Source organism: Ahaetulla prasina, chromosome 4 (assembly GCF_028640845.1).
Source record: "Ahaetulla prasina isolate Xishuangbanna chromosome 4, ASM2864084v1, whole genome shotgun sequence".
NCBI classification, from domain to species: domain Eukaryota; kingdom Metazoa; phylum Chordata; class Lepidosauria; order Squamata; family Colubridae; genus Ahaetulla; species Ahaetulla prasina.
The window spans coordinates 88,446,215-88,517,006 of record NC_080542.1 but is presented as its reverse complement, the minus strand read 5'-3'; the positions used below and the strand labels follow the sequence as shown (position 1 = coordinate 88,517,006).

General features: G+C 38.8%; 1 protein-coding gene across 1 annotated transcript; it reads right to left on the bottom strand.

Moving 5' to 3' along the window:
* Positions 1 to 10,347: 10,347 nt before the first annotated feature.
* PIK3R4 (phosphoinositide-3-kinase regulatory subunit 4) lies at positions 10,348 to 67,917 on the bottom strand. The gene is made up of 21 exons (XM_058184165.1): positions 67,763 to 67,917; positions 66,691 to 66,796; positions 63,052 to 63,816; positions 55,215 to 55,348; positions 54,519 to 55,101; positions 50,407 to 50,541; positions 48,204 to 48,425; positions 46,437 to 46,610; positions 45,307 to 45,452; positions 44,519 to 44,722; positions 43,501 to 43,702; positions 42,121 to 42,320; positions 24,183 to 24,393; positions 19,481 to 19,646; positions 16,411 to 16,575; positions 15,490 to 15,701; positions 14,616 to 14,747; positions 14,065 to 14,165; positions 13,566 to 13,654; positions 12,132 to 12,240; positions 10,348 to 10,974 (listed from the first exon to the last, which is right to left on the bottom strand). Exons 3-21 carry the CDS (start codon positions 63,779 to 63,781, stop codon positions 10,804 to 10,806), a joined length of 4,086 nt encoding a protein of 1,361 aa, XP_058040148.1. The 5' UTR covers positions 63,782 to 63,816; positions 66,691 to 66,796; positions 67,763 to 67,917; the 3' UTR covers positions 10,348 to 10,803.
* Positions 67,918 to 70,792: the final 2,875 nt, after the last annotated feature.

Here is a 70,792-nt window from a genome sequence, read left to right as displayed (position 1 = left end):
TTATATAGTATATAAACATATATATGAGTAAATGTAAGGAGGTATAAGCATATATATATATATATAGGAAGAGAAAAGAAAAACAATAGGACAGGAACGGTAGGCATGTTTGTGCGCTTATGTACGCCCCTTATGGTCCTCTTAGGAATGGGGTGAGGTCCATAGTTGAAAGTTTTTGGTTAAAGCTTTTAGGATTATGGGAAGAGACCACAGAGTCAGGTAAAGTATTCCAAGCACTGATGATTCTGTTACAGAAGTCAAATTTTCTGCAATCTAGATTAAAGCGGTTAACATTAAGTTTAAATCTATTGGTTGCCCTTGTATTATTGCAATTAAAGCTGAAGTAGTCTTTGACAGGAAGGACATTACAATAGATGATTTTGTGAGTTAAACTTACGTCTTGTCGAAGGCAACGGAGTTCCAAGTTTTCTAAGCCTAGGATTTCAAGTCTGGTGGGATAAGGTATTTTGTTGTTTTCAGAGGAATGGAGAACTCTTCTTGTAAAATATTTCTGAACACGTTCAATTGTATTGATGTCAGAGATGTGGTGAGGGTTCCAAACAGGTGAGCTGTATTCTAGAATTGGTCTAGCAAATGTTTTATATGCTCTGGTTAGTAGTTGGTGTTTTTGGAAAAGAAGCTACGCAAAATTAGGTTTACAACTCTTAGAGCTTTTTTTGCTATGTAGTTGCAGTGGGCTTTGGTACTTAGATCATTTGACATGAAAACTCCAAGGTCTTTAACGGGATGGGGGTCGTCTGTAAGGTAATGTCCACCTAGTATGTACTTAGTATTTGGGTTCTTTTTTCCTATATGTAAGACTGAGCATTTGCTGGTTGAGATTTGGAGCTGCCAATTTTTAGACCAAGCGGATAGATGATCAAGGTTGTTTTGAATGATAGAAGTATTGTCTGTGGTGTTAAATAGTTTGACATCATCAGCAAAGAGAACACAATTACCTGAGATGTGGTAACAAAGATCATTAATGTATAGTATAAAGAGTGTTGATCCAAGGACGCTCTTGAGGAACTCCACTCTTGACAGGAACAGAATTTGATAAAGCATTGCCAATTTTGACCACTTGTTGTCTGTTAGACAGAAAAGCAGATATCCATTTGTGGAGGGGTCCTGAGATGCCATAGGATGTTAGTTTTAGGAGAAGTTTATCGTGTACTACTGAGTCAAAAGCTTTGCAGAAGTCTATGTAGATTGCATCTATTGGTTTGCCTTGATTGAGATTTGAAGTCCATATGTTTTTGCAATGGAGAAGTTGTAAGTTACATGATAACTTTTTCCTGAAACCAAGTTGTTTGTTGGAGAGTAGGTTGTTAGTTTCTAAGTGTGAGGTAATGGATTGGTTGATGATAGATTCCATGACTTTGCAGGTGACGCAGCAAAGGGAGATCGGTCTGTAATTTTCGACTAAGCTGGGGTCTCCTTTTTTGAAGATAGGGATGACTGTGGCTAGTGACCAAAGTTTGGGAAGAGAACTGGTAGTGAAAGCTTTATCAAAGATAATACTTAGGGGTTCTGCTATATTAATGGAAAGTTTTTTTAAGAAATATGCACATAGTCCATCGGGTCCAATAGAAAGCGATGGTTTTAAGTTGTGAAGAGCTTTTCCAACGTTGTCTTCTGTGAAATCTATATGAGTTAAATCATCATAGTCATTGCTGGTTCGTTTGTGGAATGTCGGATATGTGTTATTGGAGTTAACAAAAACTGAGCCAAAGAAAATGTTGAAGAGGTTTGCTTTGACTGTTTCGTCATTGCATTCTTTGTTGTTAGAATCTTTTAGTGGTGGCATGGATCTTGAGTCTTTAAGTTTATTGTTGACAAAATTATAAAAGGCACGATTGGAATTTGTGCGTAGAAGGTTCTCTTCTTGCTTGGTGTGGTAATTTGTGCATTCAGTTTTTATTTGGTTGCATATGTTTCTGTAGCAGTTTTTGAAATTTGTAACATAGCCTTTTTTGTTTCTTTTCCAGAGGGATTTTTTTTTTGATTGAAGCTTTTTTATTGATATGGGTAGTTTGTTTTTCTTGGTCATGGTAGTCATTTGTGGTACATATAGTTTAATGACTCTATTGATTTCAAGTAGGAAGACTCTATAGTGGTCATCAGCAGTTATGCAGGTTGCAAACAGATTTTGCCAGTCCAGATATGAAAGATCATTGTTTATAAGATCGTAATTGGCTTTTTTGAAGTTGTAGTTGGGAGTACTGTTGTTATGACGATTTAAGTATGGACGTATATTGAGACGAAAATCAATCATGCAGTGGTCACTGTTGGAAAAAGGTTCTTTAATTTTTAGTCCATAAATTGAGTTTGAATTGTTGCAGAAGATGAGGTCAAGGCAGTTGTTGAATCTTGTATTGTTAGTTACAAGTTGTTCAAGACCTAGGTTTGTAACAGCGTTGTATAGTGTAGTATGGATTGGGTCAGTTGAACATTCATTACTTGTCCAGTTAATGAGAGGTAGATTTAGGTCACCAGGAAGATGAGAGGATATGGGCAAGAGGTAGCCCATGTTAGCATTGAGGTTAGCATATTTGCATGGGTAATGTCATAGTCAGGGGCTCTGTAGCATAGTAAGAATCGAAGAGTAGTGTCAAGGGATAGGTCGCATACTATAGTTTCAGGAAGAGACAGTGTATGTGCTACTTGGATATTTTTTAGATTCAGTGACTTTTTGTAAAAGATAGCCACTCCACCACTTCTTCGGTTTTCACGATCTGATCGATAGATTTGATATTCTTTGTTTGAGATAATGGAGTCAGGAAGGGATGAGTTCAGCCATGTTTCACAAACAAAATGATATCAAATGTGCCCCTGTTTAATAAGAGGATAAATTCAGGTAATTTGTTGACTATGCTTCTTGCATTTATCAATTTGCATTTGAGATCTGAAGTGATTGGTGTTGAAGAGGTAAGGGGCGTGCATACCTAGTTTTGGATGTTAGTAGGTTGGGGGTTGTGTACAACAGATGGTTGTATAGATGGTTGGATGGTAGTTTGGTTGTTTGGATGGATGGTTGTTTGAATGGCTGCTTGGGTGGATTGTTGGGTGGCTGGTTGGATGGCTGGTTGGATGGCTGGTTGGATGGCTGCTTGGATGGCTGTGTGGATGGCTGCTTGGATTGTTGGTTGGATGGCTGTTGGTTGAATGGCTGGTAAGATGGTTGGTTGAATGGGTGGTGGGGGATGGGTACTTGATTGAATACTGGGATGGCTGGTTGATTGTTATGGGTGATGGGGGGTTTGGAGGTGATTTTTTGACAGTGATTTTTTGATTGAAGTGATTTTTTGATTGACCTTCTCTGTTCGCTAGCAATCTCCTCAATTTGGTTTATCTGCCTGCCTTCATTTTCCTTAACTTAGGCTTCCTCCATTTATTGTGTTGTTCCTTAGGCAATCACCATGACTATATCTCTTGGTAATTATCGGGTTGATTCCTAACACTATCTACTCTAACCTCACTTGCAGTGAACCGCTCAGAAGTTAACTCTTTATTATACCCTTCAGGTCTCCTATGTATACCTCTGTTTGCCTTAGGTTTTCCTTACTCACAGGATACACACTGTATTTTTCCTCCTTACAAACGGCTTACTCTACATACATCTTGCACTGCTTTGGCTTTTGCTGTGGCTTATACCACCTAACTAGGTCAGGCATCTTCTGTGATGATGCCTAACACTCGCATGCTCCACCCCCCTACGCAACAAATGTATGCAATTGTCATGTGTGGGAGTATTCGTACGAGTTCGTGCACAACTATTTTCCTGCCTTACTTGAACATACAGGTCATTCTTCTTAACCCCTTGTGCACTTATCCTTCCACCTTTCCTAATTGAGTACTCCCCTCCTGCAAACAGTATTTCATAACCCTGCCTGTCTAACCTGGATACGCTTAACAGATTATGATCAAATAAATTAGAATAGAATTTTTTTATTGGCCAAGTGTGATTGGACACACAAGAAATTTGTCTTGGTGCATATGCTCTCAGTGTACATAAAAGAAAAGATACCTTCATCAAGGTACAACGTGCAATTTTACAAAAGTTTACAAAATGCAATTTTACAAAAGTTTACAAAATGCAGGTACATATAGGACATTGTACAATGTTTCTCCTATCTCAGGAACATACACATTACCTTCCCCTTTTACAGCAGCTTTTTGACCATTAGCCAGTCTAACACATGTTTGCATAGTTGGTTTCAAACAGAAAATGTTTATGGATTATTAGCGATATGCTGGCTTGCCCCACTGTCCAACAACCAAGTGATCCGGGTGTTTTCAGATGCTGTTGCTGCCAGGGAAAATGATGCCAGAGAACTACTCCTCATGTATCTCGCTGCTCCTCTGTTTCTCCTCTTAGGGCAGCATCTCCGGAGATGCTCTGTAGAACCACACGTGTAGCATCTCTTCACAGTGTAAACTGTCTCAGCTGCTCTACTGGCATCCTGGACTGTAGATGCTGGTCTGTGCTGAGCGTTCTCTCCTCCCTTTCCTGATCACCTCTCCAGCTGTTTCTGCTCCTCCTCCAACAATCGACCAATCAAATATGCCATGGTTAAATCCTGCTCTTACATGGACTCTAGACTATTCACAAAAGCATCCCATGAACTCTAGAGTAGTCACAAGAGCATTCCAAGGAACTGAGCACCACATACAGCTTGTGTGGCTCAGTAAATGTGTTCCTCTGTCCTCTAACTCAAGGAATGTCTTTCTCATATCCTGCAGATGTGTGGACATGCTCTCCCCCAGCTGCAGCTGTACTTTATACAGTCTCCGTGTCAGCAACACTTTACTGCCTGCAGTCTCTCTCACATACACATTGAGCAAAGCCTCCCAGCACTCTTTCACAAACTCTTTCACAAACCCCATTTCAGAAACCCCATTTCTAAGAGGTCTGTAAGGGGCATGCATAAGAGCACAAACGTGCTTACTATTCCTGTCCTATTGTTTCCTTTCATTATATCCAATTAATATAGTTATTACATACTCATATATATGCTTATATATTGTATAATTATTTCATGCTTATGCTTATATATAATGTGTAACAAAATAAATAAATAAACTGGAGACCCCTCATGTGTATCAACTGACTGTCTTCTACAGCCAGAATTATGCTGGCTAATGCCTTTTCATTTATTCTCTGGTCCCCATCATCGAAGACTGCTGGTGGATCAGTAATAATCATCCATAAGTCCTCCCTCTGCAGGTACATCCCCATCTTCATTTCAGGAGAGGTAGTTTATCTCATTCAGCCGAGACACCAAGAAACCTCCTCCCATTACATGGACAGAGGCCACGATGCCTGCTTTCTTTCACAAGCCACTAACCACTATCAAACTACATTGCACAACCCCTCTGTCTCTGTTGCAAGCTCTCACTGGATTTCTCTTCTCTGTAGTCTCTCTAGTCATTCTGGCCTTCTCTCTAGACTGGGCCCAGAACCTGTCAGAGTGTGCACTACTATTTTGAGACAACCCAGGAGCAAAATACAGTAAACAGAGGTTTTTCAAATAGTTGTTTATTTATAAGTTATATATATACATACACATGCTAAGCAAAGCCAGGGAATCAATCAATCAATCTTCAACTATAACAGGAAGCACACACGGAGAACTACAATGGAGATAGAACGTGAGGAGAGAGAGATGCCCTCTAATGGTCTTCCTTTTATAGGCAGCTTCTCAAAGGGAAGTAACCCTGCTGACTCATTCTCAGTCTTAAAGGGCTAGTCAGCTTTAAATTGTCATTACCATGACAGTGTGGCTATTGTCATTAGAGAATCTCTGACAATCTCCAGAGGCATAACTCCACAAATGGCCAGCTGTGTGACCCTTTTTCTTAAATTGGGCTCAAGGGATCATGTATGATTGCTGTTGTTGTACCAGCGAGCTCACTTGTACTTCACTTCTACCTGGAAGCTTCCCTATCCAGGCTCCTGGACCTCAGCACAGTTCAGCAGGTCTGGCAATGGAGTTCCCCAGCATAATAGTTCTGGGAGACTTCAATCTGTTACCCCTAGGGGTGAGGTCAGAGGTAACTCAGGATTTCATGGAAACCATTAATTTCATTGGCCTGTCCCAAATTATCCAAGCATGATTAGGAATTGTAGTCACACATCCACATCCAGCAGTGCCTATGAGACCTGGAATTGGTATACCTATCTTTGGTCTCCCTGTCATAGTCAGATCACAGCCTGGTATAGATAAGGTTTATAAATTATATGAGGTTTCATGGGCATAATCATATCCAGAGCTGTACCTCCCCACAGAGAGGTAGGACCTATTAGGTTGATTCATCCCCAGTGACTAATGGATCCTGATGGGTTTCAGAAGAAACTGGTGGTTATAACTACAGATCTGCTATACAGCTCTGTTGAGCTTCTAGTCATTGCTTGGAATAAGAGGTGAAGGAACTCTGGTGGGATTGTGCCTATGCAACCTCTTCTAACCCATAAATATCTTCATCTACCAAGTTTATTTGGTGGAATTAAGAAGGATGAAATGAATAGCATGCCACTGGTGGATGACAAGAGACAAACTTAATCAAATATGGGTAACAGCTGCTACTAAAGCCTAATTGGTGGCAATTTGGGTGGCAAAGCCTAACCAAAAGCCCAGAAGACAAGTTCAGGATCCAAAAAGATCTTGACTAACTTGAACAATGGGCCCTATCCAACAAAATGAATTTTAATGTGGAGAAAAGCAAAGCTTTACATTTAGGCAAGAAAAATCAAAGGTATAAGTACAGATTAGGTGACCTGGCTCAAAACTGTGAGAGAGACCTTGGAGCCCTAGTAGACTCCAAAGTCTACTAGGAGACTTTGACTCATTTGAATATAAGCCAGCAATGTGCAGCCGCCACGAAAAAAGCTAATACAATCCTGGGTTGTATAAACAGAGGCAGAGAATCAAGATCACATGAAGTATTAGTGCCACTTTACAAAACCCTACCTAGAATACTGCAACCATTTTTGGTCACCATACTACAAAAAAGATGTTGAGACTTTGGAAAAAGTTCATAAAATAGTAACTAAGATGATCAAAGGCCTATAGACTAAAACATATGAAGAACAGCTGCAGGTTTTGGGTCTGGCTAGTCTAAAGAAAAGAACAAGGGGTGTCATGATAGCATTATTTCAGTATTTGAGGGGCTGCCACGAAGAAGAGGGGGTCAAATTATTCTCCAAAGCCCCAGAGGGCAGGACAAGAAATAATGTTTGGAAACTGATCAAAGAGAGAAGCAACCTGGAGTTAAGGAGAAACTTCCTAACAGTGAGGACAATTATCCAGTGGAACAGCTTGCCATCAGAAATTGTGGGCGCTCATCACTGGTGTTTTTAAAGAAGAGACTGGACAGTCACTTGTCTGAGATTTTATAGGTTCTCCTGCTTGAGCAGGGGGCTAGATTAAATGATCTCCAAGATCCCTTCCAGTTCTATTCCATGTTAATGCAGATACTTGGTCAGCAATCCCCTTTAAGGTGAGCCTTCTCTCTTGGGGAAGAATACAGAGGTCTATCTGAAGGGACATGAAATTTGCTTGTTTTCTAGAAGACAAAATTGTTTGGATTTGTTTCCAGTTAGATGCTGGCATGGTTGCTGGCCCAGTGGAGGCATCTGAGGCAGGTTCATCCACTTCTTAACAAGCCATTACTAGACTCCACCATATTACATATTTTTCATCCCTTGTCCTAACTTTCCAACATTGGTCACACTTTTAAATACAACATTGGTCACACTTTTAAATGAATTCTGGTGTGAGCAGGATGGTGGTAGTTTATCCGCCCTCACTCTACTTGACTTAGCGGCTTTTGATACTATCAATCATGGTATCCTTCTGGAAGGACTTTAGGAGTTTGGAGTGGGGGAATTCTGCTGCCCTGGTTCACTTCCTTCCTCTGTGATTCCTTTCCACGTTGATAGGAAGCAAAAGTCTGGTCCTTATCTATTGCTATGTAGGTCCTGCAGGGCTTGATACTTTTTCTGCTTCAGTTTAACATCTACTTGAAACCCCTGGGTGAGATCATCTGCCACCATGGGCTGAGATATCATCAATATGCTGATGACACTGTTATGTCTCGAACCATGGTGAGTTAAGTGCATAAACTGGGGCTCTGAGAGTTTACAACTCCAACTCATGGAACAGTCATGGCAGTTATGCCCTTTCCTGGACCAACAATCTCTGCTCACAGTCACTCATACCCTAGTTACCTTGTCTTATCTATTGCAATGCACTCTAGATGGGGCTGCTCCTGAAAAATATTTGGAAGCTTCGAGTGATTCAAAAAGCAGTGACCTGCTTGTTTTTATGCTGGTCTAGATGTACATGTGTCATTTATCTTGTGGGAGTTGCACTGGCTGCTTCCAGCTCCAATTGAAGATGCTGGTTGCTATCTTTAAAGCCCTACATGACATGGGACCAGGTTATTTGAAATATTGTCTTTTCCCAGTCATGTCTACCCAATCCACCAGAATGGGAAGGTGGGGAATATTATGTATCCCATCTCTTAAAAAGTACACCTACTGGGATCAAGGAGGACCTTCTCCATGGTTGCTCCCTCCCTATGGAATATCATCCCTGCAGAGGTAAGACTGGCCCTTAATTTGAGACTCTTTCACAAGGCCCTGAACACTTGCTTTTGCAATGAGCCTTAGGAACATAGAGGTGGTAAGCCCATCAAATAGATTATTTGATTGACTGTTGTTGCCAGGGAGAGGTGGGAGTGTTATTGCCTTTTTGTTTTTTATATTGTTTTATCTGTAAGATGCCCAGTAAGCTGAAAGGCCATATAAATTTTTATTAAATAAATAAATAAATTTCTAGTGACATAATATAAAAATTAATGCCTAAGGAACCAAATGGAACCTTTAAGTATCCAATTAAATATCCTACACAAAATAATGAATAAGAAACTAGTCACTGAAGTTTTAATGTATTATGAAAACAAGTGTAAATCATGGCCAATAATGCCAGTTAAGTACAACTTTCAGATTATACATCTTGGCATAGCAGCAGTGTCACATTTTAGGCCTCTTCTCCCTTAAAACCTTGAGACATTGTAAAACTATTCTACTGTTCCAGTTCTGTATGTGGAGAATACCATGATCAATATTATTGAAAGTTCTTAAAAAACTGAAAACTAACAAGGATCCTTTCTTTCTCTTCCTCCCAAACACATACATTCTAGATATTTAGCAGTGAAAGGCATCCAAAGCACAAAGCACAAGCTCAAATAATGTAGAGACTTGACTGAAATAGGTCCAGATAAATGAGAGAATAAATGAGAGGCTGGACGCCGACCTTGGAAGACAAGTGGGCGTGGGGGCCATGTGGAAGGCAGGCAAGCATGGCAGGGCAGCGGAGAAGAGAGTAGTCTACTAGTTCCCTTCCATGTGGCCAGGCGGCCCCAACATGCCTTCCATGCGGCCTTCCCGGCAGTCCCCGTGGCCAGGCCCACTTGCCTGCCTTCGCAAGCTGGCCACTGGGACACCAGGAAGGCTGTGTGGAAAGCAGGCAAACATGTTGGGGCCACAGACTGTGGGGAATGGAGTAGGAGAGGCCTTCACAAGTGGGCCTGGCCTCAGGGACTGGTTGGAAGGCAGCGAAGCATGGCAGAGCTGTGGGCTGCAGGGGAGTAGGGGAGGCAGGCTGGGACAGTGGGGGGGGGGGACAGGGGCAGCTAGCTAGGCTGTGACTCACAGGCTTACCTGGCAGACAGATCACGGCCACTCAGTTAGGGTGCAGCACTTCAGGCAGGCAAGCTGTAGAGAATGGGCGGGGCAGAGCGAGCGGCAAGAGGATGACCAGTTCAGGGGTATGGCCAGCCAGCAGTCGCTACCAGTTCGGCAACCCAGCCCAAATGTCTGCTACTGGTTTGTGTGAACCGGTCCAAACCAGTTAGATTTCACCCCTCGTTTAAACATAGCTTTGTATGGTTCTTTTCAATAGAATTACATGGTTAGAATTACTTAAATATAAGCCTCTAGTGTAACTCTACAGCCAAAGACTGAACCCAAGTAAATTGCTTCCAGAACCTTGAAATATTAAGAATGCTATAGAGAACATGAGATAGAATGTTAGTGGATATAGCAGATTACAACAGTCTGTTCCAAGAGGTCTTTTCATGCAGTCTGCTGTTTTTGTACACAGAGCTTTGGGATGAGGTAGCAAATGTTCTATGCCATTGTAATATTTATATAAAAGAAATAAGCTGCAATGTGCAAAAAAACCATGAATAGAGTCTAGAACTGAGATTTTCATTCAGATACTCATACTTAGCTATAGAACAGTATTCATATTAAACTTTATTTTAACTCTGACACAGAAAAGTGATCCAAACTCTTTATTTTCAAAATTACGCATACAGAATTTGAATATACAGAAACAAAAGTGCAATAATTTTGTGTTATCACTCTTTCACCTGGCCTGTAAAAAAAGTCAGTTTACATAAATATTGTTGATGCAACTTAATGAATTTTTCCATGTTGATAAACAATTCTTAAAGTCTTTCAAAGAATAGCATGGTTAGAAGTTAAATGCAATTTCTTCACTTCAATTTCTTTTGCTTGGCAGTTTGATTACATAAATCATTTTATGTAAATATAATGGCAGGTTCCAAGAGGGCCACTAGTATTAGTGATAACTGTTGTCAAGAGAGCCACTAGTTACTTTCATGATCGGGGTCATCATTGTCCCCTGTGCTATAGAAACAATTATTCGAAGAAAACTAATCCTATGCTAATTCTTTATTACAATTATTTACATAAATAAATCAGCGTAAACTTTACTTCCACACTTTGACAATACCATCTCGCGAGGCAGTAACTATAAATCCTTGAGTTGTCTGGAAAGTGGCAACATCTGTGATGATGTCATGGTGCCCAACTGGTAAAGATTCAGGACCCCTTCGAGGGGTTTCATCTGTAGGTCCCATTTTGTGCTTGTTCTGAATTTCCTAATTAAGAGAAAACCATGAAATAGACAATGCCAAACTATAAAAACTGTTGTTTTAGCATAAAATTTTCCATATTAAATCAGTTTGTTAATTCTCTATTTTAAAACTAGGAAATTTGTTTCATATCCTGTACTACTAAATGTATTTAAATGTTATAGATTTGGTGAAGCCCTTGGTGCTCTCTGAGCTCAGCTTGTTGATAAAAGCAGCCAAGGTTTGTAATGAAATGTTTTTAATTTAATTCAAGGTATTGGTTGTCATTGTTAAAGCCCTTCATGGCTTGGGATCAGATTATTTGAATGACCATCTTTTCCCAATTAGATCTGCTTGAAGTAACAGAGCGGGGAGGTAGGGAATGCAGGTGGGATCAAAAGAAGGGCCTTCTCCATGATAGCTCCTTCCCTGTGGAATATCATCTTGACAAAGATTGTTCCCCACCTTGACACTTGTAAGGCCCTGAAAATGTGGTTCTGCCAATCAACCTGGGAACCCCAGAATGATATGGAGCCATCAACTGGCTTATTTGATTATTGTTGCTAGGGGCATGGTGGATAATTGATTTTTTATTGTTTTTTATTAGGATTTTAAGCTTGAAACCTACTCAGAGTCACTAAGTGTGAGTTGGGGAGCCATATACGTTTTCTTAAATAAACTATCTTTATAGCATTTTATAGCCAGCCTTTTCACCACCAATCTGGTATAATATGAATACCTCTCCCATCCCTCATTTTTTATTCACAGTAGCCTTACTAAGTAGATTCAAGGAAAGTGGCTGATGCAAAAACACCACTGACTTTCATGAGAAAAGAGATTTAATGTACATCTGACAATGTAATATAGGACTTTCTTTGGCCTGCTGAAGTGGCAGTTATTTAATCCAAAATATCATGACATTATGTGAATATGATGAATGAATGGATATGATTTCTGTCCAAGGGACTTTCTGACTACACAAACATGCTGAAATTAAGACTTTGAAGGCTGAATAAAGCATGTTGTTGCCGAGCATGGTGGTGAATGTGAGAATTGGGGATAGTGAGTACTCCATCTGGAAGCATCTTTTAAGTTCTATCCTAGAAAAATTAAATGAATCTTACAAATAAGTATAGCAATGTGTAGAAATCAGATGAGTTGGATAAAAACCATAACTAATGTACCTGAACAACTTCTGTGCCTTCAATTATCTTTCTATAATATGATACTGATGGAGAGCTAGAACTTCCAGCAACAATATATGATCTCTCAGGATAAGCTAAGTCCCAGAATCTGCAATAAACAAACAAACAAACAAAAAACAAAAAAAACCACCTCAAAAGTAGAAATTTGAATAAGTTGTTAAGTTCTGCATCTAGTGTCTACTTATTACCTCATGTTTAATTGTACTAGTAATCAAATCCCATTATTTAGAAGAATGTAAATCATGAATTATATTTAATCATGCATTTTTTCCAAGACCAGCAGTTTGATTCTAACTATGTTTACTCAAAAGCAAAATATATGTTCAAAAAACCAAATAACCAAATAAGGTTGATGCATCATTCTCAATAATTACATTATGTTCAATAATTATTTCTATATCCCTTTCTGAGTCTCGTTATTCAGATTCACACTTTAATTATCAAAAATATGTAAATCTATGTTTCAAATGAAACACAGTTTTCTGTTTATTTTCCAAATAGCTTTTAAAAAATTAAACTGATTTTTAAAAATACTGCAAAGAACTAGGGATATCACTAGATAAAATATTCTTTTAAGCCTATAGAGAAATATCTGCCATATGAGGACATGTCTAATGTTTCCAAGAATAATGACTAAAATTGCCACCATTTTGGTCCTTTCATTCCACAATAATCAATGCTCAGTTTTCTCAGTATGTGAAAGCTTACAGTTATAACATAACATAATTTGAAAAAGAAAAGGAAAAGAAAGCTGGACATGCTCCCAGCCTGGCTACAGAACAGCAATTTAAAGAAAAGTAAGAGTAAAACACAGACAACCAATGTCAGTTGCTGTATGAAATGCATTTATGTATCCTACAAATACATATGCCAATAAAAAACTACCAGAGTACAGAACTTGGAAAATGAAAGAGTATTTGTCACTAGAAAGTAATTACAAATTAATAGTATGTTTGTCAGTGCCTTTGAGAAACACACAATCCATGATGATTGATAGGATCGTTCATTTAATTCAAATTCTAATTTATGCTTGCATCACTTTTCAGCAATGCCAGACTGAGCAAGATAAATTGATGGAGTGTACAATTATTCTTTAATTTGCCAGGCTACCATAATTGTCAATAGATAGTCCATGGAATCTCTCTTTAATCTAGAATCCCCCAAAATAGTTAAACTGAATCCATTTAATGTTGAAAAGCAACTGCTAAATGCTTCTTATCAGGTATTATGTTACATATTAACGATTACCACATTAGATAAAAAATTTCATAACAGTTGTGACAAAGATTCAGAGATGCAGAATGAATAAAAATATTGCTTCATATTGGATGAAATTTCTCTGTACTTAGTAAAATGGATTTTAAGTTTCCCCTGCAATTTATGCATTTATCTTATCTTTAATAAATAATTTACCTTATCTTCATGTCTGAACCAGCAGTCAATAATATAGGATTTCCATCTGCTGGACTACAATATATTCCATGAACACTATGAGATGAAGGCTAATAGACAGAAACATATATTAAACATATAGGCCTTGGGGTTAAAATATTTAAAGCAAGGTTTTCAAAATAGTTTAAATAGCATTGCATGATTAACTCATTATACCTGAATATACCCATTTGCAGCAGCATTTAATGAAATATGTGAATTAAAAATCACATATTTAGATTTGATTATTTAACATTTTTAAAAATGCATTATCAGCATTGAAAAAGAATTTTTCTAGATGATTTCAAATCATCTTGTGTAAAAGAGAGACACCTTAGGATAATGCACAGGAACCCAACAAAAAAAATGGTGAATGTGTTTTGTATGCTTCTCCATTGTTAAAAGCATTAGTATTGATCTAGCTCTTTTAAAACCAGTAATATACATTATGAAATGTTTTACCCCAAATTCAGAAGCAAACCTGTAATTCTGAAAGAGGAGGAGCACTGCTGGCCCACAATGTGAAGCGCCGATCACCTGTTTCCATATCCCACATGGAGACTTCATTATTGCCTTGAACAGCTATATTAACAATAACAAATAGCAATTGTAACGACAGTATTTCCTAATTGTACACTGACATTTTTGTTCCTTCCTACATTTCACTATTGCCACCTATTCTGTTGCCTTCCTATATTCTACTGTTGCCACTTAGAGACCTTTAGTGAGCCACTATGCCTCCTATTAATCTTCTTTTCTTATTATGATCCCAGATTCAAAGAGAATTTTTGCCATTTACTTGAATTCCAACTAGTCTCATCTCAAACAAATGCTCTCTATATGAACCCATGACCTATCATCCTCAGCAATTTGTCTATGTTATTATATTGCAATGCAATGCAATGCAATGCAATGCAATGCAATGTAATGTAATGTAATGTAATGTTGCTATGCTATGCTATGCTATTCCAGTTACTTACAATAATCATACAATTTGAAAGCATTTGGATGTTTAAAGAAAATTAACTGTACCTGCAATCACCCATGACTGGGAAAGGGGATGCATAAGTAGCCGTCTGATCCGTGCTCTAGAAGGATGGCAATGGCTGGAAATTGGTAACTGAAATCTCATATCCCAACATGCCATGGTCCCACTGCTTGTACCTTGCAAAGAAAAATGTAAACAGGTCAGTAAAATAATGCATTTTAAGCAACGTCTTCCAAGCTCTAGCATTGATGTCCATATGATGTTTAAAGACACATTTTCTTTTTATTATTTATTTATAGCTGTTTATATCATTTGCAAAGAAAATTAGATTACGAGTAGTCCTCAACTTACAATAACAATATGGATAGAAATAACATAGTGGTTGTAAGCCAAGACACCCATTTGGCCGGACTTGATTTTATGCCCATTTTTATGGCAGTTATTAAACAAATTATGTGGTTGTAAGTCCAAATCAATGTTTTTCTTTGCTGGAGAAAAGCAAAAAACACTGGAAAATGGCAAAAAACCCGGCAAAAATCACAGTCAACAATTATAACCACATTGTAAATATAAACTGGCTGTCAAACACTCAAAATCCAATCACATGATTACAGTGGGTGGTGGTTGACATTTTATGATAATTGGAATAATTTACAAGACTGTCATAACTCTGCACAGTTATTAAATGACCAGTTGTAAGGTGAGGACTGTATATTTAACTTGCTCTTGTAACATTATTTCTTGCACAAGAAATAGTGGGAGTTGAACCCATATCAATTCAATTACCCAGGGAACAGTCTAAATTGGCCAAGATGTATGGATTATCATCTGCACTCAGCACATGTGGTAAGGGCAATTTTATTTATATATTAATTAATAAATAATATAATGATTTCATTAAAAGAAAACAAAACTTACCAATGCAGAGCCAGCACTGATGTATATCAACAGCAAATGAGGTTATAAGTCCCAAGCGTAAATCATGTTTTAATATCCAGGCATTATTACAGGATCTAAGATCCCATCCCACTAAGGAACCATTCACAGTGGCATATGCCAACACAGACTGGGCTCCTGAATTGAAATGATGCATGTCTACCACACAGCCATCATCTTTTTGATCTAAAAACCTAGATAAAATAAAAAGAACTAGACATTATTCACTGAAATTAATCATGGCTTACACTTTTATTTTTCCTATAGCTTTTATTTATACGGATAGTCCTTGACCCATGATTATAATGAAGCCTTTCCATTATGGTCACAAATGGTGATGGACTGTTAAGCAAGACATTTCTTGATGATTTCCACACCCTATTTTCTCTAATGCAGTTGCTAAATGTATGTGTGCATCATTAAATAGAGCGAAGGGTACCTTGGGGATGAGGGAGACCTAGCGCTGGGCCAAGCCTGCCTGCTTTGGGCTTCCCAAGGCCTCCCCAAATGTCCTGAGACACCCCGTACTGCTTCCCATTCTTTGAGGTCCCCATAGCCTTTGGGCCTGCTTTGTCTGCCCAACCAGGTCCCTGCATGCCTTTTCCCTTCCCACCAAGTTTCAGCAGGCCTTTTCCCCAAAAAATTATATTATAGTTAATCCTATATCTCCCAAAAATCCTATTATAGTTTTCCCCAAACTGGACATCCTCCTGAAAATGTTAGCTCTACAGCTCTTGCTGAAATATGCTGAGTAGTGAAATCCAAACACCTGCCCTATAACATCAGGGGGAAACTTTATAACCCGTCTTGTATCCTTACTGCTAACTTTATATTTGCAAGGAGTAAGCATAGCAGATAATCAATAGGGAACAAATGAAAACTGTACATAAACACTATACATACCTGTTTTGTATTGGATGAATCTTTGGTGATTTGGGGAGTTTTGAAGCTTCAATCCCAAAAAGTTGAATGGATCCGTTATCTGAAGCTATAGCCAAATAGTGAGAACCCTGGCAAAAAGTAAGTGTTGTCACACGTCCCCCAATCCGAGAATATGTTAAAATTGATCTGTTATAAGTTATAGAAAAATGTCCAAGATTACAATGAAATTCCTCATGCTCCATGCTACACAGATAAAGTAAGATCATGGTGAGCTACATACATTTATTATGATGTCTGGCATAAAATTCTGTGAATATGCCCTTCTGTGAGGATAATGAGGCTCTTTGTTAAGAGATCATTATTTCCATCACAAAGCTATTATGCCCAGAATTTTCAGGCAAAAAACCCAACAAATTGGAAAATGTGTCTAATTTATGTATGCACAATAGTTCTTTGACAGAGATAAGGACAACCTTGCCTGGAAAATGAGGATTAATGGGTTTTAATTTTTTATTGATTGAAGAGAGAGGCATGTAAATTTAAAAGAGAAATATTAAATCAGAGCAATAGATAACATCATTATTATCCACAACTGAACTCTATTTTCTTCTATAATGGTTGGTGCTGCTTTAAAAGAAAAGGTGACTTCAAAGGTTTTAAATTAAATTTACATACACCTGCTGGGCACAGCTCTGGAAAAAAATAGCATATTTTACATATCTTTGCAACACTTTTTACAAACATTGAGCTAGTTGTGACAGCTGAGAAAAGAATATTCCCCCTCAGGAGGAAGAACTTTTTGAACAGGTTCTTTAATACTGAGCCTTTCAATTGTTTCCAATACTTTCTTAAACAAAACTAAATGATAATTGAAGTCAAATAAATTTCAAGGAATTTATATGATATGCATAACAATCAAGAATTTTATCCTACGCAATTAATAGTGATACCAAACCATCAAAGAAAATAACACTATTGTGCAAGCAATAGTAAGAAGTCCTGTTCCCTATAATATTATGTATGCATTATTGTTTAAAGATAGGTATTTGCATGCATAGCCTAGATCCGTGATGGCGAACCTATGGCACACGTGCCAGAGGTGGCATGCAGACCCGTCTCCGTGGGCATGCGTGCCATCGCCCCAGATCAGCCAGCTGGTCATTGGGTTTCTGACACGTGAATGCGCGCCACTCAGCTGGTTGTCAGGTTTCTGAGGCACGCATGAACGCCACTCAGGTTTCCCTTTCCAGTTTGGACACTGTGTCAAAACGGTTTGCCATCACTGGCCTAGATGTTTGCACTGGGGTCTCTATGAAATTATCTGTGAATTGATTGCACCATCAGTTCAAAATCTCAACTGTAAGCATAAAGGTCTCCACAATCCTATATAGGCATTCAAGATATAGGAAAAAAGCCATCCTTAAACGATATTCAAGTAGTTCTCAACATCACTGTAGTTGAGCATGGAATTATGATGATTAAGTTACGCTGGTTTTTAAGTTGGTCTTGTGACCAACCTGATTTTATGACATTTTTCGTGGAGGTCATTAAGCAAAGTGGTTGTTAAATAAATGAGGCAGTTGTTAAGTAAAACCATTGTTCACAATCGACTTTTTTTTGGGGGGGGAGCAGAAATTGGAAGCAAATGTTGGTTCCCGTCAAAAAAACTCATAAATTGTGATGATGAGACCAAAAGGTTCCACAAATAGCAGTATACGTAGGCTGGTTGCCAAGTGCCCAAAATGCATTCACATGACCAGGCATCACAACTTGGAATCAGTGTTTTAAGCACCTTTTGGGAGTTTCATTGTAACTTAGAATGGTTTCGAATCTACTGTTTATTAAGTGAACACCACCTGTAATGATATGGTGCTTGTGGCCAGAGGAGTTTCAGAGGTGAGCCCTTTTTTTTTTTGCAGAAATTCCATTCTAATGACATATGCATCTTCACTATTAATATAAGCTTTAAGAACAAGCTTTAAGGGCCGTGGGTGGCTCAGGCTGTAAGATAGCCTGTTATTAAACACAGCTGCTTGCAATTACTGCAGACGCGAGTCCCACCAGCCTTACATCCTTTATAAGGTAGGTAAAATGAGGACCCAGATTGTTGTGGGGGCAATAAGTTGACTTTGTATATAAATATACAAATAGGATGAGACTATTGCCTTACACAATGTAAGCCGCCCTGAGTCTTCGGAGAAGGGCGGGATATAAATGTAAAAAAAACCCAAAAAAACAGGAATGTTCTAAAAAGCATCAGAGCACTGAGACAGCTATAAAGGTTGGAACGAGGCATTAATATTAATGTTTATTATATTATTAGCCTCATTATTCTTTCATAAGGTAAAGGTAAAGGTTCCCCTCGCACATACATGCTAGTCATTGCCAACACTAGGAGCATCTCCATTTCAAAGCCGAAGAGCCAGCGCTGTCCAGACGTCTCCGTGGTCATGTGGCTGGCATGACTCAATGCCAAAGGCGCACGGAACGCTGTTACCTTCCCACTGAAGGTGGTCCCTATTTTTTCTACTTGCAGTTTTACATGCTTTCGAAACTGCTAGGTTGGCAGAAGCTGGGACAAGTAACGGGAGCTCACCCCATTACACGGTAGCACTAGGGATTCAAACCACTGAGCTGCCAACCTTTCGATCGACAAGCTCAATGTCCTAGCCCCTGAGCCACCGCATCTTTCATACTTATTTATAATTATTGTATTTTTACATTGTATTACTGTATTTCCTTGTTTGTAAGCCACTTAAAATTAAACTGAAGGGACATAAAGTCTTCATAATTAAACCAGTATTTAAATTTTTATTCTATAATTAAGTAATTATCTATAATGCAGAAAACTGCAATATCTCAAATTGACCCAATGAAGCAGGACTATGTATAGTATCATAATATTAAAATGTTAAAATGTTTTAATCCCACATACAAAAAAAGATATAGTTTTCTCAAATATTGTAAGCATTCTTCTCCCTGCTGATTCCCAACTATATTTTCTATTCATTTTTCTATGCTTTTTAATTTCATAAGCTACATGGTAGATACTCCTAGAATTAAATCTACATTTCTAAATATTATAAATTACCTAGTGGTGGTTGTTTTGCCTTCCATTTTATGACTGTCCCAAATTTTCACTGTTCCATCATTTGAGCATGTAGCAAAAATTGAATGTTCATCAGAGACTCTAATACGATTCACTGAAGACTTGTGCTCATGCAGATGAGCAACCAGAAGCCCTTTGGGATGCCAACCTAAAGCCAGAGTAAAATTTATTTTTCATTTATTCAATAAAAGTATGAAGGATTCTTTTGCTTGCTTTTCCCTGATGCCATGAAGGCATTATAAAACATACAACTAGGTAGATAACATAAAATGCAAATATTAGTAAGCACTGTGTATAGCTGTATATTACTTAATCCTGTCTCTCTGACACTGAAATGTATTAGGCAGAGACTTAATCACCAATATAGTTCTTATAAGCATATAGTTCTTATAAGTATATATAGTTCTTATAAGCAAATACCGAAATAATATAGAGAATGGAATTAGTGATAAGGTCACAAGACAAATCTATTTCCTTTCCTTCCCTTTTCCCTTTCTCCATTCTATTTAATCTAAACAGGGCAATACATCAAAATAACATGAAAAACTGCAACAATTTTAAGTACATAAAGTAACTGGATAAGGAGGGATGCATTCTGTGTCAAAATAGAGTATTTCTATATTGCATGTGGAGTATTTGATTTACAATTAGACTAACATTTTCTGCAGCTCTAATAGGACCATGTAATGCAGCAAGATTCATTCAACTGGTGAACTACTTACTCGGAATTCCTTTTTTATATCATAAATGGTGGATCTTTACAATGGTGGGAGAAAGTTGTGAACTCTATAGAATATCCACAACCCTACAATATAGGTAATCTTTATTTACTAACTGCCCCAGAACCAACTCTTCTCAGCTATGATGATGAAAATTCTGCAATCAATGCCCACAAGTTGTCTTGTGCCTGACCCATCATGGACAATACCTCAATATTCTCCTATAAAATTCCCTGGTGCAATCAAAACTCTTTTATCCCGTAAAGAATGTGAGCCATCTGAGTCCTGAGACTACAAACCAACCCCAGTCCATTATGTTTCTACTACCACTTCATGGATGTGATGAAGTTCTTTTTGTGTAATTCAATGTTTTATTTTTTCTCAAATATTTTTATTAATGCCAAAATGTTCCATTCTACAACCTTGTATTACGAAGTGCAAACTCTCATGGTAGCAATCAACACGGCTATTTTAATAGGGCCAAATTCCTAAGTTATGATTGTTATCTCATGAACTGAAACATCTAATTTAATTGACGCTCTTGAAAGTTGAATAACTTAAGGCTTCATATTTTTTTTCTAACAAGGTAGTGAATGTAGTTTTATTAACGACATGATGCAGTCTATTGTTCAGGATCTTGTTTGCTTAAGTAGAATAACTTTAATAGGTCTCATTATGTCACTGTATGTCAAATATTGCAGGACATGGATAGTTCTACAGAATTCACAATTTTCTTCTAGAGGCTTTCAAACTTACAAAGGTATTCTCATCAGAAAGAACATTTTATACACTCCTCACTTTCTCCTTCCTCCATTAGTATTAATGACAAAGTTCTTAGATACAGAAATTTCATGTTGGCAGTGTAGCACATATGGAGGGCAAACTATAGCAATTTTATCTTGTACAAAATGATTCTATGCAGAAAAGCTCCTGCACCAACAAAAGCAGCTTACACATTTTAAAACTAGCATGAAATAAGAATGATAAATTTCTGATACATGCCGCTTTTTAACTTTTCTAATAATATATGAAATAATTAAAATAATTATTTTATAATTAAAAATAATTTGGCCAATAATTGTTACAATTGATGCTGGTTATCTTTAATTTTCTAAGACCATTCACACTTTGCATACGGTTTTCTTCTTGGAATATCAGAAGTTTCATATGGATTAATATATAATATGAAAATATAATATGAAAATACTATATATGTTGCAAAGTATGAATATTAACATATCTCTGGCTATCTTTCGCCACCAATGAAAATCAGTCCACATAAATGTTTCAATGTTAAAATCATTACTGAATGAAGAAAACCTGGATAAAGACTATTTCTATAAATAATTTTTAGTACAAGGAACATTGTTAATATTCATTTAACTAGTTTCAAAATGGCAATTAAGAAAATTTTATGTCACCTAGACCTTTGGTTCTTTATAGCTGACAATCGTTTTCATAATTTTTTGAGATTTTATTGTACTTATTTTAATCTTATAATATATTTTGAAGTTTTCATGACAAAATGGCAGACAATTTTAAGCCAATGTTCTTATGTAGAAAATGTATTAATTCAAAAATATACACATAAGCAAAAATGTCAGTTGCAATTTTCAGGAAGTTAGTACTCTGCCATACAACTTTTGATACTTGATATATCAAGAGTAGATAATATATAGGGATAAGTAGTTACCCTGTTTCTCCAAAAAAAAAGACCTAACCAGAAAATAAGCCATAGCCTGATTCTTAGTGTACTACTAATATAAGCCCTATCCCAAAAATAAGCCCCAGTTAAGGTCGTCATCAGCTGGGGGAGTGTGGGTGGGTTTGACCAACACCGGAGTCGGCTGCAGCCCATGCAATGCAGATGAGTTGATTACCCTTCCAAGCAGCAGGCAGAGGCAGAGGGAGGCAGGCAATCCAGATGTGCCATGGGAAAGCTAAGAGTTGATGGGATGGAGCGGGCAGCCAGCTGTGGGAGGTTTATCTTTGCAGGTCAGCACCAGCAGCAGATGGAGACAGAGGTGCACAGGGAAGGCAGGTGATCAAGGTTTGTCAAAAACAGAGCATGCCAGACTAACCTTATTGCATTCTTTGACAAAGTGACAAAATTAGTAGACCAGAAGAATACTGTCGATATAATTTACTTGGACTTCAATAAAGCATTTGATAAAGTAGACCATAACCTACTACTAGATAAAGTAGAAAAATGTGGGTTAGACAGCACCACCACCAAATGGATTCGTAACTGGCTGACCAACCGCACTCAACATGAAGTCCTCAATGGAATTACATCCACATGGAGGGAAGTATGCAGTGGAGTACCCCAAGGCTCTGTTTTAGGCCCAGTACTCTTCAACATCTTCATCAATGACTTGGACAAGGGGATAGATGGGAAACTCATCAAATTTGCAGATAACACCAAGCTGGCAGGAATAGCCAACACTCCAGAAGATAGGCTCAAGTTACAGAAGGATCTTGACAGACTTGAACATAGGGCGCTATCTAACAAAATGAAATTCAACAGTGAAAAAAGTAAGGTTCTACATTTAGGCAAAAAAAAAACCAAATGCACAGGTAATGGAGTGATGGTTAATGTACAGGGATTATTGAAGAATTAATGTAGGGTCGGGTCTGCCCAGTTACCATTTTAGAACGGTGGGGAGGGAGAAAAGAGAGAGTAGGAGGTAGGAAAGAGGAGAAGAGGAAGGAAGAGGGGTAGAAGAGGGAGAAGGAGTGGAGGGTGGAGGGAGGAGAGGATGTAGATAAGAGAAGGAGAGGAAGGTTTGGAAAGAAGGTAGAAGAAGGTAGAAGAGGGAAGAGAGTTAAAAAGGGGGGTGGTGACTGGGCAAGCCCGACTAATTGTATATAATTGTACATTGGATGAATTATTTGATATGATTGTAAAAATAAAACTTTTTTATAATAAAAAAAAAAAAGAAGCAATGGGTGGAAACTGATCAAGGAAAGAAGCAACTTAGAACTAAGGAGAAATTTCCTGACAGTTAGAACAATTAATAAGTGGAACGACTTGCCTGCAGAAATTGTGAATGCTCCAATACTGGAAATTTTTAAGAAAATGTTGGATAACCATCTGTCTGAGATGGTGTAGGGTTTCCTCCCTGGGCAGGGGGTTGGACTAGAAGGCCTCCAAGGTTCCTTCCAACTCTGTTGTTATTATTATTATTATAAGGTGCACCAGGCAGGCTGCAGGAAGCGAGGGACAGTGGGACAGAGTGGACAGCTGGCTACAGGAAGCTCATCTTGCCTGCAGCCTGTGCGGCGCATCCGGATCACTTTTCCCCCCCCACCACATGCCTCTGCATCTGCTGCTTGGACAGGTAATCAACTCACCTGCGCTGCACGGGCTGCACAGCCCCAGAGTGCACCAAGGGGCTGGCAGACTATGGCTGTTGCCGCACACCGTCGGACCCCATGTGCTCACCGCCACCTGTGCAGGCTATGGGTGCAGCGCCGAGCTGGGCTGATTACCCTGATATCCCCAAAAATAAGCCCTAATGCTTATTTTGGAGCCCCCAAAAATATAAGGCCAGGTCTTATTTTCAGAGAAATAAGGTATATTATAAAACATATCCTTGTTCAAAAACTTCAGATCCTGATCTAAAAAGAAAGAAAAGGGTATCTGAGAACAAGACATGAGCAATATGAAAATATGGCTATTATTTTAGCCCAGAAGCAGCTACCTAACTTGATGTATTCAAGACTGGTGGATGAGATTAGATAGCCTGAGAATCTCATATCTTCTAGGCAAATGCTTATTACATTCACACAACATCAGTTACAGCTAGAACAAGCACGTGACATTTTATCACTTTAGACTTTATTGAAACGAACATAAGTGGAATTTCTCTTTTTCAAAATCTGCTGCTTTCTCAGCAGGACTAAAATCCTATGTTATGTTACCTTCATAGCTTTTCTAATGTTTAAAAGGACATTGGTATTACCTGGCGGTGGTGGCTTTGTCTCCCATTCTGCATTCTCCATCATCTGTTTTGCAATTCTTTCTGCATTGCACTGTTCACGCTTCTGTTGTATTAGCTGTTGAAGTTCAGTTTTACAAGTAGTAATCCGCAGTTGGTATGTAGAGGGTGAAACTACACTGCTTATAACTTGTATAGTTGGTTTTCTGACTTGGATAGCTTGTCCATCTGCTGCCTGAAAGCCATACATAAATCATATTGGATAATCACCTGATATATAGTTAAAAAACAGAGATAGCTTCTAAGGTTTTGCATTAGAAATCTGCTTACATGATTTTTCATTGCTTCAATTTGGATTCACCTGCTGATGCATGAGCCCATTGTTTCTGTATAACAGTTAGAAAAATATGCACCAAGCTATTCGGTTCATTATTTACAATGACTGATATGAAGATCAAAGCATAAGCAATCAAGAATGAGCATCAATGATTTTCTTTGTATGAAGTGATTCAATGATATTTAGAAATGCATTTGTTTATGTTCAAGGAATACTAGCAAGTTTTCTGAAAATATGTCTATCATCACAGTAACTGAGAAAATGTGCTCTGATGTTCACAAAGTAGACAAGGAAAAATATTTTATTGGTGAAAGGCCTAGGTCAGTGATGGCTAACCTTTTTGCCATCGCTTGCCAGGATGGGGGGGGGGGAGATTCGCGCATGCGTATGCCCACACCCATAAATCTGTACACCCGGACCTGCACATGCGCACACAACTCCCCTCCGTTTTTCCTTCTCACCTGGCTCTATGTCCTCTCTGCATCTGGGGAGGGCGAAAACAGCCTTCCCACCCCCTCGGAGGCCTTCTGTAGGCCCAAAACGGCCCATTTCCCCAACTTCCAGTTGGACAGGAAATGATATTTTTTGCTGTCCCAGCCTCCAGAGCCGCTCTAGGAGTCTCTGGAGGCTGCGGACAGCAAAAAAGTCACTTCCTGTCCAACCGGAAGTTGGGAAATGGGCTGTTTTGGGCCTCCAGAGGGCCTGGGGAAGGCTGTTTTTGCCCTCCCTAGATACACAGAGAAGATCTGGAGCCAGGTGAGAAAAAAAAAACGAGCCTCCCCCCCACCACAGGCCCTCCAAAGGCAGAAAACAGCCTGTTTTCCCTACTTCTGTTGGACCCAGAAGGTCCGAAAATCAGCTGGCTGGCGTGGGCATTCGCTGAGCCAGCATGCCCACTGATATAGCTACGTGTGCCACCTGTAGCATGCGTGCCATAGGTTCGCCATCATGGGTCTAGGATATATGTTATATATGTGAAAGATCTAGGTTTGTTTGTCAAGGAGGAAAGCTGTGGAAAGTGATGCTCTATTATAGAGAGTCATTCCTCCAGCGAATTCCACCGATCGGTGGACTTTGTGGAGTCCCAAATCCCTTGGAGGGGGATCAAAAGAAGAGGCGCGCTGCAGCGTAGTTCTCAGCAGCAGTGGCAGAGAAAACGAGCGGCAGGAAAGCTTCAGAGAAGCTGATCAGGGGAAGGAGACGGCCTGTAATGGCGGCTGCAAGGAAGTAACAGCAGATAGTTGGACAACAATAGCGGTGGAATAGCGGGACAACAGCAAGACTGATCGGGTTAAAAGTGCTTTTGGCAACTTCGAAAGAGTAATCTGGGGTGGAAGATCGACTCAGAGGATTTCTAAGAAAGAAGAGAACGAAAGAGGTCCCAGGAAGGAGGAGGATGTACACAGCCTCCAACAAAAGATAGCGGAAAAAGGCAAGTTTGGGCATAAAAGATATCACTGCATTTTAACAGATTGGATTGGCAGAGAAGACTAAAGGATTAAAGAGATTTCTTCTTCTGATCACTACTAATTTGGAAGTAAAATAGACAAATTCCACAATCAATCAATCAATCAATCAATCAATCAATAAATAAATAAATTAGACAAATTCCAATCGTGCTTTTTATAATTTTGTGAACAACAAACTTAATGACTAGAGATCTATCCCACCACTAAAAGAATCTAATGGCAAAGAAAATAATGATGAAACAGTTAAAGCAAACCTCTTTAACACATTCTTCGACTCAATCTTTGTTAACAGTAATGGCTCATACCCAAAATTCCCCGACCTAACACATATAGATTTCACAGAAGAAAATGTTGAAAAAGCTCTTCGCAAACTGAAACCATCCCTCCCTATCTATAGGACCTGATGGACTATGTGCATACTTCTTAAAAAAGCTTTCCACTAATATAGCAGAACCCCTAAGCATAATCTTTGGAAAAGCTTTCACGACCAGTTCCCTTCCCAAATTTTGGTCACTAGCCACGGTCATCCCAGTCTTCAAAAAAGGAGACCCCAGCTTAGTTGAAAATTACAGACCAATCTCTCTATGCTGTGTCACTTGTAAAGTTATGGAATCTATCATCAACCAATCCATTATCCTCTACCTAGAAACAAACAATCTACTCTCTAATAAACAATTTGGTTTCAGAAAAAATTTATCATGACACTTAAAACTTCTTCACTGCAAAAACATATGGACTACAAATCTTGATCAAGGCAAAACAATAGATGCAATTTAGATAGACTTCTGTAAAGCTTTTGACTCAGTGGTACATGACAAACTTCTCCTAAAACTAAAATCCTACAGCATCTCCGGACCCCTCCACAATTGGATATCAGCGTTCCTGTCAAACAGACAACAAGTGGTCAAAATAGGCAGTGCCCTATCAAATCCTGTTCCTGTCAATAGCGGCATTCCCCAAGGCAGTGTTCTTGAACCAACCCTCTTCATATTATACATTAATGATCTCTGTGACATATTAAAAGTAATTGTGTTCTCTTTGCTGATGATGTCAAACTATTTAACACTACCAACAATACAGCTACCCTTCAAAAAGACCTTGACTTTGTGTCAGAATGGTCAAAAACTTGGCAACTCCAAATCTCAACCAGCAAATGCTCTGTCTTACGCATTGGAAAAAAGAATACAAACACTAAATACAAACTCGATGGACATTACCTTACAGATGACTCCCACCCTGTCAAAGACCTTGGAGTTTTCATATCCAATGATCTAAGTGCCAAAGCCCACTGCAACTACATCGCAAAAAAGGCTTTAAGAGTTGTAAAACTAATCTTACGTAGCTTCTTCTCCAGAAACACTACACTACATACCAGAGCTTATAAAACATTTGCTAGACCAATTCTTGAATACAGCTCGCCTGTCTGGAACCCATACCACATTTCAGACATCAATACAATTGAACGCGTCCAGAAATATTTTACAAGAAGAGTTCTCCACTCCTCTGAATACAACAAAATACCTTATGCCACCAGACTTGAAATCTTGGGTTTAGAAAACTTAGAACTCCGCCGCCTTCGACAGGACCTGTGTTTAACTCATAGAATCATCTATTGCAATGTCCTTCCTGTTAAAGGCTACTTCAGCTTCAATCACAACAATACAAGAGCAAACAATAGATTTAAACTTAATGTTAACTGCTTCAATCTTGATTGCAGAAAATATGACTTCTGTAACAGAGTTGTTAATGCTTGGAACACACTACCTGATTCTGTGGTCTCTTCTCAAAATCCCTAAAGCTTTAACCAAAAACTGTCTACTATTGACCTCACCCCATTCCTAAGAGGTCCATAAGGGGCGTGCATAAGAGCACAAACGTGCCTACCGTTCCTGTCCTATTGTTTTCTTTCATTATATCCAATTAATATAGTTATTACATACTTATGCTTATATATATATATATATATATATATATATATATATATATATATATATATATATATATATATATATATGCTTTCATGCTTATGCTTATATATACTGTTGTGACAAAATAAATAAATAAAATAAATAAATAAATAAACAATTGGAAGGTGGAGACTAAGAGTAAACAGCTGATAAATTGGAGGTTACTGACACCATGAAGAGACTCTAAATGCTGAGTAATATAAAGGGAGGCAAGGGAGTCGTCTGCTGGGTAACAAGGAAATAGGAAGTCCTATGGAAGAAAAGAGGGTATTGTAAGAAGGACTTATATTTAAGAAAGAAGGAAAAAAACATGGGAAATAATTTGTTACTAATTAATTTCTAAGTTATAGTGAATATAGTTGTGGTTGTATTTATAGCTGCATAGTTTAGTATTTAAATGTAAATTGGAAATTGTACTTATCATTACTCTCATTAACTACTGATAATATTGATATTATTAATGCTATAAGATGACTCATTTATGTTATTGCTAATGAATTCTTGATATTGATTGATGTGTTGGATTGATAATTTTGAACTGTGAATTGATATAAGTATTTAGAAATTATCAAGTTATTGACTTTAGTGTGTTAAAAGTGTGTACAACAGATATAAAAATAAGAGGATAGACCTGGTGGTAAATAGGAAAGGAATAAATTAAACGATATTTAGTATGTGCTGGAGGGAAACAAGAGGATTGTAAATAAGTGGAGAGGTTGATTTAAGTTGGTTGCAGAAATGACAAGCATACCTAACTTAACAAGGATTGGTACAAGAAGAGGCAGGTAGCCCAAACTACAACAGTGGAATTGAGTCCAACAGGGCAAAGATCCATAGAAGACATGATGCAAAGGGAAAGATCAAATTCATTTAAGGACTTACAATTAATGCTGCAATCCATGCAAGATGTAACGTTGAAAAATCATGAAGACTTGAAAAGAGACATAGGAGAAATGAGAAACGATACCGGAGAACTTAAAGAAAAGACAAAATCAATAGATAGTAAATTTAAATGCTTCTAACAGCAAATTATGAAAAATGAGCAAAAATTACAAGAGATGGAAGAAAGAATGAGAAAGGAAGAAAAATGTGGATGAAATGAACATGAAATTAATACAAGCTAATAAAGATCTTGAAATTATAATAATAAACATCTTTATTATATAATAAAGATCTTAAATTATATAAAAAAGATCTTAAAAGGGAAGGCTTTGGTTTTATTAGTCATGATGTCTGCAACTGGTCCAATGAAAAATTGTACAAAAGAGATAGATTGCATCCATCAAAGAAAGGGACCGAGTTACTTAGCAATACATTCACAGATTTTCTGGATAAACATTTAAACTGAACAGTGGGCAAAGAGAATTAACTGATACAGAAAATCTCTGTCCCCAGCAATCGAAAACTAAAAGGGTTATCAGTGCATGTAACATAGATGTCTGTATGGGTAAGACTATCAGCCCTGCTATCAAGCAAAACCAAGCATTTAACAGTCAGTGCCATACCATGTGCACTAAACCAAGAGGTGGCAAGAAAATAGGGGCAGTCAACACAGGTTATGTAGACAGTAAACACAAGGTCAATCCAAATGGACTCAAATGTCTATACACCAATGCACAGAGTATGAGGAATAAACAGGGTGAATTAGAAATTCAAGTAAATGAGGGCAGATATGATATTGTTGCCATTACACAAACTTGGTGGGATGAAACTGACAAATGGAACATACAGCTAGAGGGATATAAATTATTTAAAAGAAATAGACCAAATAAAAGAGGAGGTGGAGTTGCACTATATATAAGAAATAACTACATCTCTACAGAAATAGAGCACAACAATGATGAAAATCATCTTGAATGTATTTGGGTCAATATAAAAGGGGTGAAAAACAATATTGCCATAGGTCTATACTATAGGCCACTCAACCAAACAGAGGAAGTAGATGAACTTTTTGCTAGTCAGCTAACTAAGGTATGTAGGAAGCACATCACAGTAGTAATGGGGGATTTTAACTACCCTGACATCAACTGGGAAACAAACTCTGCACCAAGTGGAAGATCCAACAGGTTCCTAACAAACCTAGCAGACAACTTTGTTTCCCAAAAAATAGAGAAGGCGACAAGGGGATCAGCCATACTGGACTTAATTCTCACTAACAGAGATGAAATGATAGAAGGTGTTGAAGCTACAGGAACCTTGGGGGCAAGTGACCACGCTATATTGGAATTCGACATTAAGCAAACACAAGTAGTAGAACAAAGTCAAACTAGAGTCTTGGACTTTAAGAGAGCTAATTTCAATAAACTTAGAGAGAGCTTGAGAAGGATTCAATGGATGAGAATCCTCAGGGGGAAAACGACTCAAGAAGCTTGGGAAATTTTGAAAAGTGAGATTATAAAAGCGCAGTCTAACACAATACCAATGAAGAAGAAAAATAATAGATCTCAAAAGAAACCAGCATGGATGCATAAAGAACTATCTGACAAATTGAAAGACAAAAAGGACAAATATAAAAAGTGGAAAGAGGGGCAAATAACTAAGGCAGAATATCAGCAAATAGCCCGAGCCTGTAAAGATGAAGTGAGGAAAGCTAAGGCTCACAGTGAACAAAGGTTAGCGACAAAAGTAAAAAATAACAAAAAAAGCTTCTTCCAACATGAAGAAGAAACAAGAAAAAAGACAAGGAAACAATTGGCCCCTTGCTGGGAGAAAGTGGCAAGAAGATGAAAAGCAACAGGGAGAAAGCAGATCTACTTAACTCATATTTTGCATCTGTCTTTACACAAAATGAAAAAACAATCCAACCTATCAAAAACAGCACTACAAAAAACAGATTAGAAACACAAGTTAAAATAGGGAAGAAAATGGTAAGTGAACACCTGTCTACCCTAGATAAGTTCAAATCACCAGGACCGGATGGATTACACCCCAAGGTTCTGAAGGAACTGGCAGACGTGATTTCAGAACCACTGAACTATATCTTTCAAAGATCCTGGAGCACAGAGGAACTGCCAGAGGACTGGAAAAGAGCTGATGTAGTTCCCATCTTCAAAAAAGGAAAAAAAAAACAGATCCAGGAAACTACAGACCTATCAGCCTGACCTCAATACCGGGGAAGATTCTGGAAAAGATAATCAAGCAACGAATCAGTGAACACCTAGAAGCAAACAAAAATAATAACCAAAAGCCAACATGGGTTTGTCAAAAACAGATCATGCCATACTAATCTTATCGCATTCTTTGACAAAATGACAAAATTAGTAGACCAGAGGAATGCTGTCGATATAATTTATTTGGACTTCAGTAAAGCATTTGATAAAGTAGACCATAACCTACTACTAGATAAAGTAGAAAAATGTGGGTTAGACAGCACCACCACCAGATGGATTCGTAACTGGCTGACCAACCGCACTCAACGTGTAGTCCTCAACGGAACTACATCCACATGGAGGGAAGTATGCAGTGGAGTACCCCAAGGCTCTGTTTTAGGCCCAGTACTCTTCAACATCTTCATCAATGACTTGGATGAGGGGATAGATGGGTAACTCATCAAATTTGCAGATGACACCAAGCTGGCATGAATAGCCAACACTCCAGAAGATAGGCTCAAGTTACAGAAGGATCTTGACAGACTTGAACATATCTAACAAAATGAAATTCAACAGTGAAAAAAGTAAGGTTCTACATTTAGGCAAAAAAAACGAAATGCACCGGTACCATATATGTGGCACCTTGCTCAATAGTAGTACTTGTGAGAGGGATCTTGGAGTCCTAGTGGATATTTAGATATGAGCCAGCAGTGTGCAGCAACTGCTAAAAAAGCCAACGCAGTTCTGGGCTGCATAAACAGAGGGATAGAATCAAGATCACGTGAAGTGTTAGTGCCACTTTATAATGCCTTGGTAAGGTCATACTTGGAATATTGCATCCAGTTTTGGTCGCCACGATGTAAAAAAGATGTTGAGACACTAGAAAGAGTGCAGAGAAGAGCAACAAAGATGATTAGGGGACTGGAGGCTAAAACATATGAAGAACTGTTGCAGGAACTAGGTATGTCTAGTTTAATAAAAAGGACTAGGGGAGACATGATAGCTGTGTTCCAATATCTCAGGGGTTGCCACAAAGAAGAGGGAGTCGGGCTGTTCTCCAAAGCACTTGAGGGTAGAACAAGAAGCAATGGGTGGAAACTGATCAAAGAAAGAAGCAACTTAGAACTAAGGAGAAATTTCCTGACAGTTAGAACAATTAATAAGTGGAACGACTTGCCTGCAGAAGTTGTGAATGCTCCAACACTGGAAATTTTTAAGAAAATGTTGGATAACCATCTGACTGAGATGGTGTAGGGTTTCCTGCCTGGACAGGGGGTTGGACTAGAAGGCCTCCAAGGTCCCTTCCAACTCTGTTGTTATATATTATATTAAATGGCGGTTATCCAGTTAGAAATGGAAAAAGCAGCCCACTATTTACGATTCCAGAATGTGAAGGAAAATAAAGGTGAAGATTTACTGGAAATGATGGCAGATTTGCTGGCAGGAGCCCTAGGAATTGGCAAAGAGGAAATGGCGAGTGAAATAGATGAAATCTATAGAATCCATGCCAATTATGTGAGGAGGCATAATTTACCGAAGGAAGTACATATTAGGTTTGTAAAAAAGTCGATTCATGATGAAATATTGCATAGGACAAGGGATGATCCGCTGGAGTACAGAGGGAGACAACTGATGATTCTCAAGCAAGTTCCTAGGATAGTGAGAGAACTAAGAAGACCCTACCAAATTCTAACTTCTAAATTAACACAATTAAATATTAATTTTTGATGGCTGATACCAGAAGGTATCATGGTTAACATGGCAGGAAAAAAGATTTAGGCTTGATACGATAGACAAAGTGGAAGAACTCTATAGGCAAAATTTTTGCAGTGATTTATTTATTTATTTATTTATTTATTTATTTATTTATTTATTCGAATTTATATACCGCCCTATCTCCCGAAGGACTCAGGGCGGTTCACAGGCAGATAAAAAACATATATATACAGATTAAAAAACCATTAAGAAACTTATTCAAAAAGCCAGATTATTAAAATAGTATAAATATTAAGACCAATTAAAACCCCTATAAAATTTAAAAATTTAAAAAACTAGTCCAGTCCCGCGCAGATAAATAAGTATGTTTTAAGCTCGCGACGGAAGGTTCGGAGGTCTGGAAGTTGACGGAGTCCTGGGGGGAGTTCGTTCCAGAGGGTGGGAGCCCCCACAGAGAAGGCCCTTCCCCTGGGCGTCGCCAGACGACACTGCCTAGCTGACGGCACCCTGAGGAGTCCCTCTCTGTGAGAGCGCACGGGCCGGTGAGAGGTATTTGGTAGCAGTAGACGGTCCCGTAAGTAGCCCGGCCCTATGCCATGGAGCGCTTTAAAGATGGTTACCAAAACCTTGAAGCGCACCCGGAAGGCCACAGGTAGCCAGTGCAGTCTGCGCAGGATAGATGTCATACGGGAGCCACGAGGGCTCCTCTATAACCCGCAGCTGCATTCTGAACTAACTGCAGTCTCCGGATGCCCTTCAAGGGGAGCCCCATGTAGAGAGCATTGCAATAATCCAGGCGAGACGTCACGAGGGCGTGAGTGACTGTGCACAGGGCATCCCGGTCTAGAAAGGGGCGCAACTGGCGCACCAGGCGAACCTGGTAAAAAGCTCTCCTGGAGACGGCCGTCAAATGATCTTCAAAAGATAGCCGTTCATCCAGGAGGACGCCCAAGTTGCGCACCCTCTCCATCGGGGCCAGTGACTCGCCCCCGACAGTCAGCCGTGGACTCAGCTGACTGTACCGGGATGCCGGCATCCACAGCCACTCTGTCTTGGAGGGATTGAGCTTGAGCCTGTTTCTCCCCATCCAGACCCGTACGGCCTCCAAACACCGGGACAGCACTTCGATGGCTTCGTTGGGGTGGCCCGGTGTGGAAAAGTACAGCTGAGTGTCATCAGCGTACAGCTGGTACCTCACACCGACGCCACTGATGATCTCACCCAGCGGCTTCATGTAGATGTTGAACAGAAGGGGCGAGAGGATCGACCCCTGCGGCACCCTACAAGTGAGGCGCCTCGGAGCCGACCTCTGCCTCCCTGTCAACACCGTCTGCGACCGGTCGGAGAGATAGGAGGAGAACCACCGATGAACGGTGCCTCCCACTCCCAATCCCCCCAACCGGCGCAGCAGGATACCATGGTCGATGGTATCAAAAGCCGCTGAGAGGTCTAATAGGACCAGGGCAGAGGAACAACCCCTATCCCTGGCCCTCCAGAGATCATCCACCAACGCGACCAAAGCCGTCTCCGTGCTGTAGCCGGGCCGGAAACCGGACTGGAACGGGTCTACATAGACAGTTTCCTCCAGGTGCAAGGGAAACTGATATGCCACCATACTCTCTACAACCTTCGCCGCAAAGCGAAGGTTGGAGACCGGACGATAGTTACCTAAAACAGCCGGGTCCAGGGAAGACTTCTTGAGGAGGGGTCTCACCACCGCCTCTTTCAAGGCGGCTGGGAAGACTCCCTCCACCAAGGAGGCACTCGTAATTGCCTGGAGCCAGCCTCGTGTCACCTCCTGAGTGGCCAGCACCAACCAGGAGGGGCACGGGTCCAGTAAACACGTGGTGGCATTCAGCCTACCCAACAACCTGTCCATGTCCTCGGGAGCCACAGGGTCAAACTCATCCCACAAAATGTCACCAAGACCACCCTCAGTCGCCTCACCTGAGTCGCCGCAATTTTGGTCCAGACCGTCCCGAAGCTGAACGATTTTATCGTATAGATAACGATTTTATCGTATAGATATACGATTTTATCGTATAGATAGATGATGAAATAAAGGAAAGAGAATTAAGAGAAGAAGGTGAATCAAAAGAATAGACATTTAGAGGTGGCAGAAGCTCCAATAAAAGAAAGAGAAGATGGGAAGGAAGAAAAAACAGATACAGAAAGATATGATGAAAGCAAACACAAAGAATACAATGAAGTTAGTCAGACGAGGGCGGCAAGATCCAGACAGAAGTAGAGATGTATAAGAGGAAATAACATTTCTATCATTAAATGTTAATGGCTTAAATGCTCCCACTAAGAAGAAAAACTACTTCAACAAATTGAGTAAGATGCATTTAGATATAATAGTGTTGCAGGAAACACACATAAAAAAGTCACATCAACATGTACTAAAATGTCCTAACCTGGGGAATATGTCTACAGCTCTATCTCAACAAACGAAAAGGGGAATTGTGATATATATCAAGGAAGGAATTTTAGCTAAGCAGATTTGTAAAGAATAGAAGGGCAGAATATTAATAATAGAGATAATATTAAATGGGAAGAAAGTGATTCTGGTGGGACTATATGCGCTGAATGAGCGTCAAACAATATTTTATAAAAAATTACATAATATGATTGGAGAATTGGAATATGACAATATCTGCATAGTTAGGAATTTCAACGCAATAGTAGATAGAGAATTAGATCATAAGAGTGACAAAATGAAGAAAAGTATTAGAAGGATATTGCCCAACACGGTTTTTTAAATGGTGGAGGAGCTACATATTAAAGATAGCTGGAGAGAAAGGAGTGGGAAAGAGAAACAATACACATACTATTCAGGCAGACTTAGCACATGGTCCAGGATCGACATGGCATGGGTATCAATAGACCTCTATTCGGAAATTGAGAAAATTAAAATTGATATAAATTCATGGGTGGATCATAACTCTATCGGAATCAAATGGAAAGGCCCAAAGAAGATTAAAAGATGGATTCTGAAAAAAACAATTTTGAATCAGAATGAGTTTAAATTGAGAATGGATGAACAAATGGGCTTACTCTTCCAAGATAACAAGAAAGACGACACAAACAACCAAAATCTCTGGGATACTGCAAAAGCATTTATGAGAGGAGTTGCGATAGCATATATGGCTGAGGAAAAAACAAAAAAAGCAAAGAAAAAAAGCCTAGAAGGAGAATTGAGAAGAGTTGAGAAGGAATTACAAAGAGCCACAAAAACAAGAGCTGAAACAGCAAAGAGGGGAAATTAAACATAAATTAAATATTATTGAGAAGGAGGGGTTGGCCCAGCAAATAAAAAGTATTAAACATTTTTTTAAAAAATGTGAACAAGTTGGGGTGGTGGCTAGCATACAGATTGCAGAAACAGAGGGATACAAGATGGATTAATAAATTACACAATGATGGGGCAAATTAATATATCAAAATGAAGGAAAGAGAAATGTAGCCTATGAGTTCTTTAAAAAATTGTATGCGGATAAAGAAAAAATAGGGAAGATAAGATCTGGCAATATTTTCAGAAAACAGGATTGCCCAAAGTTTCAGCAGAATGTAAGGAGATACTAAACAAAGAGGTAACACCATTAGAATTATTGGAGACAATCAAGAAGCAAAAAATAAATAAAGCACAAGGTCCCGATGGATTGCTGTCAGAGATATATAAAAATCACCAGGAAATACTAAATCAAATATTGCTAGAAGTTTATAATGAAGATATATATCTGTACGGTAAGTGGGAGGGGCAGATATGGCGGAAGCAAGGGGCCGTATCATTTTCTGGGATCACGTGCTCACTGTTTAAAAGCAATCACGTGCTCTGGCCCCTTAGTCCTTACCCGTTCCCCGGAAGGTCAGGATCCTCAGAGCTTGGGCCTCCGGTTGATGTTGATGTCCGGTTGATGTTGTGCAATGCCCGGTCCGTGGTTAATAAGGCCCCCCTGATTTGTGATCTTATTCAGGGGGAGTCCGCAGACTGGACAGTGGTTTAATGATCTGGTATTAGGAGATTTAGTGACGGTTCCTGTGTCATGGTCAGATCATTTTCTCCTCCGCCTAGACTTTCAGACCGCCGCTCACCACCGCAGGGAGATGGAACCAATGCGTTGGTTCCGTCCCAGGCGCCTGATGGACCCTGAGAGGTTCCAGACGGAGCTTGGGCCGTTTCCTGAGGATCTTGCCCACGGCACGACCGAAGAACTAGTTGCGGCCTGGGAACAGGCCGCGGCTGGGGCTTTGGACCGTGTCGTGTCTTTGCGGCCTCTGACCCAGCGCAGATCTCAATTGACTCCTTGGTTTCCTGAGGAGCTGAGAGAGATGAAACGCCGGAGAAGACGCCTAGAGAGTACCTGGAGGTCCAGCCGTTCCAAGGCTGATCGGACACTAGTTAGGTCTTTTTCGAAAACCTACCTAGTGGCATTGAGGGTGGCGAAGCGTTCCTACGTTTCCACCCTCATTGCGTCGGCAGATAACCGCCTGGCCGCCCTGTTTCGGGTGACCCGCGCTCTCCTACATCGGGGGGGGGCGGGGGCGGGATGACCCCTTGCAGGGACGTGCCGAGGAGTTTAGTGGTTATCTATACGATAAAATTGCTCAGCTTCGGGATAGTTTGGACCAAAATTGCGATGATCCGGGTGAGATGACTGAGACGCGTCTTGTTGATGTTGTTTGGGATGAGTTTGATTCTGTGGCTCTCGATGACGTGGACAGGTTACTGGGGAGGTTACATGCCACTACATGTTTACTGGACCCGTGTCCCTCCTGGCTGGTGCTGGCCACTCAGGAGGTGACACGAGGCTGGCTCCGGGGAATTATAAATGCTTCTTTGTTGGAAGGGGTTTTTCCCGCCGCCTTGAAAGAGGCGGTGGTGAGACCCCTCCTCAAGAAGCCTTCCCTGGACCCAGCTATTTTGGGTAATTATCGTCCAGTCTCCAACCTTCGCTTTGTGGCGAAGGTTGTAGAGAGTGTGGTGGCATGGCAGCTCCCCCGGTACCTGGATGAAGCTGTCTATCTAGACCCGTTCCAGTCCGGCTTCCGGTCCGGATATAGCACGGAGACAGCTTTGGTCGTGTTGGTAGATGGCCTCTGGAGGGCCAGGGATAGGGGTTGTTCCTCTGCCCTGGTCCTGTTAGATCTCTCATCGGCTTTTGATACTATCGACCATGGTATCCTGCTGCACCGGTTGGAGAGTTTGGGAGTGGGAGGCACCGTCTATCGGTGGTTCTCCTCCTATCTCTCTGACCGGTCGCAGACGGTGTTGACAGGAGGGCAGAGATCGACCGCAAGGCGCCTTACTTGTGGGGTACCTCAAGGGTCGATTCTCTCGCCTCTCCTGTTCAACATCTATATGAAGCCGTTGGGCGAGGTCATCAGTGGCTTTGGGGTGAATTACCAGCTGTACGCTGATGATACTCAGCTGTACTTTTCCACCCCGGGCCACCCCAACGAGGCTGATGAAGTGCTGTCCCGGTGCCTGGAAGCCGTACGGGTCTGGATGGGGAGAAACAGACTCAGACTCAATCCATCCAAGACGGAGTGGCTGTGGATGCTGGCACCCCGGTACAGTCAGCTGCAACCGCAGTTGACTGTTGGGGGCGAGTCATTGGCCCCAACAGAAAGGGTGCGCAACTTGGGCGTTCTCCTGGATGGACGGCTGTCATTTGAAGATCAGTTGGCGACTGTCTCCAGGAGAGCCTTTTACCAGGTCCGCCTGGTTCGCCAGTTGCGCCCCTTTCTTGACCGGGATGCCTTATGCACGGTCACTCATGCTCTCGTCACTTCTCGTCTAGATTATTGCAATGCTCTCTACATGGGGCTTCCCCTGAAGTGCACTCGGAGGCTCCAGTTAGTTCAGAATGCAGCTGCGCAGGTGATTGAGGGAGCCACACGTTGTTCCTGGGTAACACTGCTCCTGCGCAGTCTGCACTGGCTACCTGTGGTCTTTCGGGTGCGCTTCAAGGTGTTGGTTACCACCTTTAAAGCGCTCCATGGCTTAGGGCCCGGGTACTTACGGGACCGCCTGCTGTTACCTTGCCTCCCACCGACCCGTACGCTCACAGAGAGGGTCTTCTCAGGGTGCCGTACGCCAAGCAATGTCAGCTGGCGGCCCCCAGGGGAAGGGCCTTCTCTGTTGGAGCACCTACCCTCTGGAACGAACTTCCCCCCGGTTTGCACCAATTACCTGACCTTCGGACCTTTCGCCGTGAATTGAAAACGTATCTGTTTATCCAAGCGGGACTGGCTTGATTTTTAAATTTTTAAATTTTTGAATTTTTAATAATTTTAATTGAGATATTTTAGTATGGGTCAATTCGACAGTTTTAATTCTCGGCCACTTATAGAATATGTATTTTAATTGTTGTTTTAATTTATATATTGAATTGTTTTAATTTGGCTGTATACCGCCCTGAGTCCTTCGGGAGAAGGGCGGTATAAAAATCTAAATAATAAATAAAAAAATAAATAAAATAAAAAAATAAGTTTGCAAAAATTCCAATCTCGTGGAAAGAAGCGACAATCAAAGGACAATTCTGACCTGATATATATCATAGATCGATATCCCTATTGAATTCGGACTACAAAATGTTTATGACAATCATGGCCAAAAGATTAAAAAAATTATTAGAAAACTTTATCCATTCTGATCAAAATGGCTTTCTGCCCAGAGGATATATAAGGATTACATTAGATATCATTGAATATTATGAGCTACACAATGAAAAACAGATGGTATTAATATTCACTGACATGCAGAAAGCATTTGATAATGTTAAATGGGAATTCATATTAAACCAATTAAAGTATATGGTATTTGGGGGAAAATTTATAAGGATGTGTAGAGCAATTTATTCCAAACAAGAAGCAAAAGTGGTAATCAATGGGGAAATAACAAAGAAATCTTCAAATACAGAAAGGTACGAGACAGGGTTTTCCGCTATCACCACTATTGTTTATTTTATCACTAGAAACTTTGAATAGAGTAATTCGAGAAGATAACCAAATTAGTGGCTTGAAGATTAGAAATGAAATTTTTAAAGTGTAGGCGTTTGCAGACAATCTTGTCTTTATTATTGAAGAGCCAATACAGTTCGGTGTACGGCTGATGGAAGTACTGGAGGAATATGGGGAGGTAGCAGGCCTAAAGATAAATAAGGATAAAACAAAAATGTTAGTAAAAACATGATGGAGGAGCAAAAAGAAGAGTTAGAGGAAAAAATTAACATTCAGATAGTTAAAAAAATTAGATATCTAGGAATCCAATTGACCTCAAGATGTGTGATGCTTGAAAAAGAGAATTATGATAGACTAACTGAACAAATTAAAATTGATTTAGAAAGATGGAAAAGATTGCAACTCTCCTTGATGGGGAGGATGCTACGATCAAGATGAATGTTCTACCTAAAATGTTATTTTTATTTCAATGTATGCCAATTCGGCTTTAAAAAGATTTCTTTATAAATTTGAACAGAATCATATCAAAATTTATATGGCAGGGCAAAAAAACAAGAATTAAATTAAAATTATTACAGGATGCAAAAGAAAGAGGGGGATTTAGCCTTCCAGATTGGGAAAAATATCAGCAAGCAGCAGCTCTGATTGGCTACACCTCAAAAATAGAAGATTGTTGACATTAGAAGGACATGATCTCCAAATAGGGTGGCATGCTATCCTCTGGGAGGAGAAGCATAAAGTTCACCAGTACTTCCAAAGGCACTACATCAGGAGGGCACTTTTAGATATTTGGATCAAGACTAAAAGAAGCAATTACATAGAGATCCCTTATTGGATATCAATAGTAGAAATGCTCACACCCACAAATCTTCTTAAAGCAGGAGAGGATGTTACATATAAAGAACTCTTAAACAGGAAAGCGGAATTGAAATCAAAGAAGAAGGAATCGAATTAGAGTGGTGAGTATACTTTATATAAATTTATGAAGGACAAAAAAGATTGGGGTATAAAATTGGAATCATCAGAATTGGATAAAATTCTACTAAGTACAGAGGGAAATGCCAGAAAAAAATGTACCATTATCTATTAGAACAAGACATGCTTGAAGAATACGTAAAGGAGACTATGATAACCTGGAGTAAATGTTTTGGGTACAGTATCGATTTGGATAATTGGCAGAATCTGTGGGGAAAAAATATTAAAATTACACTGGCGGCCTCATATAAAGAAAACCTGTATAAAATGTTTTACAGGTGGCATTTCCCATCCACAAGATTGGCAAGAATTAGCAAAAAACACTCCAATTTGTTGGAAGTGTGAGGCAGATTTAGGGTCATATTACCATATGTGTGGGAGTTCCCAAAAGCAAAAAGCTTTTGGCAGCAAATAAAGAGTTGGCTAGAAGAGATTTTAAAGGTTAAAATAGAAGTTAAGCCAGAATTTTTCTTACTGGGAATGATAGATGGTAAATAAATAAAAATGTAACCTATTTAACATTACATATACTAACCGCTGCAAGATTAGCATTTGTTCAAAAATGGAAGTGTAAAGAAATACCTTCAGAAAAAGTAATATGTAAAATTTATAACTGTGCAGAGATGGACTCATTTTAGAATTCAAAGATAAAAGCAAATTGTATTATGAAGTCTGGAGCAAATTTTACAACTGGTTAGACAAGAGGAAGAATGCCAAAAACAAGAGGTAGCGAATGTCTGGAAATGCATATGTCAATGTAAATTGAACATGAGTAAAATATAGGTTTATTGGATAAGTGTGTAACTGTTTAGGAAGTAATACATTATATACTTGACATTTAATGAAGTAGGATATATGTAAATTTTTATATAGATCGAGGAATCTATTACTTATCAATTCGAATTAGACATAAATGTCAGAAACCAGTGATGTTGAGCAATGTCCATTGTTTTTGTTTTTAAAACTTGAATTATTAATAAAAACTTTTTGAAAATAAAAAAGACCTAGGTGTGTGTGTGTGTGTGTACATACATACACACACACACACACACACACACACACACATATATATATACACATACACACACACAATTAATTATTTGTGAAAGGCCTAGGTTATATGTTATGTTATACAGCTGCACATTGTACTGTTATGAAAGATATTGGATCGATGGCTTAGCTCTTCTGTGAAACGCTAAACTACATCAATCAGTGACCCAGGATCTAGATTACTGATCTTGAGATCACAGTAGAAGCATTATATATATTCTAGTGGCTGTTGGTTCTTCAGTTCAATATCTGATTCATAGTTAACCAGAATTTGGCATTTACCCTCTTTATATTTTATCAAAGGTTCTGAGGTAAAAAAAGAGTCTGAGACATTAAAATAAATTTTAAGGGTGAAACATAAATATCCTCAAATACATAAATTCCCTTAAATACCTGTGGAGATGATGATAAAGGCACACAAATGCCAGCGGAGGATTCTGATCGAAGAGGTTTTCCAGTTTGTATAGCTTCCTGGTCAGAGCTTTGGACATAGCCTTTGCTAAGGGTTTGCTGTATGCTAGAAGGTTCCAAAGAGCCAAACATACTCTTCCATTCTTCATTTACATTTGAATCTTGTTTTACATGTTTTCTAGCTAAAATCAGCAAGTCCCAAAAGAAGAATTATCACGAGACTGAACATGATGTATAGCAAAAAAATCCAGAATGGACGAGATCATTGCAGAATAAATATATATAGACTCACCCACTCTGATTTATTTTAACAGATGTTAAAGGTAAAAAGGCCAGTGCTGGATCAAATAAATAAGTGATTAACTAAGAATTTGGACAAAAGTTTCAGCCTAACATTAAGTAACTCTGAAACTTTCATCTTAATTCCCAAAGGTACTCCATGTTTATAAAGCAGTTAAACCATATAGACGCCAGATTATTTAATTTGTATTCAAAACAGACTTAGCTTAACCATAATGGTATATTATTTGCTACAAAGCCACATATTGTTGGTTTGAAATTTGATTTCATTTCCAACAAGATATTAAAACACCAGCTATGTGCTCAGTGTCTCGAACTGCAAGGGATGGGGAATCATTCATTATTAAAGATTGCTTTTTACTTAATGAGACACATCTAGAAGAATATTATTATTACAGGTAGTTCTCGACTCACAACAGTTCATTTAGTGACCATTCAAAGTTACAATAGCACTGAAAAAAATGACTAATAACCATTTTCACACTTATGTCCACTGCAGCACCCAGCAGGTCATGTGATCAAAATTCAGACTGACTCATATTTATGACAGCTGTTGTGTCCTGGGGTCATATGAACAATTTTTGTGATCTTCTGACAAGCAAAGTCAATGGGCAAGCCAGTTTCACTTAACAATCGTGTTGCTACCTTAACAACTGCAGTGATTTACTTACTTACTTACTTGTGTTGTACTTACTTACAACAACTGTGGCAAGAAAAATCATAAAATGAGGCAAAACTTGCTTGACAAATGCTTCATTTAGCAACACAAATTCTTGGCTCAATTATGGTTATAAGTTAAGGACTACCTTTATATGTCAAGGTAGAATTATCTTGAAAAGACAAGATAAGGCAAGCCATGACAGAGATGCTCATTCAACACAATCCCCCTAGTCCTTTAGGTAGTATTTTCAGGAAATAATAAATATAAATGGTAGGAAAGCCTACTTTTGGCAGTCCAATTATGCATGACTAAATCTGAATCCCAGGTGCAGTAATGACTAAGGAAAATTTCCACATATAAATTAGTAAAAAGTAAGATGAGAACCATGAAACTATACTAACCACGTTTATCATCAGATTCCTGCTTAGTTTTAATTAGATCAACTTGTCTCCCAATTATTCCCAAAGCTGCCAAGTCGATTACGCCTTTTTGAATGCTGTCATGAAGGTGGCTCTGATCCACTATGTTGGCCTTGGCTTTATTGGACTTTAACATGAAGTCTCGTAAAGCAAGTAGCTTGTCTTCTTCTTCCTCAGTCATCCCCTATTCCCAAAACATAGTGTTGAAATTATCATAACTGGCGAAAAACAGGTAAGAATTCCAAGTTATACATAATGTATAGCAACTACGATCAAAGTGAATTAATCTTAGTGCCTTTTAGAAATCAAGAACTAAATTATACATTAATAAATTGTTTGCTAAATACAAAAGCAAAGTGAAAAACAAAAATAAATTGCCGTCTAGTAATCCAAATAATTTAGGACATGGATTGCCTTGCTCAGCCACATAATTTTGGTAATCCAACATATCCAACGGAACTGTCAAAATGATTACAACTTCTAAAGTATGAAAGGTTCAATAAAATAATTTTTGTTCATTAATAGAAACTATTATATTTTATTTATACAAGCAGGTAATTTAATACATTTAATATTTCCACACAATTGACACAAGAATTTTCTATCACTTTTAAGAAAATTGTCAACCACAAAGTTGAAAGATTAAACGTTAAGCTTAAGAATCCCAATTAATGAAGAATAATACTTAAATATATAAACACATTTCAAGGCAGTCTGAATGTGTTCTTCCTCTGTAAGGTAAGTTTCTAACCTAGATTTCTTTTTTCCTAAGAGCAATTTCTATTATTTAATACAGGTATGTTATTTTAGAGGTCAGTACTGAATTACTGGAAAAATGACTAATGGTGTGTCACAACACAAATTCAAGGAGACTTTTGTGAAAAAAATGACAAGTGCCATCCATTTATCTGAATGTTGTACAGCTGCTGCCATGGTTCATATCCTTGTGTGACCATAGAGTCTGCCTGGCTTTACTATTATTATACTGGAAAATATTTACTTGAGAAAGTAGCTTCTTTAGCAGTTGTGCAATTGCAGGATCTTCGGGAGGTGGACAGTCAGAAAGGATCCCACTTCTTTTTTTCTGACGAAGCTGTAGTGTTCTGAAAAGGCTTCCTATATCCTTAGACCTTAGAGCATAATCAAATATAGAACGGCTTACAGGTTCCTTAAGAACACTCAGGAGAACAATTTCTTTATCTATCTGCAGTTGAGAGAAAACAAGAAAGACATTGAGTTCCATTGAAAATAAAACATAAGGATTTAATTTTTTAAACAAAGTTTTTTTCTTTCCACAGAGATCTAATACAATGGCAGACCTTTGAAAGAAGAAGTTTAAAAATTCACTTCCAGTGAAATGGTTTCAAATACTGCTTGACTGTTGGCTTCCATTTGTTACTTTTACAGCACTCCTTCTATTTAAAATGCCATGGAATTGTTACTTCCTCTGTAAAGTCTTCTGAATCATAAACAACCATTGTTTCATTTTAAAAAGAGAAAGTGAACAACTCATTGGCTGCATTTGGTCACAATTTTAATAATTCTAATTCTTCCATCTTCAAAAAAAATGGTTAGTAATACAGAAATGGAGAAATTTAGTAAGTTGCAACAACCACTGGTACTACTGCCATTGAAGAAAAGGTATGCAAGATTCATTTCAGCTATACTAGCTATGATCACTCTTTCTTGTCTAAACAGATTTCACAAAAGGAAAGTGTAAAGCAAAGTTTAAGATCTCTTATATACTGCTTTGCTATGAATGATAATAATATGTACTTGGTTTATTACCTGTATTATTGGCTGGGTGATGAAGGAGTGCAAGTAAGGCATTAGTTTGCAATAAACATCAGCAATATTCAAATGCTGTGCTACAACAGTGATAAATCCTACTGCTCCATAACGTATCCAGAGATTAGGATGGCACAAAAAAGGAGCTAAAAAGAAATGTTAATTTTAATGAATTAATAATTCATTAAATTAATTTGAAACATAATTCAAATCTGAGAGGAAAAACCTATACAATTTCTTACACACATGCACATAAAAATTCCAACTCAAATAAATGAATCCAGAGGAAGAAAATTTCTATTTATTCATCTACCATCCCTTCATAATTATAATTTTAGCATGTGGCAGAATATTCTATTAAGAATTTAATTCCTTTCTGCTTTGTAATATTTCTGATTTTATTCCAGACTGTTCATAATAACATCCACAAGCCTATAATTCATTGCAAAAGTCATCACATAATGTTCTACCAATAGCTAGATACTTTAGCTGGACTGCTTTCAAGCTAGGAAATAGAAAGGATTTTCTGACTAAACCTACTGATGGTGATTTTTTGGATGCTATCAGGTGGATGGTTGTTAGCATTACCATGAAAAGACATGATGCAGTTTTATGTCTTTTCCTATACTATTGGTAAGTAAAGAGCTGGAAGCAGTAGGATTTTGTAGGAAGGCTGTTTTATGAATATAGAATGCTATCAATGACTAATCAAAGTTACTTTTAAAAAAATCAATTATATTTGAAAGAGTAGAATAATTTAATAATTACTGATAATTAGATTGTTATTTTAATCTAGTAGAATCTTTCCTAACTTGATACTATCTACCATCTTTCCCTGATAATTTCCCTGTCTTACATTTTTTTGAACCCTGAAATAAGTGCTTGGCCTTATTGCCATGTGCTCAAAAGCCCGATTGGGCTTATTATCAGGGGATGTCTTATTTTGGGGAAAACAGAATAGATGTGTTCAGACTACAACTGCAAGAACTCTAGTCAAAAACTATGAAGGTTGTATATTCTGGGAACCACTTGGGTGATATTAAATTAGGGAGAATGACTATATACCAGTGATTAAATTACATGCCATAAAAAGATTTTTGAAACAGGAGGGGAAGAGGGAGATGACTTACCAATATCACATACAAACTCATATATATGAGGTTTCTGCAGAAGCCCTAATTGGCACATACAGGTAAGGGCATTGAGAGCTTTATATATTACAAATTCTTCAACATCACTCAGTCCTTGCTGAAGCAAAGGCTTTAGAATGGAAGAGCTTTGCCAGCCAACATAAGCAGCCACACCTGAAATCCAGGTAGATTTTAAAAAATACAAATTATAATTCCTAAAAAACTAAATAATTTTACGAACTAAATTCAACATATATTATAAAACAACTCGCCTCATTTTGAAAAAGAATGAAACTGAATGTCATTTTAAGACCAGCAGCTGTTTTCTATAGATTTCCCATCTTCTTTTTCAGAATTTGTTGGCACTGTTTTAGTGCTTAATGGAAAACATCAGGAATGGGAAGCCCACGACCATTCATATGTAACTGAATTTCAATTCTCAGCATACTTGATTACTGGCTGGCACTATAAATGAAATTTAGCAATATCTGGAGGACCATGGCTTCCCTAACTATGGCATTAACTTTAAGGATAAGATGGAGGACTAATCATTAGTGCTAAATATGCAACCATAATATATTTCTAATTATCATATGATGAAGGCAGACAACATGGAATAATTCATAGCTATATGTCTACATCATTCCTGATAGTCCTCAATTTAAGATCGCTTGTTCAAAACTATATACAAAATTATAATGACACTTTGATGCTGGATTTAACTGCTAACACTTTTTGCAGTAGATAAGATGATGGGCCAAATTAGTTGAGTAAATAGAGCTGTCCAAGTTTATAAATTGTATACCTATTTTGCAAGAGGAGGCAACTATTATTGTTGAAATATATTCATCAGTGTTCAACTGGGGGGACAATTTATGTTTATTTTTTTCTTTTATGCATGTTTTTTGTTTTTGTCTTTGGTTATTTTGCTTTGTTTTTATTTCCTTTTTTTGAAGTCTGTATTTTAACTTTGGAAATAAAATAAAAAAATATTTTAAAAATTACAATGGCACCAAATGATTTGCAACTGTGAAATAGTAGCTCTTAAAGCATCCCTGATGTTGTGTAATCATGTTCCATGTGCTTAGTTCATGATTATGACATTGCAGTAAGCCACAGTCATATGATCACCATTTGAGACCTTCCCAGCTAGATTCCTACAAGAAAAGTCAATGGGAAAGTCAACAGGAAAGGTTGAAAATCACTCTCATAAGTTTCCCCTGTTCTTTTTTCCCCTAGGTGCCTTGGTACCGAGTACCAACATCTTACAGTACTCCCATTTGAACTCTGTACATATTGTCATGCTTTCAAGCTATCTCCCCACCCCACCTGTGGCCCTCATCAGCCTGCCTGTGTTCCCTAGTGCCTGCCTATGGCCCTTTCTGGTTGGCCCCATATTCCTTTTTGGGACACTCACCTCTTGCTGCTTAATGATTTAATTACTCATGAGGTTGTGATGTTTTGACAGTCATTGCTAACTGATATGCTATGTTCTGCTTCATGACTGCATTGTTTAGTGGAGCAATCCCACTTCCAACTATCATTGTAACCTGAGTACTATCTGTACAATATTCAGGATGCATCTAACTGGTCATCTTGTGAGCGAACTTACTGATTATTGGTACATAAATACAAAGTGATTCACCTGATTTAAGTCTGTAGCTGTTCACCTTAATGTTTATATATAAAACTATTTAATTAGCCAGTTAAAAAAACTGTTCCTCCTATAATATAATGGAAGTATTATTTTTGTTGCTAAGTACTTACCCACAATGCTGTCAAAAAATGCTCCCCGTAAATGCCAGTCATTCTTATCATTAAGAAAAGTGATCATATGGGAAAGAAGTACATCATTCGCTTTTTGTCGTCCAAAAAAAACACAAAGACGGGTTATCCCATTCTCCATTAAAGTCTGTTTAACAATATTTTCTGGATCACTTAATAAAGTGACCACTTTTTGCTGAACCATTTCATGCAAGGCCTGAAGCTCTGCAAGAGTAACACAGAAACAGATCAGATAAAATGAAGAATATATGTTCACTATCATTCAACGCAATATATTATTTTTGTTCAGTAATCTCTTCTTTTATCTTTGCTGAATTGTTAATGTTTATGAAAATGTAATGAATTATATATTTTAGCAAATTATGGCATGACACTATGAGCAACAAATGCAATGTACTAGGTTATAAGAGGAAAAAGTGTAGCAGAGTCAGATCTACAACCCACCTTTCTTAAAACTGTATCATGTGGTAAATCAAACAGGAAACAGAACTTCAAAGCAAAGGCAAAATTTGAACATGAATTGATGTGGCATTCTCTCACACATTTTGAACTTAAGCTATAGGAATACTTTATAATATTTGGCTATCAGAACATTAAAAACCCAAGCTCAAGTCACTTGATTATTTTGCTCACAGCACATAGCCTACATGAGCTGCAACATACACAGTTCCTACACTACCATCACCTTGAAACAATTTAATTACAGAAGAGATAGGAAACTTCTAAAAGGTTGGGCACTATCGTTCAGCTTTTCAACCTTTGGGGGGGAGTGTCTTAGAAAAACATGCTATGACATGGTGATGTTATTGGTTGGGACATAGTTAAAATTTATCAGTGTATTTTGGGGCATTCTAAGAATGGAAATTGAAAATGAGAGATCTCTGGGAAGCAACTCTTTACACCTTCTGGAAATCATAAAAAGGGCCGAAACCCATACCCTGGAATTCAAGGAGTCAGTCTCCAAAGAATCTATAGGCTATCAGGTTAGGAAAGGTAGAATAATGAAAAGAAATTTAAAAAGAACACGAGTAGCAAGAGAGAGGAAAAAATATCCTCCAACTAGTGAATTAACTTTCATTCAATTCAGAAGTCCTTCCAAGTTAGCACTGGTGCCTTACCTTGCATCAGATAATAATATCAGTTGTGTAGGCTTACAGTTTAAAGGGCCTGAAGGCATTTAAAGACTATGCTATTGCTCAAGTTGGAACTAGTATAATAGTACTTGGAACGCAGAATCTCAGCTTGATCAAAATCTCCAGTAGCGCACTTCAATATTAAAATAACTGCATATTAATTCCTTTTGTATATATACATTATAAGATAATATGCAGAAAGTTTTGTTTGTGTATGTAAGTCCATATACTGTACATGAGATTCATACAGAATTTGAAAATGCTAAGCAAAACATTCACCAACTTAAGATAGGAGTATTTATTTTCTGAGATAAACTGTGATTTAACAAAGGAACATTATGATGCTTTCCTACTGAGTGAATTATTAAAAACACTACCTCACCATTCCTTTCTTTTACCTAAATGCTGTAGATTATGAAAAAATAGCATAATTTCTAAAAAAGGAAATTCTTGGTATCTTTTTGGAATCAGAAATGTTCTGCCAGATATAGTGGCACTGCAACTTCCATAATTCCTAGCCAGCATATCTTGAAAGTTCTAGGATGGGATTAGAATTATGATTATAATAGGTAGAATTATAATAGCTAGATATTGGAAATGTGATTTTTAGAATAGAAGAGTGGAATTCTGAAATGTGGAAATTAGCTTTAAATGATAAAATGACATGTGATATTAAAATTAGAAGTGGTGTGTATAAAGAAGATATTTTCTGGAAGACTTGGAAACCATTTGTGGACTTTGCGCTTGGAACATTGGACGCTTCAGTACCTGTACCTCGAGAACGTGGATTTTGGCAATCATGAGGATATATCCGAAGACCCAAATCTTCCTTTTATGTATAGCACAAGGGTGTAATAATGTATTTTTTTTGTTTGTTTGTTGTAAAAAAAGTAATAAAAAAAAAAAAAGAAAGAAAGTTCTAGGATGGGAAAGATTAAATTCAAAGAGCATGAGAAACAGAAATCCTTTCCTGTAGATGTTTATCTCGAAATGTCATTAGGTTAATTACATACATCACACTTAAAGGTAAGTCAGTCTAAGAAATGCATTACCAGTGTCATAATTTTCACTAGGATGTGTTGTATCATCTGTTTCTTCACTGTTTGGTTCATTTTCCATGTTCAGCGTTTTCAACTGGACTAGTTCCAAAAATCTCAGAGCAGTTTCAGCCAACAATGCTATGTTCTCTGCAAACATTAAAAGAAAAAGAAAAGTGTCACGTAGTAAATATAACTGGAACTATATTAATCTTAGTCATAGAAGTCTCACCAATGCTTTCCAAACACTCTAAAATAACTTTCATTCAATATATATTTTTAGGTAACTTGCAAAAATGCTTCTCTCTAAATTTATATAATTGAGGTTGTTCACCTAAAAACTCTGGTTATTGGCTGGCCACCCAGAGAAAACTGAAGAATGAACCAAGCATTTTTCTCAATCCTGTGAACATTTCAATGTATACTTCAGGAAAAAGTTGATAATGGACTAAATGTGGACATCAGTATTTCCATAGGTAATTTTAATTCTTTCCAGATTCCCTCTCCAGGCTACAAGAAAAAAACTAATTTGTAATATCATATTTATTATTAAGTGCCCCTTGGTCCCAGATCTTAAGGAATACTAATAGAAATACTGTAAGCTTATTTTTTTGTCTAAAAAAATAAGCTGGCGATGGAAATATAGGTCTCATTGGGCTATATAGGTAGCAGAAAGCCTTCTTATACAAACCATATTGGGTAAATAGGGCTTGAAACTACCCACACTCACTATGTGGGAGTTGTATGACTCCATACATATCCTTCTCCTCATGTATTGTCATGGCAAAGGGGCTGACAAAACGTGATCCACTGAAGAAGGAAATGGCAACCTACTCCAGTAACCCCATGGACAGTACCAAAAGGCAAAAAGATATGATTCCAGAAGATGAGCCCCTCAGCTTGGAAGGTGTCCAATATGCTACTGGGGAAGAGTGGAGAGCTAGTACTAGTAGCGCCAGAAAGAGTGAAGCAACTGGGCCAAAGCCGAAAGGACACTCAGCCGTGGATGTATCCGGTGGTGAAAGGAAAGTCTGATGCTGTAAAGATCTATTTTTCATGTAAGATCCATGAATCAAGGCAAGCTGGATGTGGTCAAACAAGAGATGACAAGACTGAACATCGACATCTTAGGAATCAGCGAACTAAAATGGACAGGAATAGGTGAATTTAATTTGGATGACCATCAGGTATACTACTGTGAGCAAGAATCCCTAAGAAGAAATGGAGTAGCCTTCATAGTCAATAAAAGAGTAGGAAAAGCAATACTGGGATACAATCCCCAAAATGACAGAATGATTTCAGTCTGAATCCAAGGAAAACCATTCAATATCACAGTAGTCCAAGTCTATGCCCCAATCACTGGTGCTGAAGAGGATAATATTGACCGGTTCTATGAAGCCCTGCAATACCTATAGAATTAACACTAAAATGATGTCATTATCATCATCATGGGCAGTGCTGAAATGTAAAATTTGTTACTACCGGTTCTGTGGGCGTGGCTTGGTGGGAGGTTAATGTGACTGGGTGAGTGTGGCCAACATTTTTTTTTTTTACTTTTAAAAGCATTTTTTTTACAATCTCTTCGGCTGAAGAGGTTGTAGAAAAAACGCTTTTGAAAGGCTCCTCTGACGCTCCCAGCTGAGTTGCCTGATCGTCAGAGACTTTTCTTTTCTTTTAAAAGCATTTTTTTTGCCTTTAAAAGAAAAAAACCCTCTGACGATCCTAGCTGAGCTGCGCGATCATCAGAGGCTTTTTTTTTACTTTTAAAAGCATTTTTTCGGCCAAAGAAAAAATGCTTTTAAAATTTAAAAAAAAAAAAAACCTCTGATGATCGCGCAGCTCAACTGGGCATGGAGGGGGGGGCAGGGATTTTTGCTACCGGTTCTCCAAATCACCTGCCGCCATCACTACCAGTTCGGACGATCGGGTCTGAACTGGGAGGATTTCACCCCTGGTGTGGTTGTGTGCACAGCGCATGTGGAGGGGCCACATGTTAGTGTGGATGGCACGCGCATGAAAAGCACGTGAAGCGCATACCTGTTTGGCAATCCGGTTCGAACTGGGAGCATTTCACCCCTGATCATGGTGGATTGGAATGCTAAAGTAGGAAGCCAAAAGATAACCGGAATAACAGGCAAGTTTGGCCTTGGAGTACAAAATGAGGCAGGGCACAAGCTGGTAGAATTTTGTCAAGATAATACGATGGTCATAGCAAACACTCTTTTCCAACAACCCAAGAGACAACTCTACACATGAACATCACCAAATGGTCAACACAGAAATCAGATTGACTATGTGCTCTGCAGGCCAAAGATGGAGAAGCTCTCTACAGTCAGTAAAAAAAAGACCAGGAGCTGACTGTGGCTCAGATGCTTCTCCTTGCAAAATGTAGGCTTAAATTGAAGAAAGTAGGGAAAAGCACTAGACTACTCAGGTATGAACTAAATCATATCCCTGATGAATATACAGTAGAGGTAACAAATAGATTTAAGGAATTAGATCTGATAGACAGAGTGCCTGAAGAACTATGGACGGAGGTTCACAACATTGTACAAGAGGTAGCAACTAAAACCATCCCAAAGAAAAAGAAAGGCAAAAAGGCAAAATGGTTGTCTGAAGAAGCTTTGCAAATAGCTGAGGAAAGAAGGGAAGCGAAAGACAAGGGAGAAACACTTGAATGCAGAATTCCAGAGAATAACTAGAAGAGATAAGAATGCCTTCTTACATGAACAGTGCAAAGAAATAGAAGAAAACAGAATAGAGAGGACCAGAGATCTGTTCAAGAAAATTGGAGATATGAAGGGAACGTTTCATGCCAAGATGGGCATGATAAAGGACCAAAATGGCAGGGATCTAACAGAGATAGAAGATATTAAGAAGAGATGGCAAAATAACACAGAAGAACTATTTAAGAACGAGCTTAACATCCCTGATAACCATGATGGAGTGGTCACTGACTTCGAGCCAAGCATCCTAAAATATGAAGTCAAATGGGCCTTAGGAAATCTGAGCAATAACAAAGCTACTGGAAGTGACAGTATTCCAGCTGAGCTATTCAAAATCTTAAATGATGATGCAGTAAAAGTGCTACACTCAATTTGCCAGCAAATTTGGAAAACTCAACAGTGATCACAGGACTGGAAAAGGTCAGTTTACATTCCAATTCCAAAGAAAGGCAATACCAAAGAATGTTCAAACTGATCGCACCATTGCACTCATTTCACATGCTGATAAGATTATGCTTAAAATCCTACAAGCTAGGCTCCAGCAGTATGTGGATTAAGAACTACCAGAAGTACAGGCAGGATTTCAAAGAGGTAGAAGAACTAGAGATCAAATTGCCAACATACTCTGGATCATGGAGAAAAGTGCATATAGTCAAGGCTATGGTTTTCCCACTTGCAATATATGGCTGTGAAAATTGGACCATAAGAAAGGCTGAGCGCCAAAGAATTGAGGCCTTTGAACTATGGTGCTGGAGAAGACTTGGACTGCAAGACGATCAAACCAGTCAGTCCTGGACGAGATCAACCCTGACTGCTCTTTAGAAGACCAGATCCTGAATTTGAAACTCAAAATACTTTGGCCATTTAATGAGAAGGAAGGACTCACTGGAGAAGAGCCTAACACTGGGAACGATTGAGGGCAAAAGAAGAACAGGACAACAGAGAATGAGGTGGCTGGATGAAGTCACTGAAGTAGTAGGCATGAGCTAAAATGGACTCCAGCGGATGGTAGAGGACAGGAAAGCCTGGAGGAACATTGTCCATGGGATCGCGATGGGTCGGACACAACTTTGCAACTAAAAACACAACAAATACATATCCTTGAAAGACATTTTCGTGTGAGAGCCTGGAATATTATCTTAAAGTTTTAGTGCATCCACCAATTTGATTATATAGAGATACTTATATAAAATGGTACTGAATAGTACATAGTACATTCTTGCTGTGAAAGTGGTGTCCAAATATATGTTTCTTTGATACCTTAATGTCCAATATAAAGAAATAAAATTCAGTTACACTTATATAGTTTTATTATTTTACTGGAAAAACAAATAACAGATGAACAAATAAGTACTAGATAATAATTTTTATCATATCACCCAGCCCATACTCATTTCTTACCTGCATAAGCTAGTCTGACAATAGTTGCTTCATCTTGGGCCAGGTGAGCAATACCTGGCAAGATGTATTCTGGATAGATATTGGTATCATTCCGTGGAACTTCTTTAACCAAAGTCAGAACTTTAGTGAGTGTCCTAACAGCTTCTGCCCTTACTCTGGGCACAGAGTCATTGCTGAAATGTAAGAGATAAGGTGTGATACGATCCAGTAAGATTTCTACACTTAATTTAGGTGTCAACTGAAGAATCAACTCCAATGCAGCCAATTTTGAATCACAGTATTTCAAGGTCTGCAGGCACGAAGTTATTACCGAAACCAAGATTACTAATCCATTTTCCTTTGTCTCTCCCTCAGCCTTTTCTGTTTGATCATGCCCACAGAGATTGTGGATTATATTGTCGAGGTCTTTACGGATAACAAGGATGCGCTCATCAGCAGATTCAAAGGTTTCCTTGGCAAATTGCGCCATATATGGCTGAAGGAAAGTGTAGAATATTTCAGGAAATGCATTGTTACGTTGTTGCTTCAAGTAATCTTCTGCTGCTAAACGTTTTTCAGACTCACACTGGATCATTTGAATAACCTTCGGGGGGGAAAAGGCAAGGTAGCAAAATGAAGGGAGAGGATTCAGAAAGAATGCTGTTAAATAAGTAAAAAAATGCAGTAAGCCACCATAAAGGGAGTAGAATTATTTACCAATTCTCTAATACTTCGATCTTCAATTTTATTCAAGACCTGTTCAGGGGAAAAGAGACCATTTCTATATGCCAAAAGCTGTGACAAATCAAAGAGAGGTACACCTTCTGTAAACAGCTCGGCTATTACACAACCTGAGGGGGGAAAGAAAATAAGGACCAGACAATTATGAATTATTTATTTATTTATACTTAATATTTCTAAAGTGCATTTATTGGCTTCTATGATCATAACTGAATCAGTTACGTTTTCTAAGTACTAGATCTGGTATATCTACAATATGCTACTAACACTTTTTAACCTTATAAGTACAGAATTTTTTAATTCTAAGCTTATCTAAAATCACCTGCTTTGGAAATCTCTGCTCTAGATTGCTAGTAAAAATATCACATACTTATCTGTTGTTTAACATGAAAAAAAAGCATTCCATATTTGTATGTCAAGATCCTGGTTAGATGAAAACGCATTTGTTCTATTAATTTGTGTTCATGTGTTAAAAATATGAGATAGCTCTCAAAGCATGCTTACTCCTTCACATATATAACATAGCTGCAATGAGATGATACTGATCTACCCATTACATTTCTCTGAGACCATATAAACAACAAAAGGATTTGCCTCCTTAATATATTCAGTAAGCTCAGTAAGCTCAAACTGCCCAAGGAGCTGCTGATCCAATTCTACAGAGGAATTATTGAGTCTGTCATTTGCACCTCTATAACTGTCTGGTTCGGTTCTGCAACCCAACAAGAAAAACACAGACTTCAGAGGATAATTAGAACTGCAGAAAAAATAATTGCTACCAACTTGCCTTCCATTGAGGACCTGTATACTGCACGAATCAAGAAGAGGGCCGTGAAAATATTTGCAGATCCCTCGCATCCTGGACATAAACTGTTTCAACTCCTACCCTCAAAACGACGCTATAGAGCACTGCACACCAGAACAACTAGACACAAGAACAGTTTTTCCAAGGCCATCACTCTGCTAAACAAATAATTCCCTCAACACTGTCAGACTATTTACTGAATCTGCACTACTATTAATCGTTTCATAGTTCCCATCGCCAATCTCTTTCCACTTATGACTGTATGACTATAACTTGTTGCTGGCAATCCTTATGATTTATATTGATATATTGATCATCAATTGTGTTGTAAATGTTGTACCTTGATGAACGTATCTTTTCTTTTATGTACACTGAGAGCATATGCACCAAGACAAATTCCTTGTGTGTCCAATCACACTTGGCCAATAAAAAAAAAAATCTATTCTATTCTATTCTATTCTGTGTTTAATAGCTTAATTATACAGTATTAGTTTGCATCTTGCAGCTAGGAAAGAGGAAGCAATGAGATTTATGGAAGCTTAAGCTTTCTTACTTATGGAGTAAGAAATTCAGTTTCCACTAATCCTAAAGCAACATGGCCAACAGCAAGAGATATAGTGGAGTTTTGTCCAAATCACCTAGAAGCTATCAAGGTGACTGCCTCTATTGTAACTTTTAAAAGAAACAGAAACCCTATCTCGTTGAAGTGAGAGAGAAAAGTACTAGTTATATGGGGGAGTGTTTAGTTCTGGAATGCCAGAAAAGATCACAAGAACAAAAAAAAAAAAATGGTTCTCTTTCAATAGCTATTTAAAGTGGTGGCTCAAAACAAAGTACAAGCTGTAGATTTGGCTTTTCAACTTGATAGACAGGTACATGCAGCCTCTGATAATAGATTTCTCAATAGCTGGTTACAGCAAGATCATTTAAAAATATTTGGAAGCTCATTTTAAAGCAAGATTCGACCCTGAATACATGGTTATGTATGTAACATTCAGAAGTGTTGCTATTAAACATCAGAAGTGTGATGATCAAATATTTATCATGATGCTTAATTAAAAACAGGTACACTACACTTCCAATCCTGTCTCAATTATTCTTGGAGCATCATTCTGACAAACTCTATACATATAACCCTCTTTAAAAACATCATACTCCTGCATTAAAATAATTGCCAATACCTGAGTTAAATTTATTGTCAACTAATGATATCAGAGATATAGAGAAACCAATCTCCTTCACTGGAAATACTTTTCACTTCAACTGAAAATAAAAATCAAAACCTAAAGATATTGTTTTTACATCTTTTTATTTGATGTAAGATTTTGCAAGTACAAACAGTGGTTGCTTTAAGTAAGCAAAAACAGTGCAGCAATGTAAAAAGCCTTTTGTGATGTCACTGAAGCTTGACAGCTGCAAACTAATTCATAAAGATAAACAACCAACACAAGTTATCTAATCTAAAATCAGATGAAAATTGATTGATTTGAATAGAAAAATATCCTTTAAATGTTCTATTTCCTTATTATAGTATTCTATGTCATCAACTGACATACTGAACTGAAATACTTTGACCACCTAATGAGACAGAAGGACTCACTGGAGAAGAGCCTAATGCTGGGAAAGATTGAGGGCAAAAGGACGACAGAGAACGCGGTGGCTGGATGGAGTCACTGAAGGCATGAGTTTAAATGGACTCCAGAGGATGGTAGAGGACAGGAAGGCCTGGAGGAACGTTGTCCATGGGGTCGCGATGGGTCGGACACGACTTCGCAACTAACAACGTCATCAAAATGATTTATAAGTTTATTTCTTATCTTTTTAGGGTTAGTTAGAAGATTAATCTTCCACATTATAAGATTGAAATCCACATAGAGACAATTAGTCTTCATATACATAGTTATCAGGGTTGTACAATACTTTCGATTCAATTTAAAACATCATCTATAACTTTTTAAAGCAGCCATTCTTCTTCTTAGAACCATGGAGCAACTGCAAAAGGCAGCTGTATGATCTCAGGAAATGGATTAAGTGGATTTATTATTATTTTTAAAAAATTAATTATTATATTTACTGCTTTCCAGGGTCATCCATGCCTCGATCATCTCCCGACTGGATTACTGCAATGCTATACAAGGGCTGGTCTTAAAGACCCCCTGGAAACTTCAGCAGGTCTGGAATGAAGTGACACACACAGGAATGGGGCCCCTAGGTTTGCCCATATAGCAATTCTGTTGTGCCAGCTGCACTGACTTCCATTTTCTTTCTGGGTGTACTTCAAGATGATGGCTATCACCTTTAAAGCCCTACATGGCACAAGGCTACCTGAGGACCACTTTTCCCTAAGGAGATCTATCTGTCCTACCAGGTCAGATAGATAGGCATGCTCTTGGTTCTTTTCCCCAAATACTGTCATCTAATAATGTGCCTTTTCCCTGGCAACCCCTGTCGTATGGATCATTGTGCCCCTGAAGTTTGGCAGCTTTTCATCCTTTTAGCCTTAAGGCCTTGAAGATTTGAATTTTCTCTCAAGTGTTGGAAGATTATATGATGGTACATTAGCATGGGTTAATGCCAGATTTCTGTTATTTTAAATGGTTTTTATTTTAACTGGTTTTGTTTTACTGTTTTTTAAATGATTTTATGTTTTTTAATGTCTTAAATATTTCAGAGATGGCTAAAAGATGGGCAGTTATATAAATGTTTTAAATAATATAAATACCTCAGTCAGTTACAATAAGAATAAAATACAAAATAAGCAATGTTTAAACAAAATTCAAAATAAAAACTTGGGACCATGAATTACAGGAAATGCTCCAAATGTGTTATAATAGGAGCATTCCAGATTTTGAGAAAAAGTTTTCTACAGCCAAGGAACTCCACTACAAAGATGATAAGCAACTACTCTGATAAGCAACTACTAAATGGGACTCAGCAACTTTCAGTATATACTGTAGCAGGATCGCCCATCATACTGCTAGATATTTATCTCTATAATGATAAAGGTATGTTGATATATATTTTGCCCCATATTTATTTAAAGTTGATATGTTAGAATATTAACTCAGAACTTTGCCTCAATTGACAGCCAATACTGTCACCAAAAGTCTAATATGTGAACCACCAGTTGCCCTTCTCAGTAACCAGACTGCTGAAGTCTGAATGTCTTGCAAATTCAGGACCAACTATAAAGCAAGCCCCATCTATAATTGTCAAAAAATATTATGTTTGAATTGCCATTAATTTGAAGCATCTTTTTCTATTTTTCTAGCATACAAATATACAGACACTAGTTTTATTCAGCATATATTACAATTTTCCAGAAATACCAAATAAGTTTCCCTGGGATAAAATGGTTTTAAAACACAGATAGCCACAAACATATAACTATTTGCTCTCGTGTGTCAAAACTGAGTGCTTGCAGAATACTAGAATTTTGGAGAAGCAAAGCTTGATCTTTCATACTTAACTGCTTTCTATGTGTAGTACTTTTTAAAACACCGTTTTTAAAACTTCCATATATTCGTAGTAAATCACATTCACCCCCCCAAAAAAACAAACCACCTAGCTTTATTATTTTCAAGGAAGCTTTAGGGAAACCAGCTAGATCAGAGGTTCCCAAACTTTTCTATACCCCGCACCTCTAGAACACTTCTGATATATTCTCGCATCCCTTACAAAAGTAAATAATTATATGCATATAATTATGCAGATAAACTATAATTTTGTATCTTCTAAACCCAAGTTTTAATACCCCTTGGAATATCATCTTGCACCCCCAGCTGGGAACTCCTGAGCTAGATAAATTTTTGCAGGATCCAATCTGGGTTGGTCACTGGGTTCAGAGATTAAGTCTTTAGCTTGACTTTCAGACTTGTGCTGGAGCCTATCCTCAGGGAACTTCTCTACCAAAATGTGTGCTTTGGGCTATTCTATGCATAGTATTTATGTAATGCCTGATTGCATGCGGCTATTTATTTGTTGATCGGGGTGCTGATAGCCAGCTTTTAAGTCATTGGTTGTTGTTTTGTTGTGCTGCCAAGTCCTCAGCTCAGTGGTGAAATCTGAACCTGTTTACTACTGGTTCGCTGGCTGCGCATGCGCACCAAATGCGAGGTTCACGCAAGCAGTGCACACCAAAAGGAGGCATGTGATAAGTAGAACAGCAGGCAGGGGGGTGATCAGCTTTGGCACGCGATCTTTTTTTTTATTTTTAAAAGCATTTTTTACAACCTATTTGGCCAAATAGGTTGTAAAAAAATGCTTTTAAAAGAAAAAAAAAGGCTCTGATGATCACTTGGCTTAGCTGGGCATAGGCCGGGGGGGGGGGGAGGGAGGAACTTTTGCTACCGGTTCTCCAAACCACCAGCCACCATGACTATCGGATTGGCTGATCCAGTCCGAACCGAGAGCCTTTCACCCCTGCCTCAGCTCCTAAGTACCTGATAAGCTGGTTATAAATCCTGTTGACTGACACGGGGTACATTTCCCGGGCTTCAATCATTTCCTATCTTTGTACTTGCTCAGCCAACAATTTTAGTAGCTATGAAATTGAATGTATGTCCTTGTTCATTGCAATGTGAGGCTACCAATGAGTTCAGGGCTCATTTGACCACTCTTTTGTGTTCTTGCAATCTGGTGGTTAGCTTCCCACGTAGTCATAGGGCAATCAATGCTCAGGATTTGGTAGATTACATTAGACGTTTCTTCCACTTCCAAGCGATTTTTGCAATGCATGATTTATTGTCATATAATAGCCTCTGGGCAGTGTGCAATGTCCACTTGCAGAAGCTACATTCTATTGTTTCCGAAATGTTGTTGATTATGGCAGGATATGCCATATAGTCAGTCTTATATAGGTAGTACTCGAGTTACAAATGGAATAGAGCCTGCCTATTCCATTCATAACCGAAGATTCGTGGGAGTGAATCTCGTACCTTGAATGGGATCATGCCCACACATTTGCTAATCGAAAGGGAGGCTCATTAAGTGCACACAAGGTATTTCAGGGTGGGGAAGGCCTATGTCCTGTCCTCCTTCGCCTCCGTCAGAGTGATGGCTTAATTAGCCAGCGCTATCAGCTCTGGCAGCAGAATAGCGAACGTCTGCCAAGTTCTCTGATATCTCCCTCGACGCTGGTTAGTCACTTCAGCTCTGTTAATCAGTTGATTTGCTGGCTACGAAGAGACACAGCAGTGCTCACTGCCTTTATATCCTGTGGGGTGTGGCTCCATGATTCAGCACTTCCTAGGCCTGCCCCACCCCTGCTTCTGTTGTTCCCGCCTCTCCTGCCTACGAAACCTAGGATCCAACCAAGCCTGATTGCTATCAGCTGGGTCTGAAGGCATGGCGGGGGGGGGGGAAGAGTCAGGGGATGGAGGCCTCGTTATCTCTTCCACCTGGCCTGCTTCTGGCTCCTGGAGCTGAGCCAGGGAAACCGGTGCTCCCGAGGTAAGTCCTGACGGCCTTTCCCCCTCACTTTCCAAGTCACTTTCTGGCAGCAGGCCCAGCTCCAAGTCACTTTCTGGCAGGAGGCCCAGCTCAGGGGGCGCAGACACAACAGCCTAAGACCACCTAAGGCCTCCCTGACCCACTGAAATACCTCATGTTCCCCACAATTGCTTTCCCCTACCCATGCAACCTGCCCCACCGGTTCACTTACCTTATGAAGATCTAGCAAGCAGTCTCTTCTCCAGCTTCTCAGCTGTGTGCTCCCCTCCGACACTCCGTTCGGGCTTCCATAAGCCTGGCACATTGCTGGGCAAAATAGAGCTTCTGAGGGGTGGATTGCCCTTCAAAAGCTCCATTCGGGCATCCAGAGGCTTCAGTCGGCAAGGTGCAGGGCGAGGCCTCTGCATGCCCTAACAGAAAGTTGGAGGGGTGGATCTGCCCCTCAGAAGCTCCATTTCAATTGGCAACATGCAGGGCAAATGTTGCAGGGCCTCTGTGGTTATTTGTAAGGGTGAACAACTGCTGTGGTGCTACAAGATTCATAGTTTCAGGTCTTGTTCTTAACACTAGCGGGCACTTATCGCATAACCTCGAACATTTGCTAACGGAACATTCGTAACCCAGGGATTACCTGTACCTTCTTTCTTCTTTTCTCTCCCTTACATGCTATACAGGCATCTTCTAATAAATATAATAACCATTTCGGAAGCAATAGAGTATAGCTTCCGAGATCTGCAAGTCGATCAACAAGAGTGCTGATTTATCACCAGTTTTTCAGGTCCTTAGGGGCGGCCAAGAACTTGGCAGCACAAAGAAACAATAGCCAACAACTTAATAGCCAGCCATCAATACCCCTAATCAACAAATAAAAAGCAACAGACAACCAGGCACCACATAAATACTACACATAGAACAGCCCAAAGCACACACTCTGCTAGAGTCCCAAAGGTGCTTTATTTTCAAGAGACAATCCAACTTGGTTTTTGGTTTTTCTTTGAAGACATTTAATTTCTCATCCAAGAAGCTTCTTCAGCTCTGACTGGATGGTGGGGCATGGAACGATTTAAACTCAAGGAGCTTTTTGGATGAGAAGTGAAATGTCTTCAAAGAAAAACAAGAAAGTCCAGTTGCTTCTTGAAAAAAAAATCACCTTTGGGACAACCATGACCTGGATCGCTGAGAATCTCCATAGAAACTCAGAGAGAAGTTCCCTGAGGTTGGGCTCCAGCACAAATCTGAAAGCTGAAAGACTAAACCTCTGGTCTTGTTAACGATTGAGAAACATTGCTTTAGAGAACAGATTCCCCAAATTCCAGTATTGTGTGCTGCCTGAGTCTTCTGGGAGTTGAAGTCCACACATCTTAAGGTTACCAAGTTTGAGAAACATTGATTTAGGGTAGTAGTTAATCCCAAATTTGCACAGAAGCTCCCCAACTTTCTTCCAGAAATCAGAGCATAATTTTCAATACTAATTTTCAAAACTGAAGTGTTTACTACTCATTGTCTATGAAGGCAAAGATACAGATTATCTTTAACCATTTGATCAGTTTGAAATACCTGCGGAAAATATATCCATTGCACGTCTCAATTCCCCTCTGCTGCGTTGATTACTGTTGACCAAATCAACCAGGGGTGTGGAAGGATCTCGTATATTCTCCAATTCTGTGGCAAACATACTGCCATCAACAAAACGCTCTGGAGCAATGTAACATGTTCTTCTTCTTGAAGTATCAAAGAAGTAATTGAAATCAGCAGGATTGTCTTCGGGGAGGTAGGTTGGTTTAAAGCTTGCAAAATCTGTTAAAAGGACCCAGTTCCAGCTAGTCACCATCACATTTTCAGTTTTGATGTCTCCATGCCGGACTCCAGACCTGTGTGCTTGATCTACTGCAGTCAAGATCTGGAAAGCAATCCATCTCTTTTCAATGTTGTTTAGGAATGGACGGGTACTAATTCGATCGTAAAGATTATCTCTCACATACTGCCTGAATAACATGGCTGCTTTTTCGGATAATGTGGCCTTCTGAAAAGGGAGACAATTTTGTGCAGAATGCAACCGTATTTTCAGTTCCTCCAACTCCTGCTTGTAACTAGTTAATGGTAAGGTTGGATCCTGAATGGCAAACACTTTGACAACCACTAAGCCTTCTCGATGCTTAGCTCGGGCAACTTTAAAAAAACGAGTGCTACCCAATCTTTTGTCATATTCAAAATCATGGATGTCTGAGAAATAGCTGTCAACAGAAAGTATCTGAGAGGGAGCAATGCCAGCCAGTTGATTCCCCATTGCAACTTCTTCACTTTAATATTACTGTGCCACCTAAAAAAGACAGTTACTTTTATCACTTTGACTGATATTGTTCTCAACTCAGGATATTTATGCACTGCTCCCATCCAAATTATTGGCATAAATAGTTGCTTGTATAGTTTATAAAAAAATAGATTTAATAATTTTTTTCATTTATGTGATTAATTTAACAAACACTTATAACTCTTTTAAATTATTGATTAAAATATTTGGATAGGGAATTTTTTTTTACCCTTCAGAACTTTTTTTCTTTCCTGATATCTACCTATAGGCTATAAAGAAGCCCAATTTATTTTACTACATATACATTTTTGAATAATGGTAACTATTACAAATATTCTTAAGGGACTGACTAGTTTATAAAACTTTATCTTTTTTTACAAGAAGCAAATAAAACCATATTGTAATTCATTAAAAACAATTACATTAGTAGTAAAACAATGGACAGCTTCTTTTATGAGCCAGATTATGTTATTGTCTGGTAAGACGTTACAATATATCTATAGTGATTAAGGTGATTAAATTTAAAAGGTGTATTATTGCTAAAAAGCTTGTAAATGGCAATCATCTGACCTTAAGTTGAGGACTGGTCATAAAGTCACTTTTTCAGTGCTTCATAACATTGAATGGTCAACAAACAGGCCAGTCATTAACAGAGGATTAACTGTATATTTATTCTCCATCTCCTGATGTGATGAAAATATTTCCTAATCTTACAAAAATAACCCTCAAAATTTATCATAGTAGCGATGGAGCAAGTATGACCTTATATCAGCTGAATCCAGAGCAATTTGTGGCCCTGGGAATATTTGTGCTTTTATATTAAACTGGTGTTACTACTACTTTTTTGCTGAACTAAAAAGGAAAGGGAAAACAAAGTATAACAAAAAGAATATTAAATCTACCTTCTCAGACACCAACAGTGAAAGTAAATTATTGCAATTTACTTTGCAAATTGAAATGAATAAGCAAAATAAATAATCATGCAATTTCAATTTAATTCAATTAACTTTTTACAGAACTAACCCAATGTTTTCTAAACTGCTTTTCCTGTTATATTTAAGGTAACATTGGTACATTTAATGTAACATTGGTACATCCTGGTACATTTAAAATAATACAATATTTGGATATATGTTGTAGATACTACACAGAAATGCACAGTTATATTGCATAAAAATAAAATTTACATTTTTTAAAAATGATTTTAAAAATAAAATTTTGCAACTTGTAATTATATTTACCGTATTTTTCTGAGTATAAGATGCACCTTCCCCCCCACAAAAGGGGGTGAAAATTTGGGTGTGTCTTATACACCAAATGTAGCCCCTCCCATCCACTGGCCCCCACCCTTTGGCCTCTGCCTCCCAGCAATTTCCCTCCTTGCAGCAAGCAGCAAGAAGAAACAGCCCATTTCAGCTTCAGCACAGCCTAATTAGCACAAGTTGATTGCCCCTTGGATCAGCCTCCTGACTCTCAGCTTTTTCAGGCCGTGAGATTGCCATTGCCTATTGCTGCACGGGCCTCTGCTGCTTGCTGCAAGGAGGTAAATTGCTGGGGGCAGATTTTTTTTTCAACTATGCTGAAAACGAAAATGAAAGTAAAGCAGGCTATTTGCTGTTTGCTGCAAAGAGGCAAAATTGCTGGGAGGTAGAGACAGATTTCTTTTTCTTGTTTTCCTCACCAAAAAAGGTAGGTGTGTCTTATAGTCTGGAGTGTCTTATACTCCAAAAAATATGGTAACTATTATTTCTATGTACTAAATATCCTTCTGTAATTAAAGAAGCAATCATGTTGACTTTAAATAACAATTTATGATACAGCTGTATTTATTTACATGTAGTCCTTGACTTACAACCATTCATTTAGCAATCGTTCGAAGTTACAATCGCACTGAAAAAAGTGACTTATGACTTTCACACTTACGACCATTGCAGCCATCCATGGTTACGTGATCAAAATTCAGACATTTGGCAGATGGCTTATATTTATGATAGTTGCAAATCATAACCCGAGTCATGTAATCATCTTTTGTGATCTTCTGACACGCAAAGTCTGTAGGGAAGCCAGATTCACTTAACGACCATGTTACTGACATAACAAATGTAGCAATTCCCTTAATTAATGTGGCAAGCAGTTATAAAATGGAGGAAAACTCACTTAACTACTGTCTTGCTTAACAACAAACATTTTGGGCTCAATTGTGGATGTAAGTCAAGGACTTTTTGTGTTATACTTGTATCTTGCCTTTATTTTTTATAACTCAATGTAGCATACGTATTGTTCCTACCTATTTCTTGTGGACTCAAATGATGTTATATAAACAATAAATATTATTGTTAATATAATCCACAGCCAATAACTATAACAATTGCCACACAAAGCTTACGCTTACTCAAGCTAAGAGGCTACTTTCTATGTCTACTATATGTACTGTTTCAGTTTTTCTGACTTTCAGTAATCCAAGTTGCAAATCGATTCATAGTCATTGGTATATAAAATGTATAAGCAATTTATACCTATAAAAGGTATGAACAAAGCTGTAAAGCTATCTTTCTTCCAAATTTATATTTCTGATATTTTTTAAGTTATTTTTGCTTTAGTTCTTTGTTATACTTTTTTCAGTCATTGTTCCTAATATTTATATACACATATTTTTGCACATTCTGTATACTTGCTTAGCAGCTTGCTATTTAGTAGGTAAACACTTTAATTTTTTTGGTGACAAAATAATTTTATATTCCTGTTAGCTTTAATATTAAAATTCCTCAGTATTGTATCTGCATTTATAGCATTACAATGAATTATTTTTATTTTCCACTGATTTTAGAAAACATTTATACAATTTCAGAAAATGTTAGTCTGTGACCATAATAGTATACTTAACTTAGAAAGAAGATTTCTGAAGCAGTAACACCAAAATAACTGCTTGTCTCTCCTCCAGTATTATCTTTTGGATCAGTACTGTAGTGTACAACTCTATCCAGCTTCTTTCTGAAATTTATTGTCAAATAGAAACTTAGCATCTTACTGCCCATATTAGGTTTCCCATATTAGGTCTTTTCATATGCTGAATTACATTTCTCCAACCTGCATGGACATTCTTCAGGAAGAATGAACAGAAATATATTCTGTACTTTTAAGTTCATATTCCTATAAAGGCACTACATCACTAAGGTATGGAAAGGGTTGAACTATAAAGTGGCTTATCAGGATCCGAGTAAGTTTGTCATCCCAACTGTTTTTGAGGATGATGATTAAACAAATCATGATTATATATGTGACAAATTGATGTAACTAATTGGCTTGTAAAAGTCAATCTGTTTACTTTTCTATTTATTCCTACGAAAATTCGCTGCCCATCACCGTCTTCCTCACCCCGAAATCAGAAGATTCAGATCGGTTTCGTATATCTCTATATCTTGATTTTCCTTCAGGACACAGATCCCTGTCTTTAACAGTCCCTTATTGCCCTCAAACAACAACTCCCCGAGGAAGCTTGACTGAGATCTACCGCATTCACTGGCTCCTCGATAAGCTTCAGTAGCTAAGGGCAGACTTGAGCTTGGACTTTCCGGATATAGCCCAAGCCACATCCAACTGGCTTATAGGGGGAGTTCAAACAACGAGGTGGGGAGGGGGGGGACACAAGAATCTTCCAAATCTTCCGAATTAGAGGCATTCTTCCAGAGAAAGCATGTGGAAAGCCCCAAGGAGATTTGTTTTTTCTCCACGCGGCCCCTAATGCCATAGGACTACCAGTCCCGATGGCCAGGGACGCCTGGTATACTTTGCTGGCTCTTGAAAACGCGCGACCGTAATTCGAACCACCTTCTGCCAAACTGCCCTTAATGCCCCACAAGCGGGTATCCACCAGCTTCTATAGTACAAATGGACCAAGCGCCGAACAAGCGAGCTCTCTTGCCCGTATTTTCAGCCGCCCCTCCTCTCACGACTCACCCTTTCTCGCCACAACTAGAGGGGGCCCGACCCGGGAAACACAGGCCAGAAGGCCCAGAGCGATTTTCAGCTTCTTTGCTTACGCGGAACCGGTAAGTATTACACAAAAGGAAGAAGGAGGTGGCATCATGAGCTCACGTCCTGACGAGGTGAGACGTAATCCGGGAGGCTGGCCGGTTGTTTGAAGGCCGGCTTCGCCTCCGAGGTCTGGGTTAAGAGAGCCAGCGAAGAAGCCTTGCGGAGAAGCGGGGATAGCGTAGGGAAATAAGATCGGGAAGGGTTGGAAGAGGAGTTACAGGAGCACAGAAACGCCCGCGTTTTACTCTTACAACAACCCTGGGTAGAAATTATAATAATATATAATATAATAATACAATAATACAAGAGCAAACAATAGATTCAAACTTAATGTCAACCGCTTCAAACTTGATTGCAGAAAATATGACTTCTGTTACAGAGTTGTTAACGCTTGGAACTCATTACCTGACTCCATAGTCTCTACTCAAAATCCCAAAATCTTCAACCAAAAACTGTCTACTATTGACCTCACCCCATTCCTAAAAGGACTATAAGGGGCGTGCATAAGAGCACAAAAGTGCCTACCGTTCCTGTCCTATTGTTCCCTTCATTATATCAAATTAACATAGCAGTTGCATACTTTTACTTATATATATATATTTTCATTCATGATGTGTTGTTTTTATCTATGACAATGTTTGTGTATACTGTTGTGACAAAATAAAATTTTAAAAAAAAAACATAAGCATGAAATAACCATACGAATTGTTTATTTATTTTATTTATTTATTTTGTCACAACGTCATATAAAAAGATTATATAGTATATAAACATATATATGAGTAAATATTAGGAGGTATAAGCATCTATATATATATATAGGAAGAAGAAAAGAAAAACAATGGGACAGGAACGGTAGGCACGTTTGTGCTCTTATGCACGCCCCTTATGGTCCTCTTAGGAATGGGGTGAGGTCAATAGTAGAAAGTTTTTGGTTAAAGCTTTTAGGATTATGGGAAGAGACCACAGAGTCAGGTAAAGTATTCCAAGCACTGATGATTCTGTTACAGAAGTCATACTTTCTGCAATCTAGATTAAAGCGGTTAACATTAAGTTTAAATCTGTTGGTTGCTCTTATATTATTGCAATTAAAGCTGAAGTAGTCTTTAACAGGAAGGACATTACAATAGATGATTCTATGAGTTAAACTTAGGTCTTGTCGAAGCCGATGGAGTTCTAAGTTTTCTAAGCCTAGGATTTCAAGTCTGGTGGGATAACAATCAACGGAACATTAGGTTCGCTGTCCTCGAAGGAACTTCCTACCAATTTGGGATTGAATCCTTGGTCTCGGAAGTTGGGTTAACTCATGGATTCGTGGTGCTCATCTGTCTTTACACTCAGTGCTGTGCGCCTATTTAGTTCGCTTTTGCCGACTGCTTTCCCCACAACGTATATTTTGGGGTCTTCCTCTGCTCAAAGAACTTTAACTGCTGACACCAACTGTGTGGAACTCCAGGTTCTGTACTTAAGTTTATTAGTGGAATTTATACTTCAGTCATTTGCATACATTTCAGACTAGTAAGGTCAATAACAAAATCACTAATGAACAACCATATTAACGATACTCCCCAAATACAATTAAGGTAGAATTTAAAGTTTAGGGCCAAGAAGAAGTCTTAACATAATAACAGAGTTGGAAGGGACCTTGGAGGTCTTCTAGTCCAACCCCCTGCCCAGTCAGGAAACCCTACACCATTTCAGACAAATGGCTATCCAACATTTTCTAATGATCTGGTTTTAAATGATTTAGTTGTTGAACCTTTGTCATGGTCAGATCATTTTCTCCTTCGTCTAGACTTTCTGACCGCTACCCACCACCGCAGGGAGACGGAACCAATGCGTTGGTTCCGTCCCAGGCGCCTGATGGACCCGGTGAGGTTCCTGACGGAGCTTGGGCCGTTTCCCGAACACCTGGCCCACGACTCGACTGAAGAGCTAGTGGCGGCCTGGGAACGGGCCGCGGCTGGAGCTTTGGACCGTGTCGTGCCTTTGCGGCCTCTGACCCGGCGTCGGTCTCAACCAGCTCCTTGGTTCTCCGAGGAGCTGAGGGAGATGAAGCGCCGGAGAAGACGCCTAGAGAGTGCCTGGAGATCCAGCCGCTCTGAGGCTGACCGGACACTAGTTAGGTCCTATAGTAGGACCTACCTAGTGGCAATGAGGGTTGCGAAGCGTTCCTATGTTTCCTCCCTCATTGCGTCGGCAGATAACCGCCCGCCGCCCTGTTTGGTGACCGCTCGCTCCTTCAACAGGAGGGGCGGGAGGACCCCCTACAAGGGCGTGCCGAGGAGTTTAACGGTTATCTATACGACAAAATTGTTCAGCTTCGGGACGGATTGGATCAAAATTGGGTAGATCCAGGCGAGGGTTCTGAGGCCCGTCTTGTTGAGGTGGTTTGGGATGACTTTGATCCTGTGACTCCGAGGACATGGTCAGGTTGCTGGGTAGGCTGAACGCCACCACATGTTTACTGGACCCGTGCCCCTCCTGGTTAGTACTGGCTACTCAGGAGGTGACACGAGGCTGGCTCCAGGGGATTACAAATGCTTCTTTGCGGGAGGGGGTCTTTCCCGTGGCCTTGAAAGAGGCGGTGGTGAGACCCCTCCTCAAGAAGCCTTCCCTGGACCCAGCTGTTTTAGGGAACTATCGCCAGTCTCCAATCTTCGCCACGGCGAAGGTTGTAGAGAGTGTGGTGGCATGTCAGCTACCCCAGTACCTGGATGAAGCTGTCTATCTAGACCTGCTCCAGTCCGGCTTCCGCCCGGATACAGTACGGAGACAGCTTTGGTCGCACTGGTGGATGATCTCTGGAGGGCCAGGGATAGGGGTTACCTCTGCCCTGGTCCTATTAGACCTCTCAGCGGCTTTTGATACCATCGACCATGGTATCCTGCTGCGCCGGTTGGAGGGTTGGGAGTGGAGGCACCGCTTATCGGTGGTTCTCCTCCTACCTCT

Coding starts and splice junctions, on each gene's coding strand:
- PIK3R4 (XM_058184165.1), bottom strand. CDS start 63,781: ATGGGGAATCAACTGGCTGGCATTGCTCCCTCTCAGATACTTTCTGTT. Junction 55,102..55,214: donor ATCGAAGTATTAGAGAATTG/GTAAATAATTCT, acceptor TCCCCCCCGAAG/GTTATTCAAATGATCCAGTG. Junction 13,655..14,064: donor CTCCTCTTTCAGAATTACAG/GTTTGCTTCTGA, acceptor TCTGTCTATTAG/CCTTCATCTCATAGTGTTCA.